This window comes from Durio zibethinus, chromosome 5 (genome assembly GCF_047325235.1).
Source record: "Durio zibethinus cultivar Kanyao isolate XHJ-2024 chromosome 5, ASM4732523v1, whole genome shotgun sequence".
NCBI lineage: Eukaryota > Viridiplantae > Streptophyta > Magnoliopsida > Malvales > Malvaceae > Durio > Durio zibethinus.
In genome coordinates this window covers 6791707-6863795 of record NC_143166.1, presented here as the reverse complement: position 1 = coordinate 6863795, position 72089 = coordinate 6791707, and the positions used below count along the sequence as shown (strand labels likewise).

The window sequence follows — 72089 nt, the reverse complement described above, 5'->3', positions numbered from 1 at the left end:
ATATCTTTAACAATTGGTATCCTTAACAATTGGTATGAGCTTGTTTATATGTGCTTGAATTTATGGTTAATTGCTTTGATGTTTTAGGTTCTAAGCACATCTTATCCTAACATGATTTACTAGTAGATTGCATATCATTCATTATCCTTTGCTCATAAATTTCATGTAGTGCATTTGATGACTTGTGCTAAAATGCTAAATTTTTTATACACTTATACTTTTGTGCTTGAATACATGTATGTGAACTTTATTGTGCATATTATACTTGATTACATGTATTCAAAATACTATTGACATTATTGGTATCAAGCATTTTGTCCCATGCCTTGAATTGATCTCTCTTTCTTTTGAAATGACGAAAAGGGAGAGAGAGTTTAGAGATATTTCTTCTTGTATGCTTATAGCAATTGATATAGGAGCTTAAACATTTGGTATAAAGAAAATAAACAAAAGGAAGGAGAAATATTTCATGAATATATTTGTTAATGATGTCTCTTTGTGTCTATTTGCTCATTAATATGCTCATGCCTTTTTGCTATGACAAAAAAAAAGAGAAATATCATATTGACAAATTTGCTTATGCTTGACATGCATATGTTTGATTGTGCTTATTTGATATATATTATCTAACATATGTTTGGTAAGTTATGTTAGATTAGGATGCATAAATTAAAGGGGAGTTTTTCCATGCATTGTTGAACGGGGCGTTTTCCAAAATGTCTTTCAAAATCTTAAATGTTTCAAAGAAAGTTTTTCATCAAGCAAATTTATCTTTAAGTTTTGTCATATCAAAAAGGGGGAGATTGTTAGCCTTGAATTGATCTTTATTTTGAAATGACAAAACACTAAGCTAAATAAGCTTGATCAAGATTTTGAAAAAGATTTATTTAGTACATGTTCTTAAGTTTTATATTTTGGTACTAAATAAATAATATGATTTTCAAAGCTTAAACAAACCTTTCTTTGTTTTTATATTCTCAAATCAAATCTACCTTTAAAGATTATTTATTTGAGCTTAAATAAAAGTCCAATTGTTGTTTTTAAAGTGAACTTATTCATTGTGGACTTAATACAATTTTGATATTATTGGTTTTGAGAATAAGATTAACTTAAGAAAGTTGTTTTACAAGAACAAAGTTTTTCAACATTGAACTTATTTTATTTTTCTGTATTAATTCACAAAATTTTAATATTTGAATTTTATATGGTTGAAAAGCACTTTGAGTCTACTTTCTAATGGATCAAACAAAATTAAAATCCAAATTTTTAAAAAAAAATTTTGAATTTTTACTAGACACTATGCAGTTGTCAAAAACTTGCACAATGGGTAAATTTGAAAATTCACTATAATTCATACTCAATGAATTAGGTGATGAATTTATATGAATAGAATCTTTAAGTCTAGTTTCTAAATCTTTAAACGGTTTGTGATTTTGATTTATATAACTCAAGATATGATCAAATTAGTAAATAGAGTGTAAAACAGGAGATAACCACCCAGCCACTGACAAGATCAATCCCCTCATGGAAGGGATCGATCGGGTCTGGGCAAATACATCTCCAACAGTTATTTTATCAACTATTCAATGGCTATTTTTATTTCCTAAGCATTCTCAATGGCTATTTCCTCAATTTCTCTATAAATTGAGCATTCCAACACACCAAAAAGATTGATGAAGCAAGAGAGCAAGTGCTAACAAGTTATATTTTCAATTTCTCTTAGAATCAAGAGTTTTTAGAACTTAAATTCAATATCCTTTGTATTTCTTGTATCCAAAATATTTTTGTGTTTCATTCATCATTTTCTTTGTACTTCATTAGACAAACACTCAACCTTGAGAGGTATTTTAGTTTGCAAAAATTATTTTGGTTATCTTGTAAGTAAGAGGTGAGATATCCTCTTGATATTGTAAGGGTAGAGGTTACTATCTAAGCCTCGAGAAAAATATAGAGATTTAGTACAAGATAGGTTTGTATCTTGTAAGAGTTTTTCTTCAATAATGGATTGAAGCCTTGGTGTAGACAACCAAGAAAAGAGGGCGTAGGTGCCTTGTGGAGAAAGACCGAACCTCTATAAATCATTGTGTTTGATTTCTCTATCCCTATCTCTTTACAATTCATTGTTGTTTATATTTGATTTTAAGTTCATTAATTATTATTGTTTGCATTATATTTTCATCAAAAATGCTTATTGTTTTAATTTTTATTCAATTATATTGAAATCATTTGTTTGGGAAGAATTTGGAGAGATCCAATTCACCCCCCTCTTGGATCACCATCTTACCTAAAAAGCTAACACAACCCTTGATCATCATTCAAATGATTTGTGATAAAATCATAAAAAAACTCCCAAGGCAGACAAATATGATCATTCTTTTCTTACACGTATACATTCGCATCTTCCTTTTTTACTATCATAAAATCTGCTAATTTCTTTCGAAATGTTGGTTTATGTCTCCTGATATATATCTCATCTAACAAGTAAAGATGTAAACCTATCAATGTAGAATACTCCTCTATAGTCATGTCATGTCAACCTATTTGAAGATGAAACATCTATATGAAGGATCCCAAAATTGCACCACTGCTTTAAGGAGGGAATTTTCAACTACCACTAAAAGGAGGTGTACAATATAATCGTACTTCTTATAGAATGCTAACTATCTAGACTAATTCATACTTTTCCACATGTCTGACAAGTTTTTCAAATAATTTTGTTTGAAGATTAAATGTGAACTTCTTTAGGCAAGGTAGAAACATACCTACGTGGTAAACAATCCCCTTCTTTTTGTTACCTTTTTTTTTTATTCTACCTTTACATCATTAGGTGACTCACACTCAAAAAACATAGATGAGACACAAACTAGATGTTCAATGGATTCCATGAAAGCTTTTGTTAAAAATATTTTTAGGCAAATATGCTATGCAATCTAGATGAATGTTTTATGAACATACAAGGAAAAAAACAAATAAAAAAATTAGTTAATTATTTCAATATAAAGAAAATAAGCATATTAACAAAATAAATACAACGACAACATGATACTAACTCAGGGTCAACTCTAAATGATCAAAAGAACATGGCTCTACCTATGGGTTAAGCTCATAAGGTTAACTATATGCAGTTTGAGTTATTTCTAAAGGTTCTCAAATTGTTCTTCACATCATTACCCATCACAAACTAATAAGGCACTCAAATCTTCACCCATTATAGGCTATAAGCAAAAAAGGTTCAATTTAAGTATGAGTGTTTTGTTAGCTCATGTGAAGACATGAATTCTCACAAAAGCGTAGGTATTTTACTCCGTCCTAAAGGACGAAACTCGAGTATAGAGCTTATTTTATGCATATGCAAATGATTAATAGATATAAATAAATAAATAAAATATAAACAAGGAGAAAAATTCTTATATTTATTAAATTAGGCTTGGATAACAAGAAACCATTTACTGGCCTGACTCTCAAGTCCCTCGTGGAGTCGCCAAACTATTATAACTTATAGATCCATTGACCTATCGCTAGATATAGACTTTAGGAGTCACCATCATTTTTTTTTGTTTAGGTGTGATTGGTCACCTGACGAATCAGTCCTATTTAAAAAGAAGTCCCAAGATTGACTTAAGTATCTTTAAATAGTAAATTCTAGTGCATGAAACTAAAGTTTAGGTTCAAAAGTACAATTACGCATAAGAAAGGTTATAACACCCTCATAACGCCCATCTAAAATATGGTACATGTTTGATTTCAAGTTATCCGAATCTTAAAACATATTTATAATTTACCAAGGTAATTTTAGTTTTGGAAATTTTTCTTAAATTATTCCAATATATTGATAATAATTTAAGAATATTTCCTCACCTTAAGAACATTTAAAGAGACTATTTATAATGCTTTGAAGAAGTTCCGTCATTGGATTCATTTACTTTTACTTATGGAAGTATATTTCTATAAACCTGGTTTGTAATAAAAAAATATCCTCCAATATATTAGTAAGATTTTATGTCAATAATTATCCTCTAATTTGTTGGTAGGATTTTATAAAATATATATATTATTTTATTTTTTTTAAACTTGATTTTTATCAAAAATTACAAAGCTTTCTAATATGCTGGTAAAACTTTATTTTGAAAATAAAATATTGACCTTCCAATCTATTGGTAAGGCTTTTTATTAAAAATTATTAATATTTTTTAAAAACATTTATAAGGTTTTCCAATTTGTGGGCAAAACTTTATTTTTGAAAATGATAGCCCTCCAATTTGTTGGTAAAACTTTTTATTTAAATATGTTTTTATAAAAATATTTAATAAATAGATAAATAAATAAAACATATAAAAAAAAATTTTTTTAAAATACCATAAGTTGGCTTGGCTTAACGGCTAAGAAGCATGGCTCAACTTCAAGCATAGGGACTAGAATGGCTCAACACTCGACTAAGGCACGGCTTGGCTCAGAGCAAAAGGGATATGTTGGTTGGAAACCAAGTTATGCCGCAAATTGGGTTGGAATATGGTAAAACATGAGGACCCTAGGTATCTTGAGTAACTTAAAATAATGTCGTTTTATCCTAGAATAAAAACCACAAATTTCCATTTTTCTTCTTCAAAACTGCTTGAACCATCTCTCTTTAAAATGTTTTTCCTCTGTCTCTCTCTCTAACCAATTTCAACAACACCTAGAAGTAGGTAAAAAAAATTCTAAAAGTCGATAGGATTCTTGATTCCGGTCGCTAGGAACTTCAATTCCTCATTGGAAAATTCAAAAAATTTTCTAGAAACCAAGAAAAAATTTTAAAAAATCCAAAACATTAATCCAAAGCCAACAATCCCAAAAAACCCAATAAAAATTCAATCAAACAAAAGATTGAATCCCAGTTCTAGAAATTCTAAAAAAAAAAACCCCAAATCAACCCCAAAAATCCCAAAACCAAAATGAAGCCAAAAAGCCTCTAATTTCTAGAAAGTTTTCTATATTTTCTATGTATTTTCTCCTTATAATCTCTATATCCTTTCTATGTGTGGTAGACTAGGATTTATATAGAGTTTTTAACAGTGATGTCATAACGTCTAGATCAAGGGATCTATTGCTAGACATTGACTTAAGGAGTCGCTACCAATCTTTTTTATCTAGGTGCGATTGGCCACCTAAGGTATCTGTCCTTTCAGGGAACACCTAATTTTAAGGATTCCTAAAAGAATAGGTTCGGGTCTACTAACCAGAACAGGGTTTGGGAGTTTAGTTACGCGTGAGAAAGGTTATAGTACCTTCACAACACCCATCAAAAGATGGTACCAACTTAATTTTGTATTATCCAATAAGCCTTAAAATTTTACCAAGTAATTAATTATTAGAAATTATTCTCAATTGACTATAATACTTTTAGCAAAAAATTGAGAAAATTCCCTCACCTCAAGAGTATGCAAGAAAACTATTGTTTTCCTTGTAGAGGCTCCATCGTCGGATTATTTAACATTAAAAAAGTTCAAAAGAAATAAAAAAAATGATTGCTTTTGTACAAGGAAAAATTGATACTTTCAACTTTTTCCCAAAAATATTTTTTGAAAACTTTAATTTCGAGGAAAATTGATACTTTCAATTTTTCCTCAAAAAAATCTTTTTTAAAAATTTATTCTTAAGGAAAATTGATACTTTCAACTTTTCTTTAAAAATATTTTTTTGGATTTTAATTTCGAGGAAAATTAATACTTTCAACTTTTCCTCAAAAAACTTTTTTTTGAAAATTTATTCTTAAGGAAAATTGATACTTTCAACTTTTCCTCAAAAATGTTTCTTTTGTTTTTTTGAATTTTATTTAAAGAAAATAAAATAAATAAAATAAATGAAAATAAATAAAAAATAGAAAAAAAAATATTAAACAATCCTAATATAATAATAAATAAATAAATAAATAAAAATAATAAAAAAAAAACCTAAGAACAGCTCGACTTACGGCTCGGCTCGACTCGGCTCAAGGAAGAAAAACTGCTCGGAGACGCGGCTCGGGGTGTTGGCTCGGCTCGACTAACGGCTCGGACAGGCAGGCCACGCACAGGTCGAAAGCGGGTCGACGTTCGAGTCGGATTGAATTTTGGCAAAACGCGTGGATCCTCTAGGTTACTTAACGTAAAAACGGCGTCGTTTTGAGAGGGTATATAAGGTTAATTCCTTCATTTTTTCAGCAGACTGAGCCTCTCCTCTCTCTCTCTTCCTTCCTTTTCTCTCCCTTCTCTCTAAAATTCTCAAAGAACTCCGGTTGAATATTCACCGGATTCTTGAAATTTCACTGAAATCTGGGTTTTTCGTCAAAAATTTATCGAAAAATTGGTCGATTTCTAAAAATTCTCACCGAAAACTAGGCAGTTGGTCGGAAACTTCAAACTTGGTCTAAATAGTTACCGAAAAATTTAACCTTCGCCGAAAAATTCAATCGAAATCTAGAAATTTTCTAGAAATTTCCAGAAAAAATTCATAGAAAAAATCTCCAAAAATTTCCCACCGATTCCTAAAGCTATTCTAATTCCTCTAAACCCTTTTTCAGCTTTCAAATCTCTTATGTCTGCCTTTTTCTCTCAGTCAGTAACTTTTTTTCTTTGTCCTTTTCCTTTGATCCGTAGGTCCTTTTATAGGGATTGATCAAAAGAGTTTCTGATCAATCCCAACTCCTCTTTGGATTGGGATTCAATCATTGAATCCAATATGGACTCTGATTGAATCCCAATCCAATCTTCAGTCGAAAAAAAAGAAATCAAAAAAATAAAAAAATATCAAATAATAAAAAAAATATTAATAGATAATTAAATGAAAATAATCAAATAAATCAGGAGATTAACAAATAAATTAAAAATAATAACAAATAAATTATAACATATAAATAGATAAATAATAATAAATATATAACTAGGTAAATAAAAATATATATAAATATTAACAGGAAAAAAAAAGAAAGAAGAAAAAGGAAAAGAAAAAAAAATAATAATAAAGATATATATATATATTAATAAATAGTAATAATAAATAAGTAAATAATAAATACATAAAAGATAAAGAAAAATATATATATGAAATATAAAATAAAATATAAAATATAAAATACAAAAATAATAAAAAAACAAAGTGGACCAACCCATTTGGACTAGGCCCAATTGATCCGGGCCTGGACCAAATTGGGTGTCTACAGCTAACCCTCTTTGCAGATTTTCTGTGAAACAGAAATTGCGCAAAGACGTAGTAGACACCCAATCAAGACTCAACTCGACATTTTTTTTTTTTGTGTTTAAGATTCGATCAAAACTCCTCTAAGCAGAGGCTCAACGACTTTTGAAAAACATAAACAAAGCTCCTCTAATCAGAGACTTAACGACTTTTGAAAATAAACAAAGCTCCTCTAAACAGAGGTAATTTTTTTTTATGTTTTTATACTTTTTTTGTTTTTTTGTTGTTTTTTTGTGTTATTTTTTTAATTTGATCAAAGCTCCTCTAAGCAGAGGCTCAACGACTTTAAAAAATAAATAAAGCTCATCTAATCAGAGGCTCAACGACTTTGGAAAAGTAAATGGCTCCTCTAATCAGAGGCTCAATGACTTTGAAAAATAAATGGCTCTTCTAATTAGAGGCTCAACGACTTTAGAAAAATAAATGGCTCCTCTAATCAAAGGCTCAACGACTTTTGAAAGGTAAATGGCTCCTCTAATCAAAGGTTCAACAACTTTGAAAAGTAAATGGCTCTTCTAATTAGAGGCTCAACTACTTTGAAAAAATAAATGGCTCCTCTAATCAGAGGCTCAACAACTTTGAAAAAGTAAATGGCTCATCTAATCAGAGGCTCAACAACTTTGAAAAAAATAAATTGCTCATTGACAGTCATGTCCAAAAGGAATTATGGATCGTGATTGAAGGAATTTTGTAATGGGAACTCAAAGATTCACAATTTGAGTTCAACATTCAGAGGCTTAGATTCGCAAGAACCTTCCAACTTCGTAAGAATTTACTGAAATTTAATTCTCAAAATTTTAGTTTCATTCAAATTTGCAAGATCTCAAGATTTGCATTTGCAACTTACAAGACTCGCATTAAATATCCTCATTTGAATTTTGAAGATTCATATCCAAAAGTTCAAGGCTTTTCAAAGGTTCTCATTTGGCAAACTTGGAATTCATATCCAAAAATCTAAAGCTTTTCATTTGAATTTTGGAAATTCACATCTAAAAATTCAAAGCTTCTCATTTGAATTCAAAGGCTCACATGCAATAAAACTTAGAGTTTCGCATCTAAGTTCAAAGGTTCTCATTTAAAACATTAGAAATTCATATCCAAAAAAAATTAAAGCTTTGCATTTTGGGGATTCACATCCAAAAGTTCAAAACTTTTCATTTGTTCAAAAATTCACATTCGACGAACTTTAGGGTTTCACTCCTCAAAGATTCTCATTTTGAAACTCAAAGATTCTCATTTGAGTTCTCAAAAATTCTCATCAAAATATTCATAATTTTTTTTTCAAGTGACTCAAAATTTTGCATGAATGAATGTTATGACCAAAGATGCAAATGCCTTCTTAATGATGCAAATGCGACAACCTATATTCTCATAGTGCCATGCATGTCCAAAGTTTAATTCATCAAATTATGTGCATGTACTATTCAAGTGACAATGCCACCATGATGCATGTAATGCGAATGTAAATAATGTCATGAAATCCTAAATAATTGTGGTAATATGGCTCTGAAAACTCCACCATTTCGCATGTCTTCCTTGTTCAGTTTCTCAATACTTTGGAATAAGTTTCATCAATCGATCATCACTTGACCACCATTCATAGACTTCTCAGCACTAACAAATTTCAGAACAAGTTTCATGCACCATCACTGGGTCATTACTCATAGGTGTCTCAGCATTAACCATTCCAAAACAAACTTTGTCCACTGATTTTTTTCATCATTCAATCATAACTTGCAAGTCATGTCAACCAATTCATCCTTGTATTCATCACTTGGTCATCATTCATAAGCTTCTCAGTACCAATTTCGTCTATTGCTCCATATCATTTTCATCACTTAACCATAACTCATAGGTTATATCAACCAATACATCCCTATATTCATCACTTGATTATACCATTTTTCAAGATTTACCCCATCTTCATTTTATTGTCCAATCCATCATCATATTCTTCATTTGGTCACATCATATGTCCTTCCAAATCATCTCTTTTAGGTTTCTACCATTTCTTCATCATCTTAGATTTTTTTTTAAAGGAATGCAAGACTTTTTTATGCACATTGTAATTCATTCATCATCATTTCAATTCTTGACAATTATAATGCACTCATACATTTTTTTTATTTATTCTAGGGATGTAATAATAAGAGAACACAAGGTGAATTATGGTAAAGATAATCAATGAAGATCTATTTTGGTACAAAACAAATGAGAAAGGAAATAAATTGGATATATGTCATTGGGATGAATGGTATGTCCAAATGATGAATATTCAGAAAATTCTCAACATTAATCTAGGATTCTTTTTCAAAAACTCATTTCATTTATTGTTGAAATCATCTTGAGCTTGGTGAACTGTGCCCTAGTCTTTGAGGGATCTCCAGATGTCTTTGATCTTCCATCCATGTGAACCATTTGACTTGGATCTTTTTTCTACCAAAATCACCCTTTCAGGTTTTCAATTTGAACCTCTTTTTTCATTTTCTCATTTTTTCTTCTTTTTTTTCTTTCTTTTTTATTTTTTTTCTTCACCTTTTTTTTTATCCATTGTTGATATCTTTCATATATCAAACTTTAGAGCAATGTAGTATGATTTCATTGTTTCATCATGAGCATGTCTTTGCCCAATATATGATCATTCAATTTGAACATTCACACTTGATCCAAATGGACTTTTCAAGGTTATAATGTAGGTCAATGTGATGGGTCATAAAAGAAATGGATATAATAGGCTCAAAACATGTATTAAAAAAGTTCAAAACTAAGGATCATTTGATGCAACTTGGCATTTTACCCCCACATCATTTCACTACTTTTTTTTTCCTCACACAAAGAATTCTCATTATTTTACCCCAAATCATGTGTGACATTTATTTTTTCTTTTATTTTTTTTTCTCTTTCCATCTTTGAGACCTTTTGTGATTTTTTCAAAAATTACCCTTCAGTGTAGAGGGTGATCCTTAGTTGGGGTTCTTCAGAAAAAAAATCATGATAGGCTTAAAGGGGTAGCAATAAATGGTTTTTCGAATGCTAAAAGAAAAATAGTCATTTTTCATCTTAATTGTGGATACCTTTCTTGAACATCATCTATTGAACAAAGCTCATGAACCTGTATAAAAGATTGCACATCTTCAAGACATATCTATTTCACCTCCGATAACAGCTTACTTTTTGCTCAAATCATCTCCTCATATTAATGTGAACGAGTTCTCAAAATTAAATCTCAGAATTATTGTTATCATTGTCTAAATATTCATCATCTAAAATTTGAGAATGGGAATATAAATTTATGAAAGATAACAGAGCATGGAGTAATGGTCGAGTGAAAGAGAAAATGTAATGAAATGCATTAACTTGCCTTTATTAAGATGATAACAAGTGAAATCATATTGCAAAAAAGAAACCTGACATTACTCTAAAAGAAATCCTAAAATGACAAAAAAAAAACTTTCAACCAACCTTATCTCCATTCTTTAAAATTGTTCCCCTATGCGATCAGGTGAAGAATCTCTATTGATATCTTTGCCTCTCAATTCATGGTGACTCTTCGGACCTTTTCTGACCAATGTGTTCTTGATTGTCACGTAGAGCACTAACATCGGGTGTTGTTGCTTTTTTTTTTATCAAAACTTACCATTCCATCATTGATCAATCGTTGCACCTTATGCTTTAAACCAATGCAATTTTTAGTAGAATGGCCAGTAATTTCATAGTGGTAGTCATAGTGGGCTGTAGGATCATATCATTTAGGATAGGGTGGCTTAAGTGGCTCTACAAGGCTGAGGGCAATCAAATGGTTATTATAGAGTTCTTGATATAACTCTATATAAGTCATGGGGATTGGATCAAATACAGGTTTTTCTCGAGTAATCCGTTGTTCTCGTGAACCACTTGCTGGATTAGTAGGGCGAATTTGGGTTCTTGCAAGAGCTTGAATATTAAAGCTATATGTAAGATCTTAAGGGCTAAAAATTGATCGGTGTGTGGATGAATAAAGTGGTTGTGGAACTAGCTGGTATGGGTATTATGAGGCATTATTCACAGCAAGATAGTATGGAGAGTAACCTTGAGGTGGATAGGGTTGATAACCCCTGAATTGTTGTTTATCAAAGCTCACAGCTTGAGCTTCAATTTCTTTCTTTTCTGATGCCTTCTTGGTATTTCCTCCTTTTAACTTGCCATTTTTTATGGCACTTTCAATAATTTCTCCAGATATCACCATGTCGGTGAAATTTTTTATTGCATTTCCTATCATCTTTTCATAATAGGGAGATTTTAAAGTGCTGACAAATAACACCGTAGTTTTTTTCTCAGTCAGAGGAGGCCGTACTTGAGAAGTAATATCCCTCTACCTCTGGGCATACTCTTTAAAAGACACATTTGCCTTTTTTTCCAGATTCTATAAAGACAAACGATTAGGGGCCAAATCGATAATATATCGATATTGACTGATGAAGTTATGAGCCATATCGCTCCAAGAATGAATGCGGGTTCTATCCAGCTGAACATACCACCTGGCCGCTGAGCCTGTAAGGCTATCCTGAAAGACATGCATCAAGAGTTTTTCATCATGAGCATAAGCTGCCATCTTCCGATAATACATGGTGATGTGGGTTTTGGGGCATTTTGTACCATCATATTTTTCAAATTTTGATACTTTGAACTTATGAGGAATTACCACATCAAGGACTAAGCAAAGCCCAGCAGCATCAAGTGAACCATAGAAACCAAATCCTTTCACAGCTCGTAGCCTTAGTTCTAGCATACTAATCTTAGAGCTTTTTTAAGTTTTCACTCTTATCTTTTCTTTCTCTTTCTCTTTTAAATCATCTAGATCAAGAATTGGTTCTACTATCTTTTCAGTAAAGACAGAATTTACATAGCTATTATAATGCCCTGGGTTAAAAGCTAACAGTATTCCAGGATATGTTGGATATGTGAAGTGTTATGGTGGAACCTCTTGAGCAGACTAGGCTTGAGGTGGGCCAAAACCTGGAGGATATAGGGGGTCAGTCACTTCTTATGATGCAGGACCTTATTGGCTTATGTTTTCTTCTACTCATTTCCCTTTATTTAATTTGTTGAGAGCATCTAAAATTTTACTTAACTCATTCTCAATTTTTTCTTGTGCTTTTTCTAGCTTTTCAAATCTGTGAGAGTTTTCCTGCTCCATTTGTCTGGCTCTGGCTCTTGTGTTGTATTGATGGACAGGATTCTTGCTAGATGAAGCTATCCTTGAACCTTTAGCACCACAATTATGATTAGAAATGTTATGCTATGCTTTATGTATGATGCTTTGATGCACGAATGAAATGTACATTTTCCTGAATGAAATCTAATATGAAATGGATGCAAATGATTGTGTTAAAACATGATCATGAAAGTAATGCGGATGCATAAAATCAGACAAACAACATAGTTAGTTTCATGGATGAAATGAAAGTGATGCTGATGCATAATGTTACATATAATAATGAAAATGATGCATAAAGTCAGACAATCAAAATGATTAGATAAACATCTTTTTTATGTCCTAATTTCAAGGTATATCTATCATTGGGTAGAAAGGGCTCTATCCTAGGTTTAGGCACCTCTAAGGTTCACTATATGTAGTTCAAGGTTAAAATCTAAAGATTTTCAAATTGCTCCTTACATCATTGTCCATCACAGACTAGTAAGGCACCCTAATCCTTACTCATTACAGGCTAAAAGTGAAAAATGTTCAATTTGAATGGAAGTATTTCGCTAGCCACTACGGAGGCATTAAACCTCACGAAAGCAATAGGTACTTTACTCTTTCCTAGAGAGATAGAGCCCGGATATAGAGCTCATGTTATGCATATGCATATGAATGACATAATTAATAAAGTAAATAAACATGAAAGAAAAAAAATCTATACAAAAGGTTCAATTTTATTAGGCTTTTGGATAACACAAATTTATTTGCTGGCCTGACTCTCGGAGTTTCCCAGCAGAGTCACCAAGCTATCATAACGTCTAGATCCGGGGATCTATTGCTAGACATTGACTTAAGGAGTTGCCACCAATCTTTTTTATCTAGGTGCGATTGGTCACCTAAAGAATCTGTCATTTTAGGGAACACCTAAGTTTAAAGATCCCTAAAAGAATAGGTTTGGGTCTACTAACCAGAACAGGGTTCGAGAGTTCGGTTACGCGTGAAGAAGGTTATAACACCCTCACAACGCCCATCAAAAGATGGTACCAGCTTAATTTTGTGTTATCCAATAAGCCTTAAAATTTTATCAAGTAATTAATTATTAGAAATTATTCGTAATTGACTCTAATACTTTTAGCAAAAAATTGAAAAAATTCCCTCACCTCAACAGTATGCAAGAAAACTACTGTTTCCTTTATAGAGGCTCTATCGTCGGATTATTTAACATTAAAAAAAAATTCAAAAGAAATTAAAAAAGAAAAAAAATGATTGCTTTTGTACAAGGAAAAATTGATGCTTTTACTTTTCTCCAAAATATTTTTTGGAAACTTTAATTTCAAGGAAAATTGATACTGTCAACTTTTCCTCAAAAAAACTTTTTTTAAAAATTTATTTTTAAGAAAAATTGATACTTTCAACTTTTTTCCAAAAATATTTTTTGAAAACTTTAATTTTGAGGAAAATTGATACTTTCAACTTTTCCTCAAAAAAACCTTTTTTGAAAATTTATTCTTAAGGAAAATTGATACTTTCAACTTTTTCCTAAAAATATTTTTTTAAAATTTTTAATTTCGAGAAAAATTAATACTTTCAAATTTTCCTCAAAAAAACTTTTTTTTGAAAATTTATTCTTAAGGAAATTTGATACTTTCAATTTTTTCTCAAAAATGTTTCTTTTGTTTTTTTGAATTTTATTTAAAGAAAATAAAATAAATAAATAAATAATGAAAATAAATAAAAAATAGAAAAAAAATATTAAACAATCCTAATATAATAATAATAAATAAATAAATAATAATAATAAAAACTTGGAAACGGCTCGGCTTGACTCAGCTCAATGAAGAAAAACGGCTCAGAGACGTGGCTCAGGGTGTCCGTTCGGCTTAGTTAACAGCTCAAAGAGACGGGTCGACGCTCGGGTCGGGTTGGATCTTGGCAAAACGCACGAATCCTCTGGGTTACTTAACGCAGAAACAATGTCATTTTGGAAGGGTATATAAGGCTGATTCCTTCTTTTTTTTAGCAAACCGAGCCTCCCCTCTCTCTCTCTTCCTTCTTTTTCTCTCCCTTCTCTCTAACATTCCTGAAGAACTCTGGTTGAATATTCACCGGATTGTGAAAATTTCACCAGAATCTGAGTTTTTCACCGGAAATTCATCGAAATGTTGATCGGTTTTTGAAAATTCTCATCGAAAACTGGGCAGCTAGCCGAAAACTTCAAACTTGGTCGGAATAGTTGCAGAAAAATTCAACCTTTTATCGAAAAATTCAACCGAAATCTGAAAATTTTTCAGAAATTTCCAAAAAAAATTCGCAGAAAAAATCTCCAAAATTTTCCACCAATTCCTAAAGCAATTCTAATGCCTCTAAACCCTTTTTCAGCTTTCAAATCTCTTCTGTCTGCCTTTTTTCTCTCAGCCAGTAACTTTTTTTCTTTGTACTTTTCCTTTGATCCGTGGGTTACTTTTCCTTTGATCCGTGGGTCCTTTTATAGGGATTGATCAGAATATAGGGATTGATCAGAAGAGTTTCTGATCAATCCCAACTCCTCTTTGGATTGGGATTCAATCATTGAATCTAATATGGACTTTGATTGAATTCCAATACAATCTTCAGTCAAAAAAAAAAGAAATCAAAAAAATATTAAGAAAATCAAATAATAAAAAAAATATTAATAGATAATTAAATGAAAATAATCAAATAAACCAGGAGATTAACAAATAAATTAAAAATAATAACAGATAAATTATAACATATAAATAGTTAAATAATAATAAATATATAACTAGGTAAATAAAAATATATATATATATAAATATTAACAGAAAAGAAGAAAAAAAAAGAAAAAAGAAAAGAAAAAATAATAATAATAATAATAAAGATATATATATTAATAAATAGTAATAATAAATAAGTAAATAATAAATACATAAAAGATAAAAAATATATATATGAAAAATAAAATATAAATAAAATATAAAATACAAAAATAATAAAAAAAATAAAATGGACCAACTCATTTGGACCAGACCCAATTGATTCGGGCCTAGATCAAATTGGGTGTCTACAAGTGATTTCAGGGATTGATTGTCAGAAATTGAATCTGTCACAAACAGATTCAATCCCATTAATTGCTCGATTTATTCCTTTGATTATCAGAGATTGAATCTATCACGAACAGATTCAATCCCATTAATTGCTTGATTTAGTCCTTTGATCATGTCCTATGATTTGATTCCTTCTTTTACTCAGGCTGGATTTCTGGGATTAAATCTTACGAGCCAAATCTAAACTTTGAAGATCTTTCCTTTTTTTTTATTAAAGTAACACAAAAAGAATTAAAAAAACTATCAGTAAAACTATTGACGGGCCAGGGCCCAAACACAAATAAATAAACCCAAACAAACTGCCTGATAGGCTCATAGCCCAAGCACAATAAAATTATTTGAAACCAATAAACATCTTAAAAGCCCAATGGTTTTGCCAAAATCGAAACTGAAAATCTAGGTAGCTAATTGCACCTAACCAAAAAAGATTGGTGGTGACTTCTTATTTTTTGAAAATTCTTTTAATAGCCCTAAAACCATTATGATAGTCCTCATCATAATAAATTTAACAATTGGGAGCACAAATTAAACCTTCAAATGAATGTTGGAATACAAAAGTACATACAGGCACAATAAAGCTTATTCTCAAGCAGTTTAACTACTAGAAACACTATTAGTATCCTTAAATAAATATTTGCCCATCTTTTAACAGCAATAAGAAACACTAAAGCAAAATTGTTGTGAACTCAATACATCTTTTAATAGCTAAGAAAACCTGTACAAAAGAGAAAAAAAAGTTAGAAGGAATACAAATATAAAGATAAAATGATGAGAAAAATCCAAATTCAAGACTTACCTATTTGATCATTAAAGAAATCTCTTAATTACAAGAAAACAAAATCATAGTAGATTTAGCCTTCTTCCTTATTTGATTCCACACCCATATCGTACAAATGTTTTAGTATTGCATTCAATACAATTTTCCAATATACTGAGGATCTTGTACCTAAAATACTTGTTTTGCTTAGGATGCAAATGCAAAAGGTTTATCTTTTATTTCCTTGCCTGTATGAATTAAATTTGAGAAATTCACAAGGGTAAATTCATATTGATTTTTCTTAATGCCCTTGCCTTCAATAAGGCTAATTCAATCACATCAAAACAATACAACCTTAAATCTATCAAAGTAATTAAGTTCTATTATATTCATTAGTGCTCCATAATAGGTATCTTCCATAATAACAAGATCTCAACTTTGAGCATTTGGATAATGAGTGATTTTTACAATTACAACTACTCTATTATTTTGAGTTTTTCTAATCATCTCATGACTTTTGGTATGAAACCTAATCCCATTGATAATATAACCCTTATATCTTGTTGCAACCTTATTAAGATCTTGGGAATGATACCTAATGCCTTTTATAGTTTCTAAGGATCCATTTTTGCAACCTAGTTTAACATTGGAATATATAAAACATGTTATTTTGACCATAACTTAGAAAACAAAAATAATATGATAAATTAGAAAAGTAATAACCTAAATTATGAAACCATTCATGAAATTTATAATTCATCATGTCATTTATAAAGAACCTAATCAAGTTGACTAAAGTTTAATTAAAATACTTTATAAGAAAAAGACAAGACTTTTCTAGAAGACTTAGAGGTGAAATTCATGAATTGCTTCACATTGAAATAGCACATAACGATGATTTTATACCAATATTTTTTCATCTAGCTCAAATCCTATTACCTTTCCTAATGGTCTACCTAAACATGGAAATAAGCTTAAGTTTTGTCGTGGTTCACTAAGGACATCATAATTTCTAACTAAGGGATGGAATCGAGTTTCAGACTCTTCTAAATATTTAAACAATAGACAATACACTTTTCAACCAAGTAAGCCTCTGCAATCGAACCTTCTAAGTGAGCTTTTTGGTATTATAAGACTTCAATTTACAAAGAAACCTATAATAAAAATACCAAAAATAAAGAAAAAAGAATACATTAACTCATAAAAAATATCTATAATTGAAAGACCAAACTAAATATGAAACAAAAAAAAAATTAACTATTAAATTATACCTTTCAATTGGATACATCCATCTATAGTAGACATATGCTGCAATTTTTGCCTTTTCAGCCAAATGAACAAGCAAATGTACCATGATGGTAAAAAATTAATGAGGGAAAATTTTTTCCAATCAACAAACAGTGAGCACAATCTTAGACTAAAGTTGCTCAAGCTCTTCTACTTAAAGAACTTAAACACATGGTGACTTGAAAAATTGACCTAATTCAACCACAACCATGGTCACAACCCTAGGCAAAAGCCCATGCAATACAAGTCCAAGAAACTCCTCCATTAATATGTGGTTATTGTGACTTTTTAAAGGTAAAATTTTGCAATCTTTGAGACTGACATGTTAAGATATATTTGAAGAGTAACCATCAGCAACTTTGATACTTTTTAAAACTCTTTAAAAAAAAATCCCTCCTTTGTTGACATCCAATAGCATACATGAGGTATATGAAGTCTACCATCCTCATCTTCCTTTAGATATATTTCTTTTCATATACCCAATGTTTACAAGTCTAAAAATATCTTCAAATTATCCTTAGTCTTCTTTTCGATATTTAATAAAGTCCCCAAAACATTATCACACACTTTTTTTCTACATGCCTCACATATAGATTATGACGCAACAAACTATGCTCTCAATACAACAAACTAAAAAAAATGCTCTTCTTTTTCCAAGTACTAGAATAAACTGGATTTTTCATTCTAAAAGTAACATGCACATTTTTTACTTGACTTAAAGTCATAGTTCCTAAAGGTGAAATTGTGGCAGCCCTTAGTTCTTGAATACCATAAAAAAAGGAATCAGTTAAAAATTTATGACTAATATCTAAAAATCAACGATAACCCATAAAATAATATTTACCGTCATGATCTAAACATAAATAACATCTATCCTTAAAACAAGGAGGACAAGCAAATTGACTTTTAACATTCCAACCAAACAAATCACCATATGCAAGAAAGTCATTTATTCTCTACATTAAAGTAGCACTTAATTGAAAATTATCTCCAGCAAAAGCATCAAAGGTGTTTACACCAACCTTTCACAATTCTTTTAATTCTTTTACTAGAAATTGTAGAAATTGTAAGTAAATGTCAAATATCATTTCTAGGTCCACTCTTACTAAGAATCACTAAGGAAAAAATAAAAACTTGATTCTTTTATGGAAAACGAAGGCGGCAAATGATATGGTATCACCATAATAGGCCAAACACTATATTTTTATTCATGTCCTAAATGGATTAAATCCATCAGTAGCCAAACCTAGCCTCACATTACGAGGATCTAAGGCAAAATCAGGATACTGCAAATCAAAAGATTTTCAAGCAAAATAGTCAACTAGATGCCTCGCCTTTCCATACTTTTTATGACCTTTATCATGCCATACTATGGTAAAAGCCATTTTTAAAGACATGACTAATTTTTGGAGTCTAGGTTTCAAGGGAAAATGACATAACATCTTCATAGGTATTTTCTTTTTACCGTAAAAATTGCCTTTCAAATCGACATTTTCACTTTGCACCCACGTAAAAGCACCATACACATTTCATGAGTCTTCATTTGGTTTTTCATCTAGGTATAATATTCAATCATTTAGACAAACATAAATCTTTTCATACCCAAGACCTAATTCCTTAATCATATTCTTAGTTTCATGATATGAATTAGGCAAGGTTTCACTATCAAGAAGAATACTTTTCATTAGTGAAAGGAGAAAAATGAATGACTCCTTACTCATCCCACCATAAACCTTTATCTGAAACAATTCTAAGATGACAGACAATCTAGATTGTTTTTTGAATCCCGGATAAAATTCTTGGTTATAATCCTCTAACAACTTATAAAACTTAGCCACTTCAATATTTGGCTTTTCTTGGGATTGTCTACTATCACTCCTTCCACCAAAAAATTAAGAAAAATCAATCATATTTCCATTTTCATCAACTCCTAAACTCTCTTTAACATTAGGAGATGTAAGTTTTTGAGAGCTTTCAAACTGAAAAAAAAACCCTTTGTAAATGAGACACATAAACAAGCAATGAAGTTTCACCATGACGAATCCAAGCAATATAACTAGCCAAAAACCTATTGCAAATAAAATCTTTTGTACTACTTCTAATGGTATTCAATGCATTTTGACACATTTCATGCATGGACATAAAATCATACCATCTCAAAATGCATTCTACAATACAAATCTTAAAAATTGGCTAATCGTTTACATATATTCACTACTAAACCTTGACTTTTAAATTCAACTCTTATCTATAGTTTTAGTACTTATGGGAAAAAAAAAGTAATGACGGCGGAGGACACAATCTAGAAATAAAAATACTTTTAAGAATTATAACATAATAAAATGAAATTTATTCTAAAAAGTTAATTGCACATGAACAATACCTGGGAAGGAGTTAAATCAAATGATGGATGAGTGTCTCTCTTCTCTATGTACAAACACAAGAAAGACCTCGACCCAACCATGCTGCTAATCTTGCCTCATCCTCAGCTATAACAAAATAAAACACTCTACTTATGAAATGCGGTTACTAAATCTTCATCTCACTGGTTTAACAATTTCAAAAGTACCAGTACCTAAGACAATCACAGATTCAAAAAGATAGTTCATTTTAGTAGCTAATAGAAGCAAAAAAGCTCCTTATTCAAATTTGACTTAAGACTCCTTCAAGCTCAATATTCCTATCCTTTTATGATGATAATCTAGTCTAGCTTCTACCCTTATTTTGTTGTTCATTCATCATTATCCTATGCTTTTTCTTTCACCCCCCTCTACCCTTTCTTCATCCTAGCAATAGGGTTTTACCATTTGCAGATTTTAAGTTTCTTTTCAGAAAATACATGTAAAAAGAAAATTCTACTTGTTACTTGGCAAGCCAAAGCTGACGGCACAAGCTAGAGAAAACTCCCACTAAATTCAGACTACTTCATTGGCCGAACAATTTAATCCTTAAATTTTTATATTCAGTAGAATGATTGGAGTAAAACCTTCAGTATAGTTAATCCCAAAAATTAAATGGTAAGACGGTAATTTAACAAGATAGACTAGGCTTAATAGCAATAACTTGAAGAATAATTTCAACATTATATGACAGTATAGTTGGAATTTGATACTCTCCAGTGTCCATAGCTTTTGCTAGGAAAAATACACGGAAGATTCGGGAACTACAATACATACCAGATAGCCAGCACACAGATTACAGCAAAAATAGGAAAATAAACATCATATATAGTTGATTGGAGTAGAGACACATAGATTGGTCAGATCATAAAACATTACCTAGGAAGGGGTTGAATCAAATGATGGACGAGTATCACTCTCTCTTCTCTGTGCACAGACACAAGAAATACCTCAACCCAACCATGCTGCTGATCCTACCACAACCTCAGCTGTAACAAAATAAAACACTCTACTTATGAAATACAGTTAATCTTCATCTCACTACTTTAACAATTTCAAAAGTACCAATACCTAAGACAACCACAGATTCGATAAGATAGTTCACTTCAGCACCTAATAGAAGCAAAAACAAGAGAGAAAAAGCAAATACGAGAATAACACCAGCCAACTATCTCCAACCAAGATTAGAATAGTGAAACAGAAAGCTAAACATTTGCCACCTCATCAAGAAAGTAGTAAAATCTTCATTATAAATAGCAGGGGTAAAATCAATTAACAAGGGAGATGCAAAATAATATGAAATGAAATGATTTTATCCGAGGCCCAAACTTTTCATCTACATAAGTGACAGATTTTAGGTCTTAAAAACTGAAATTCTAAGCAAGTTGTAACACAACCTTTAGACAATTAATTCCAAATCGCAGATCACAAGAAAAAATAAAATCAAAATGAAAATTAAGAAATTAAAACTTACCTTAGATAGATTAAAATTGAGTTTGAGCTTTGACCAAATAACAAAATCAAGATAAATTGGACCAAATAAGACTTAAGCTCAATAATAAATGGAGTCGTAATAAATTATATATTACAACTGAGATGTGATAATTACATGTAATTCTTGGTTAAAATTTAAGTTTGGGTTTGGAGAAAGACATATAATTCTTGGTTAAAATTTAAGTTTGGGTTTGGAGAAAGAGATAGAACAAGGTTTAAGTTAGTGAGAAAAAATGAAATGAAAAAAAAATGTTAGAATTTTAGATTATGTATACATGCTAAGTCGGCACTGTCACGTGTTTATTTGCTAACATAATCAGATTATATGATAATTGACATCATACGTGTTAAAAATTAGTTGCTAAATGATGAAAAAAAAAAAAGAAGAACTTACTCAAATATTAATAATTAAAACGTAATATTTTAATGGGATGACCAAAATAAAATTTAAAATTGGATGTTTATTTGTGTCTTCTAGTGTTAAGATAAGATATACTAATAAAAATAAATAAATAATGTAAACCTATATCATATATGCTTCAACATAAATATTAAATAAGCAGGTTTTTAAGTACTAAAAAAGGATGGATTTGCATTGACACCCCTCAAATGATGCTAAAACGATTAGAATGTACTATATTCGTACTTGATGGAAGAGCCAAGCCAACGGAGGAGTTTTATCTGCATAATCTTTTGTCACGGTAACAGATCCTTGAATGTTGTGTGCATGTGCATGCAGTCGTTGAACATACGACTTTTTATAAACTACCATTTTTTTTTTTTTAACATTTGAACGAACAATAATTTCATAAAAATTAAAAAGCCACCGGGCAGGGAGAAAAAAGACCTAAGTTGGATAACGTCCCTTCAACTTAAAGGAATCAAAAATAATTTCTGACCATATTGTAAATTTCAAAAGAAAAAAAATACAAGTGGCATTTGATCAGGTAAGTTCCCATCAAATCAAATCAGGCAAGCGAGCAAAATGATAGAATGAAAACCGCACAAGTCAAACAAACATCCTAATGAAAAGCTGCAGTTTCAGCCTGGAAGAGTTGGAGTAGGCCCTGTATGCTCATTGTAGTCAGATCTGCCCTATCCCTCACCCGTACACTCACCTGAAACAAACATTAATTTACTTCATAGGTCTAGACATTAAGAATGAAAATGACCACCATTAAAGAAAGAAAAATAAATTCCGTTCACAAATGTACAAAATTTATTCGGAGTTCACCAATAAAGCAAAAATGTACAAAAATCAATTCAAAATCATAGGACAGGCAAAGTGGCAAACCTGGTTAGTGTTCATTTCCTCTTCCCCAACAACCAATATATAGTTGTATTGTGCCAACTGAGCTTCTCGCACCTGCCAAGTGAAAGAGAAAACGAGAACAATTCAGTTAGTTCATAAAAAACTGCAGAGCAAGCTGACTTGAGATTGAAAGACAGCAAAAGACAACGATAATGTAGGATAGTCATAAATGACAATGTGGGTTCATTCTAAATCCGTAACTGTATTTAGAAAGAGAGTATATGACAACACTGTAAGACAAAAGAAATTTCATATAATTGAGGATGCCAGTCGTCGCACCTTTTTCTGGATCTTCCTATCTGTCATATCAACATCTACATAATAACCGGCCTCATGAATCAGATCCCGAACCTATGAAAATAAAATAAGAGATAACATTAGCATATCAGTTTTCCAAATGACTACCATTTTTGTGCATAACAAACAATTAACTCATCAACAACAAACTAAATGGATCCTACTGCGCCATAGTGCTCTACTTAGCAACCATATCCTTAGTAAGATAAAAAATGCAAGGTCCTGTTTTCAATAGTTTCCACCCACATATATGGTCTAGCACTTTGTTTTCAGAAATCTTCCTCGTTTGGCAAGTTCATATGAACACATCAAAACAACATATAAATAATGCCTCATAATTCATGAAATAAATAAAGTTTAACATCAAAAATAAGAAAGTCACAGAAAACTGATGCAATAGATTAGATATAATGGCATTCATGGCTAACAACAAGCACATCAAAGCAAGAGACGAGAATTACCATCATGGTCATGATTTGAAATAGTGAAATGAGGGAGATAAGGGATTTACCATGCCAAGTTTTCTTCTACAATGTCAAGTACAAGTAGCATGCAACCACACAAGAAAACATTCTGGTCCAATTCAAAGGAAAATCATGCCCGAATGTATAGGAAAATACAGAGAATTCCTTATATCATATTAATGATTATATGTAGTTGCACCATAAATTTCATAAGGTTGGCAGTGAATGAAAAAATAAAGACACAATTGAGGTCAACAAACAAGCTAAGAAGCATACTGCTAGAGAAGACTACCTCTATTGCATATCTCTGAGACTTTTCTGACACAGGGCAAACAATTGCTTGACGGGGACTAAGCCAGAAGGGCCATTTGCCCTTGTAGTGCTCCAATAATATAGCAAACATACGCTCAACAGACCCCAGGATAGCTCTGTGTATCATAACAGGTTTCTCCCTCTTGGCTTCATCCTCTGCTGAGTACTCCAACTTGAAGCGCTCAGGAAGTTGGAAGTCAAGCTGCAAAAAGGGCATCAGATAATAAGTGATAATTATCATAAAACTAAAACAAATTTGAGAGTAGAGATAAAGGAGAAAATGAAGCACAATTGAACAGCACATACCTGTAATGTTGCACATTGAAATTTCCTATTCAATGCATCAGATACACTAATATCTATCTTTGGACCATAAAAAGCCCCATCTCCTTCATTTATCTGTACCAACGTGACTATTCACTATAAGCATCTAGAAAGAAGTCCATTGAAATGGATGGCAACATAGCCTTCAAATATAAAATAGAGAAAATAAAGCACAACAAATCAATCAAAACATGCAAGCCAACTATAAAAGATTTTTTCCCTTCCCTTAGCAATTAGGGAATTCCACTATTTAATTAGACAAATCAGTCCAACTCAATAAGAGCACTTCAAATTTTCAAAACATAACACTTTATAACTACTATAATATTTAAACTAACTTCTCATTTGAGAAAAACAAGTCAAAAACACATTATTCAACAGAAAAATGGAGTGAAATCATGCGTCATGACACCAGCTTTGCTCATAAAAAGGTGACAAATACAAGAAAAGAGATCTCAAGCAACAGATCAAAAGTCACTTGGTGTTTTGATAAATTGCTATAGTCATACCACATTCCAAAGAACCAATACATAGGCTGGATGTTTAAGGGTGGTTTTAAGCTGAAGCAGCAGATTTTTCTCATTTGTTATCCAAAGATAATCAATTACAAAACAATCTCTGTTATGAAGAACCCCAAATTTTGACAGTAAGGTGTTAAATAGAAAACTGACCTGCCATGGCTTCCCAGACAGGTTCAATGCTTCTGTAAGAGCAACTTCAGCTCTTTCCCAAGTTGCCAAATCTCCAAGGTATTTCTCTGGCCTCTACAATTCAAATTTTTATGACACACTAAATAAAAACTGTCATTCTAGAATACAATCCAAGCATTAGTACAAAAATAAATCATGAGTCTTCATGTCCATATAATATTATAACATGAGGAATATAATTATGATGCAAGTAAATATATTAGGTCTTTATTCCGAAACCATTTTTACCAACAAATATAAAATACTTGCCTCAAATGTTGAAGGAAAAAGTCATTAAAATTTCAGGAAACCTAAGGGGTTTTATAGGTACAGCAACTCAAGATAATAGAGAGAAAACAATCATGTCAAAATCCTAAACTCACTTCATCATAGTTAGAAATAAGCAAACATGATACACTTAACTTAACTAAAGAGAAACTATTTCCAATCCTAAAAATTTAAGTCAATAGAGCTTATCATACCGTAGATAGTTTCAGCTCATAAGTAAACCCAAACACGGTGTATGCATAATCAATGAACTCCAGGACACCTTGAACTTCTTCTTTTATCTGAAAAGAGGCAACACATGTGCTACAAAGGAAATAGGGAGCTAAAATATTTCAAAATTCTCTAACTTACAATTTAAATCCAACCACACCTGGGATTCCCTGCAGAAAATGTGGGCATCATCCTGAAACAATATGAAGAGTAATGTCATAGAAAGGTGGGAAAACAAAATTATCCACATTTCAACCAAAAAAAAAAGTTTATGAGGTAGCCAGAGAGATTTTTAACTAGCAGAACTAAGCAACCAAAATGTTTAAGATCTGAATAGAGACTTCTTCAAACCTAAGTCCGAAAACTAACAAGTTTTCACACAGCAATGAATAATGGTAGACCAAAATTGACATTTGATGTTTAGCCAAAACAAAGGAACAGAAAGCTAGCAAGAGCACAATCTCAAAAGTTTATATCTAACAGGGTACCTGTTGAAACCTCCTGACACGAGTTAACCCGGTCAGTGCCCCGCTAGCTTCATTTCGATGCAAGACCCCAAAATCAGCCAGGCGAAGAGGAAGTTCTGCATGAATTAATCAGTATGAGAACATTGCAAAGAAGCCACAGATGAAAAAATGAATCACCTTAATCAGCATTAACCACAACTGACAACAATATGATGTCAAAAACCTTTTTCAGAAGAAGACGATTCAAATAAGCACATTCTTAAGGTTAAGAAAAAAAAAAAAAAAACTAGATTTAACTAAACTCTATATCTTCTAAGACTGAGCCACAAAGCTATTACATCAGAGCTCAAAAGAACCACGGCAGGGCAAAAGATGCAGAATAGAACAAATGAAAATATATTCACGCTAATACCATTTCAGAAAATTTTAAAATTAGCACAAACTGGTTTACTAAAATTATTACTTCAACTCATTCTTATAAAGTATGAAAGAAAAGGTAGTAAAGAAATGCTGGTCAAACATCCAAAGCTCATACATGGCAGAAACCTATAAAGTAAGACCAACAAAGATGGGAAGCCCATGTTTAAAGCAACCAAATGATGAGGTAACAAAGAAGCATAGCCTATAAAAGCCTCCTTTAAGCTTTCCTCAAGGGATAGTGAAGCCATGATACAGTCTATAAGGGAACTTCCAAGACAGACAGGATGCAGTAGTCTTGTTCTTTGATGGCACCCCTCACTGTCTTTCAAGAGATTTTGTTGTTCAAATATTAAAGGAAGAGAAAGAAAAAACAAGGGAAAGGGTGCTTTCCTTAGCAGGTTGCCACATGGTGAAAAAAATTAGGAGAACACAGAGGCACATGAACTGACCTCTATAAGAACGAACTCTATGCTGAAACATTAAACAATGGCCCGGGCAATTCATAGGTTTCAGTCCAAACTCTTGTTTTTCAATCTGTGGCAAAAACCAAACATCATAAAAAAAGGAGCATAACAGGAGGACTAAATGCAGAAAATATCCTTTTTAACACAGATCATATTAAATTTCTAGGAAATTCACATAAAGATTAACTCCAAAATTAAATCAACACAAACAAGTCAATTTTTTCGATAGTTACACAAAACCTCACCTCAAACAAAAACATATTCTCCTTATAATTTGCAGCATGACCAGATGTCTCCCAAAGATTCATATTATACATGTTTGGTGACTTAACCTGCCAAAATTATGCAACTTTATTGAATCATTATTGGGGTTATATAGTTTTAATTAAATCTCTAAAAGAGAGAAAGAGAGAAGACTTGAAACCTCTTGGTAACCCCTTCTCCAATATTCATTTCGTATAAATTCCATTAGTTTGTTGTAAATTCGAGTGCCATAAGGAAGAAAGAACCAACTTCCAGGGCTGAAAGTTACCAAAGATGTTAAACATTAATATTGCAGACATTCTTGGACACACTAAAGATGAGTGTATCAAGTTTTGTACCTGAGGGGGTGACAAAAGAAAAGCTCCTGCTTTGTACCCAACAATCTATGGTCATATTTCTTTGCTTCTTCGAGCTGATGGATATATTCCTGTTGAAAAATATTAACATTCATGAGAAGCAAAAAAACATGATACAAGAAAAATAAATGTACGATGAAACAAGAGACATCTTTTCTTGTTGTAAAAGAATTACCTAAGCTCTCTGGTTTTTCTCCAGGTATGTAGAAGTAAACCTAATATAAGGAATTGACTTCTTAAAGTAATTTCTGGTATTATACCAGACATTGATATTCTTAGCATTACAATAAAAGAAATAATTATATTTCTCTATGCATCATACTCATATATCATTGCTTCAACAATCACAAATAAAATAAATTCAAAACCAAATAAATATTGAAAAACTAGCGCAAGTAGTACAATAATAAAGCTGAAAGCTAGAATCAAAACAAAGGAGAAAAAATAATTTCACCTTTAAACGTTTCTGATCAGGATAAGATATACCATAAACTCTTTGTAAACTCTCAAGATCTTTGTTTCCCCTCCAATAAGCTGATGAAGCCTGAAAATAGAAATTTATGAGTAAACCAGGAAATGGTGGTGAACAGGAATCCACATATCTTCAAAACTTTAGCGTTGATATATCATGTAACATGTCACCTTCAAACATGCAAATGCCTTCACAAAGGATGTATTGGGAATATGAGGCCCACGGCACAGATCAACCAACGGACCACATCTGTATACTGTGATAGTTTTGTCTGCAGGCAACTCATTGATGATCTCAACCTGATTATAAAAATCACCAATGCATAAGTGTAATTGGAAAACATATAGATAGAAAGGAATCATTTCAATTGATATGAAAAATTAAAAATGGCACCACTCCACTTGCCTTAAAATTATTTTCAGAAAACATCTCAATGGCTTGTTCTCTTGTCACTTCAATGCGCTCAAAAGGTTGTTTCTCCTGCATTTAGATGCCAAAAAGAAAAAAGAATCTACTATGAAATAACAGCTCGACAACTAGCATCATTTCCAATTAATAGGAGCAGACAGAAACAAAAAAAAAAAAAAAAAAAAACCATTGCTCAACATTTCACAATGTGATTTTAAAACTCCCAATTTTTCCTTTTACACAGGTATGAGTTGACTAGTTGAATAGTGTTACAATATGCACTAAGTTAACATGAAGCTGTTGAACATGGAACACAAAAATACTGTATAAACACCAAATGTGCATGGATACTGAAGTTGATCATAAATAAAAGAATCAGAAGCATGAACTTCCTCATTTAGGAAGACTAACATACCGCAACAGCTTTCAATGCCCCAGCTTCAATTTGCTTAAAGTGGTCCTCATTCAAGCCCAAGTCACCATAAAATGCATCGTAATAGAAACCCTGTGACACCAAACAACCATCTTGTAAGAAGGTAAAATCACACTAAAAAACCATTGTCAAACAACTTAAGGATCAAGATAAAAAGAGCGAAACATCAAATAGTAATTAACACCACAACATTATCTATAAATGTGTTGCTTGAGTGAAAATCATAAAACTAATATAGAAAGTCCAAGCTAGTAAGCACAGAATTTTCAGTGATCACAATGCATAATACTTCATCCCTACACTACAACAGAAAATTTATTGCCCCTGAAAACTAAATGAAATCCCGTTGACACTTTTCGGCAATCATGCAAAACTTGCATATAAAGACACAGAAATTCATTTTAAAAAATCATACTAACATATCCTACACAACATCAAGTTATCAGAAGCATGCATCCAAAAAGGTTAACAAAATGCAAACTTATATAAATATCAAATTAAGAGACAAAGATATGTACAAAGAAGCAGTTTTTATATAACAAAGACCCAAGTAACGAACTTACTTCCCCTCTTGTGGTACAAGGCCCAATGCAAAGTTTGCAACCATATGCGCTCTCAAGAGACTGCAGAACTAGCAATCTAAATAAGCCAATTATCCATAAAAAAAAAAAAAAAAAACAAACAAACAAAAGAACCAAAGAAATACAGTAAAAAAATAAAAAAGAAAAAAAAATTCCCATTTTACCTGACCAAGAATGTGGGCACTAGAGTGCCAAAAAGTATCACGACCTTCATCGCTATCAAAAGTGAAAATCTTAAGCTCACAGTCACCTTCCAAAGGCCTATTCATATCCCACAAAACCCCATTGACCGAAGAAATTAAGGCATTGGCAGCCACACTCTTGGAAATTCCTTGGGCAATATCCATAGGGGACGAAACCCATTTTTTCCCTTCCTTAACTGACCCATCAGGCAACGTAATCTTGATTGGGTCGTGCGAGAGGGACTGAAGATGAGATTGCTGTTGAGACTGGATGGATTGGAAGATTTTGATGCGCTTCTCAATGACTTTGTTTAGATATGCTTCGTCTTTGGAATGAGAAGAAGCCATGGTCAAGGCGGAGAAGAGGCGGAGAGGGGAGGACGAGCTTTTAGATAGGAAGAAGAAAACTGGCTGAAAAAAAGTGCAACGGCGGAGAGTAGGAGAGAGAGCGCATAGCATAGAACTCAAGTTAATATTTGTTCGCATTTCTACAGGTACTGAGGCTTAGGGTTTTATAGTGAATAAATTACAATTAGATATCTTTTTCTTTGTAAAGTAAAAATAAAATTGGTTAAAAAAATTTAAAAAAAAACAGCATTTGATTTATGTGGCGTGGGTACAAAGCAACACTGAACCAAGTTCATTGACTTATTGTGCAGCTTGTATCTGCTGGGTGGTGAGCAGTTAAACCCCTTCAATCACTCGTCCAATTTTTGTTTATGAAAATGTAACGACGTCCATTTGGATCCCAATTGGGTGTGGTGTGGTGTGGTGCGGTGCGGTTGGCACCTTCAGGGTGCATTTGGATTCAAAAGCACATGCGTTTGTTAAGAAAATTTGTGCCAATCGGCACTAGTGCAGTATTTGGAAAACATGGTTGCAGTACAATGGATATATTTTCACTGCACCGCGGCAATGGTTGGTGACTGGACTTTAGAGGTCCAGTGTAAAAATGCCTCTACTCTACGTGGTTTTCTTTCCATTTTATCCCTTTTCATTTTTTATCATTTTTGTTTAAAATTTTTTAATTATTTATTTAATTATTTAAAATAATAAATAAATTTTATTTATTCATATATAAATAAATACATCAATAAATAAATAATTTAATAATTATCATTAAATATATATTTATTTTTAACATAAAATATATGTAAATATTTTTGAATGAATAAAAAAATTTATTATAAAAAATTTTAATTTAATATTTTTAATGATATTTTTTTATTATAATATTTCATTGTATCATCACCATTGTTTTGTTATCCAAACATTATCTCATCATTAATTTTATTATCACAATTATAATAATTAATTTTAATTTTTTCAAAATTAATTTCATCCTCCATTCAAGTGAGACATCACGCTAAAATCTCATTTGAATTACTAGATTGTGATGCAATGAAACTGTTTTCATCCTGCTGTTACCTTAATTTCTCATCGGAGCTTTAAAGTCCAATGAGAATTTTGAATCTTCGACCGCAGCCTCTATTCCCATCATATCCATGCTTTCCTTTTCTTTTCTTTTTTTTCCATAGAAATGCTGTAAAGATGAAAGTGCTCACATCACCACATTTTTTTATTTTTATTAAACATTTTTTAAATAAATTATTTAATTTAATATAATAAAGAATTTTTATAATATAGTAAAGAATTTTTTATAATTATAAGATAAACTAATTAATAAAAAACTAGAAATTCAATAAATATGTAAAATAAATAAATAATAATTGAATAAATAATTTTAATAATTTTTAATTATTATTAACTTCAAAAATATTAAATAATTTAAAATTCTATTTTATGAAAACTTTGGTCTAATATCTTTAATAGTTATTTTTTTCACTATTTTTTATCTTATAATCACTATTACGTTTGTATCTAAATATATTTTTATATTAATTTTAATCTTATTATTATAATAATTAATTTTATTGTTAATTTTATCACAATTAATTTTATAATCTATCAAAATAAATCTTAAGGTTGATTACTAAAAGTCGAAGCCCACAATTGTTAAATGATATTTTATAAAAGTGATATATGATTAAGATTTTTAATAAAAATTTAAATATATAAATTTAATAAAAATAAATATATATTTTAATTTATTAAATCAACATAAATTATATTATAATCATTTTTATATTTTACATGTATTTAATATAATAAAAATATAATATAAATATTCAAATGATAAAAAAAATAGCTATCTTATAAAAGTGTGTGGGCCATGCATTTTTGTTTATGAAAATCTAATGAGCGAAGCCGATTGAGCTTGTTTGACTTAGCTGACAAAAAAACAAGAATATGGTGGACTGCTTGCTTTGAATATAAACTTTTATTTTATTTTATTTATGTATAGGAATTTGGAGCCGGTTCTCTGGTAATTTTAGTTTTAGAAATGGAAATTTTGGGCTTTTTTGGACCAAGGAATAGGCCAGCAGATACATTTCTCCACTTAATTCTGGATCGAATCTATTTATATTTTGGGCTACAAGCTCGCTTTTAGTCCAGTATAGAGATAGCAACGGGTTAAAACGAGGTTGCTTTTACTCGTTTTGAATTTGACTTAATTTTATATCAGTAAAATCAAACTTGATCTGATTTTAAAATTTTTTTATTTTTTTATAGTTAAATCCGACTCGATTTGATATTGTATAAATTATATTTGATTTAACTCAATCTAAAATTAATAAAATATTATTTTTTTAAAAGATAAAATATTATTTTTAATATAAATATAAATATAAAATTATATAAATATAAATAAAAAATTAATTAATTAATTAAAAAATAATTATATATATATATATGATCGAGTCGGATTAAGTTTGCTTAAAACTTGATCTTGATTAGATTCTGATCTTTTTCTACAATTATTTGATCGACCCAATTCGACTTGAAATTCGATTTAAAAAAAATAATTTTATGAGATTATATCAAGTTAAAACCTATTGAGAATGGATTGGTTTTCAATCCTAATCCAGTCTTCCAACTCCTGCTTCTTTTTTCCTTAACTTATATTAGAATAAGCCTCAAAATTATCTTTTTAGATATCATTAGAATAATGCCACTTTTTTTTTTCAGACATGTATTTTGTATTATATACTCGTCTTCATCAAATCAATTCTCAATAACTCATTTAATTTACTTAAATTTAATTAAAAATGACTAATTAACTGTAAAAAAAAAATTAAAAATCAAATAAAATATGAATTGATTTCATTTTTATTGTTATTTTAAATATCAGCAAAATCAATTTCATCGTTATAACCGGATTAGTAGCCCATCTTACGTGAAGGCCTTGGCCCAACCTCATTTTCTGTGTGCAAAGTGCAAACTACAAAACCTACTGGACGGCTAGGCTAGACAGGCCAGCGGCCTCTAACAGACACAAATTAACTGCCTAAAGTTTGTAGGGTCCTTTTCTGTACAAAGAGAAGTACCAAAAATTGAGCCAGAAAACCACAATTCACAGGACAATATGGCAAGCCAAGCAATGTGTGCATGCCCAGTCTAGATTTTTTCTCAAAGATGCCCTGCCCTGACATAAATAAACTACTCCTATGTAAAACTTCAAAACCCCATATCACACAAAATTGCCCTTTGATATTCTTTTTGGTCTCCAAGCCTTCGGCCTTTGGAAGCTACCTGCCGCACCCTCCCTCCGTCCTTACGAAGATGTAAACGATATATTAATATTTATAAATTATTTAAATTTAATTTAATTATTATTTAATTAAATTTAAATAATTTAATATATTAATTAAATTAAATTTAAATATTTTTATATCTGATTTAAATTATTATATTTTAATATATTTTAATTGATAAAATATTTTAAATTTTAATTCGAATACAAATAATTAAATTGTTATCAAATATAAAAATTAAAATTATTTTTTCATATTAATTGAAAGAATTTGAATAATTTGATTTTAATATCAAATTAAATTCAAATAAAAAAAATAAAATTTAATCAAATTTAAATCAAATTTCAAATATCAAATTTAAAACCAAACTCAAATTTAATATTATATCAACTTAAATTTTATTGATTGCACATTTATTCTGTCGAGCAAGCAAAGCTTTCCTTTCTTAAGTAAAATAAAAAGAATTGGAAACTACCAAAAGGGGTAAATAGGGTTTACTGCAACAAACTCCGGATCAACTTACTAAATATGGGGTTTCTATAATGGCAGATTTTTCCAGTTTCGGAGGTAGGTAAAAATAAAATAAAACCTTGACTCATTTAAAGCGTTAGAAGAGTGTTTGCCTTGTGTTCTTGTTACGCCAATTACAAGTTAACTTTCTTTTTTTCTATTACCAAGTCTTCTACCTAAGTAATCATCTTACTTGTAGCTCTTAGTCAAGGTTAGATTTTTGCCGCGCACGTTATTGGCTGAACTGAGCTGCGTTTGTTGTGAGTGCAAGAAATAATTTGCACATTGCTTGTTGGGTTTGATCTAAAAGGAAGCAAGAGAACATGATTTCCTGAGATTTCCATATGGGTAACTACATTTAGTTTGATCCAAGAAGGTTAAAGGAACATGTGTTTCTAGCATGCCATTTTCTAACATGTCTTGGATACAATCTCAAATCAAGCTAGAAGATAGTCATTTGAGTTACCCTCCTCGCTCTCTACTTTCTTCTTATTCTTCATCTTCTTCCTCCTCTCCTTCATTGCCATACAACAGTGATTACCAAAAGCAACCAAACCCTCCATCATCATCATCTTCGGCTAGTAAAATAAGCCCAGCTGTTTTGTTCATAATAGTTATTCTCGCTGTTATATTTTTCATATCTGGCCTTCTTCACTCGCTAGTTAGATTTCTCATGAAGAATAGGTCTCCCTCATCAGTATCCGAATCCAACAGATACCACGAAATGTCAGGGTCTGATGCTTTCCAAAGACAGTTGCAACAACTCTTCCATCTTCATGATTCAGGTTTAGATCAAGCATTTATAGATGCTCTACCTGTGTTTCTTTATAAGGAAATAATGGGGTTGAAAGAGCCATTTGATTGTGCTGTTTGTCTTTGTGAATTCCTGGAACAAGACAAATTGAGATTACTTCCTATGTGTAGTCATGCTTTTCATATAGACTGTATAGACACATGGTTGATGTCTAATTCTACTTGCCCTCTTTGTAGAGGGACCCTTTTCACACCTGGGCTTCCAATTGAAAACCCAGTTTTTGGCTTGGAATACGCAAGGGAAGAAAATATGTTATCAAGCAATGGAGGAAGCGGGGTGTCGTTTGGCATAAAACCAGCAGGGAATGACATTGGAAAGAGGGTGTTTTCTGTCAGACTAGGCAAATTAAGAAGTTCAAATGATGGAAGAGGAGAAGGAGAAGGTGTATTACGTGGAGAGGGAGAGACCAGTAGCAGTAATTTGGATGCGAGGAGATGTTACTCCATGGGGTCACACCAATATGTGGTTGCTGATTCAGACTTGCAAGTAGCTCTATGCCCCAGTAGAGGAGGCACTGGTAGTGCTAGTATGAAGCTTGTGAAAGGAAGAGTTGGACAAAATGGGAATTCACCAAATGATGGGGATGTAGAGGGAAAGAAAATTAACATGAGAAGTAAAGGTGAAAGCTTTTCTGTTTCCAAGATCTGGCAATGGTCTAAGAAGGGTAAATTCCCAAGTTCTTCAGATACTATAGGGTCTTCCTCTGTTACCGTTGGTTTGCCATGGACCGATGGTAGAACTTGGGTTACTTGAAGGTATTTACTGTTCCTTTGTACTTCGTTATAATGTTATAATCATATATATTCAATGAATCTACTTATTAAAGCCTGTACTTTTAGCTTTTACTTTCCCTTTTCTTTCAAAAAAAATTGATTCTTTAATAGTGCAATGCAACGTCTGTGATTTATGCTTCTTTAATGTTCTTACTTTTATGATTGTTCAAAATAAAGGCATGTACTTACTTTTATGGAAAATGGCGATGTCCTTGGTATTTTAAGCAGTGCCTTACCTAAAAACCTTTGCTTTCATCCTGGGAACTGCACATGTTGTAATGGTGATAAATGATTTCTAGTTTTTACTCTTGGCTTTCTCTCCCTCTGCGAACAATTTACACCAAACAAGAATAAAATAGAAAAAGAAGGATAGTAAGCATTGTGAGGTCAATTCACGTGGTGCTGGGCTTTTCATTTTTTTTTCCTTGATAAATTCCTTCCTTTGATCTTCTAATAGGGAACCTTTTTTTTGCTTTGGATGATGAGGGTGGTAGGATCCCTAAATAGTGCTTTAATGACTCTTGTGTGTAGCCTTTATTTGAAATCTAATTAAAGTTCTGATCCCAAGCTTACTACATAATTAAATTTTATTGAGTAAAATGTTCATTTAAAGCACCACATGGGAAGCTGGTCTCATGGTTGAAGCTTGGGGAAGTGTTTTATTCTGATACTTTTAGAAGAGAGGGAAAAAACATGCTGTTCGAAAAGAAGTATACCACACCAAAGAACAGTTTTGCTGATGGTTACAGAAGACAAAACTGGTTGGGTCTGGTAATCGTTTTGTTCCCATACATATCATTTGATAGCCCTGCGAGATTGGCACAGGAGATGAAGAGGAGTAAGATGACAGCCAGTGAGCCAAAAGTCAAACATATTGATGCATGCATGAGCAATGCATGACTGGGAGGCAGGAGGGATTAAGTATTTGGTAAAGCTAATAGATCACATCACAACAACAATAGCTCCGTGATTGAGAGAGAGAGATAGGCACACAAGTCAAAACATTTCAAATCAGTCTTTTCCAAGTCGCGGGTTACAGAGAGAAACAGATAGCCCGGATCATTGAGCTTTGCTGGAAGAATCCAAGGCTTGCTTTGTTGGGTATAACAAAAAGAGATTTTTTTTTGAGAGAAAAATGAATTTAAAAATTAGTACAAGAATTGAAATCATTGTAGCACTACTTAACTATTTTAGTCTCGGAGTTTGCACTTGGTGTTCTTAGGAGTAGAATAATGCACCTCTGGATAAGAGCGACCCCATGTGCAATTAAAAGGACAACATTTGCATTCGGGTTTTAGAATTTAATTTGCTTTGAAATGCTCACTGCTTTCTTCTCCCAAATTAAAATTAAGGAGTCATTCTACCAATGCAATTCTAATTATAATCGAAGTACCATTTTATATTTGTAGTATTATTTGACATTGTGAAATTATCCCACTCCAGGAAATTCAATAAGTTAAAACTTATGTAATTGACAACAAAAATAAATAGAAGAAATTATTACATTATTTTTCAGGATTAACAAGATAATATATATTTTAGAACATAATAAAAATAAAGATAAAAAAAAAAGTAAGACACGAAATGATTTTTCAAGTGGAGTTAAACATTTAAAGTGTATGAAAAAAAAAGGCTCAAGTTTATTAGAAATGATCAAATTTTACCGGAAAAAGATGCAGGAACTACATCTCTAGCTTTCCTATATATGGATTTTGGAGTTGATAAAGAAGCCCTAGGGATTGAAGGAAAAATAGTATATCAACAATTCAGACTTGACATATATGGTTATCATCTCTTCTTAACTTTTGACTTCATAATGGCAAAGAACCAGTAACTTGCAAGTGCAGAATCATAATTAAATACTACAAATTGGATTATAACAAATAAATCAGTGCTTAAAATGCATGACCAGCACATCTTGTATCCCAAACCATAACAAATTTCTCTTTTGTGCCCAAGGCAAAATTCAATTCCCACAATTCCGTACAGAAAGGCTTTATAATAATATACATAAAATTACCTACCTGGGGAAATTTTGTGAAAAATAGTGTGATCCCATTTGACAAACACAAACCTAAGCAAAATCTCATGCCATTCGTTACAGACTATATCACCCCGCCCCCCGACCCCCCGGGGATGTAAGAATTGAAACAAAACATTGCACTGTCACTACAAATGCTGAGAAGAAATTTCTCAGAGATAAAAGTCAAAAAAAGGATACGGAAAAAGATGGGAAAAAGGTGGTACATGAATATCTTCAACATCTCTGTAGATCAATCAATCTCATCAATTGCTTGGGAAATTGTTGATTTGTCCTTCCTCCAAAACATCTTTGTTGTTCAACTTGTAAGCTATCCTTATGCGCATGACCAATCATTTCCAAAAGTAATGGTAACTAGGCCCCTGTAAAAGACCCGGTTAAAGAGGGTAGCTACAGTAAAATGATTAACCTAAAAGAATTAGCGTCGCAAACTACTTCAAGAATTCTTTCCAAACAAAGGTAGCAGGGACAAATTAATTGTCAAAGGTTACTGGTGAAATCAACAAGAAGACAATGGTTTTATTAGTTTCATCATTGATTTTTATTGAATATTAGCAACCATGTCAATATAAGGCATTTAAATCTTTTTTTTTTTCTTTTTCTGCTTTCTTTCTTTCATTTTTTGAAGAAGTTCTAGGCTCTAACACTAAACAGTGCTATTCTGCTACCAAAAAAGAAAAAACAAAATTAATTGGAAAGCTAGGTGGTTAGAGACTTAAGGGAGAACAATTTTCTTGCTTCAAGGTTCCTGACATCTCTGGCTAAACACAAAACAAAATCTTGGAATTTATAAACTAGTTTTTCCTAGGTTCTTGATTTCCTCTTCTTATGCACGAAAGTAAAACCTAAAATCTATGGAAATAAATTATGACCATCCAGAGCCTAAAGAGGAAAAAATGCACATACCTTTAAATTCTTGGTTATGGTGGACCTAAATGCAAGCATCATTTAACATGATACAGGATACATCTAAGACAAACACTTGTAAAGTTATATACTAATAAAGAAATGAAACAAAGAAAGCCCAAAGCACTGATAATAAAAGTAGTGCAAACAAATGCCTAGTCAAAGTAACACTAGATTCTACCAAGTGTTCAAAACCCTATGATCAGAAGTTCAAAAATGCTTTTAAATCATGAAACAAAAAAATAGCATCACAAAAAGCTGTAAGTGGATGATGGCCGCCACAATATGCCAGTTAGGACAAAGCACCATAGCAGTTCCCTAGAGCAACTTTAACTGACTAAGAGAACTAGATATATGAGATAATATACTAAAGCTTTATCTTGTTAAGCTCTCAGATTCAGTGTCCGAAACGTAAAGGTTATCAAAACTCAATACACATACCTTCCCATGTTGGCTATTAGTGACTTTCAAATTTTGTATGATGGACCCATTACCGCTTGCAGGCAAGGTATTGCTACTAGATGGATCCAAGAGCAACTGAAGAAACTGACAGATTTTAAAAGCAGCAAAATCTATCAGCATCATACATATTAAAAGGAGAAGCATACAAAATTCTATATAATAAAGTACAAATTTCAATGGTTATTTTTAAGGAATATAACAATATTATAAATTTTGCAAAATTAATGAAGCCTAGGTTGTAGGAATTTTAGAAACAAGCCTAACCAAAGAACTACTAGTGAGGACAGACTTTAAGTTGCAAACTGCAAAGGTCTTTGATTTTCACATAAATCCATGAAAAATAGAGCAACGGAGGCAAAAACTGATAATACAAAATCTTGTGTTAAGTACCGAAAATAACAAGAAGCTCAGTAAACAGCCATCTTGAGTTACCTTTGGAACTGCCGCCTGGAAAAGAAAATCATTGTAAACATTAGGTGACAAATTTGTAAAAGTAGCCTGGATCAACGTTGTTTGTGGGTTTCCTGGTTGCTTTGAGAAGTTGAACGTCATCCTTAAGGAGCTGCTCTTATATGCAACTAAGGAAGGATAAGCATGTCCATTTCCCTCTGCCCACAGAATAGAAAACTATAACTACTTTGGCATCTAGAAGGCTACAACATCAGCCAAACAGAGTTCTACACTTTAAAAATTTACCATGTTTTTGAGGACTCGTGCCAAACCCATCCAATAAATCCATCAATGGGGCAGCTCTTGCAGGAGAAGCGGCATTAGTAGAAAGCGAGGAAAGTAAAGCAAGACCATTTAAATTGGCAAGTGGTGCTTTGTCGTCTTCACTGGAGGATAATATGTCAGATGCAGATGAGCTGCTTTGTGCAGGAGCTGTTGCTCCAATTGACAAAAGATCCAGCAGAACATCCGTACCAGCTTTTGGAGGCTGACTTGTGTCTACAAAGTCAGAGAACAAAATCAACAGGAAGAAGCGAATAGGCACTGAAAATGATTTACTTTTAGCTTTGAACGATGCATTTAAAATTTTTATGTCTATGCAATGCAAAGTTCTCTTTTGGAGAAGGATGGCCATTAAAACAATGACTAGGAGATAACTAACTTTCTTTTAACATTATTACACTCTCAAAACTGTCAAATTAAGTAATTATGCAATTCAACCATCATCATACCCATTTTAAGTTGAAAACCAATTAGGAATTCATTATTATAATTACAGGAAATCAAATTTAAAAGTGATTTTATTATGTACTTCTATAGAGCAATCCAAAAAAGTTAGTTTGAGTCCAAACGTTTAGAACCCACTAATATCAATGACAGGTGTTTGCCTGAACTATTGTCTCATGATTATCAAATATAGATGACGTGGAAAAACTAAGAGTAAAATTAAATGTATATTGAAAAATTGCTCATTAAGAATTATACAAGAACCTTAGGTTTATATACAACTAACTAGGGGTTAAACTAGGAAACTAAATCTTCCTAAAAACCGATCTTATGATTGAAGGATTGTCTATCCTATTTTTTTGTCCTTAATTCTAGGAATACAAATACTTAATTATAGAGATGCAAATGTAAATATACAGATTATAAGATTACAATCAACTATAAATAAGTATTTTCCCACACTCCCCTTCAAGTTTGTGAATATGTGTTTTCCATTCCCAGCTTGGAAATAATTTCTTGAAATGTTGTACTGTTAAGACCTTTAGTCAACACATCTGCAAGTTGACCTTTGGTTGATACATAAGGTGTACAAATCGACCCACTGTCTAGTTTTTTCTTTATGAAATGCCGGTCTACTTCAATGTGTTTTGTTCTGTCATGTTGCACAAGATTGTGTGCAATGCTTATTGCAAACTTGTTATCACAATAGAGTCTTATTGGTCCATCCCACTTGATCTTCAAGTCTTCTAAGATAATCTTTAACCATAGTAGTTCACAAATTTCTTGAGCCATTACTCTGAACTCTGCTTTCAGCACTTGATCTTGCCACCATATTCTGTTTTTTACTCCTCCAAATCACAAGATTACCACCTAAGAAAGTGCAATAGCTTGAGGTGGATCTTCTATAAGTTACAGAACTTACATAATCAACATCTGTGTATGCTTCTAGAAATAGCCCCGAATTTCTTTTGAATAAGATACCTCTCCCAGGATTGGCCTTCAAATAGTGAAATACACAGTAGACAGCCTGTAGGTGCACTTCTTTAGGACTATACATAAATTGACTTACCACACTCATAGCATATACTATATTAAGTCTAGTATGTAAGAGATAAATGAGTCTTTCTACTAATCTTTGATACATCTCTCTATCTACAGCAACATTTTCATTAGCTTCTCCAGTTTTATGATTAAGATCTATAAGGGTATTTGTAGGTTTACATGCAAGCTTCCCAGTTTCCTTCAGAAGATCCACTGTTGTGAGATGAAAATACCATGCTGTGAGTGAGCTATTTCAATTACTAGGAAGTCCTTCAATTTTCTTAGCTTTTTTATCTCAAATTCTCTAGCCAAACACTGTTTTAGAGATTTTCTCTCTTTTTCATCCTCTCCAATTACAATTATATCATCAACATACACTAATAGAACTATGACTCTCCTTGAATCAGACTGCTTGATAAACAATGTGTGATCTCCTTGACTCTGTTTATATCCCATTGCTAGTATCACTTTGGCAAATCTCCCAAACCAAGCCCTAAGAGACTGTTTAAGGCCATATAAAGCCTTTTTCAAGTTGCATACTTTGTTTGCTTCTAAATGACCCCCAAATCCTGATGGAATCTTCATATATATTTCTTTTTCCAAATCACCATGTAGAAAAGCATTCTTTACATCAAATTATTGAAGCTGTCAATTGTAATTTGCAGCCAATGATAACAAAATCCTAACTATATTCATCTTGGCAACTGGAGCAAAAGTTTCCTGATAATCCACTCCATAGGTTTGAGTGTAGCCCTTAGCCACTAACCTAGCTTTATACCTTTCAACAATACCATCCACCTTGTATTTTACAGTGAAAACCCATTTACACCTCACTAAAATTTTTTTCTTTAGGCAACTCTACAAGTTCTCATGTCTTATTTTTCTCTAAGGCCTCCATTTCTATTTTCATGGCTTGCCTCTATTTCTCACTGGATAATGCCTCGAATAATGTAGTTGGAACAAAATTAGTGTTTAGGCTCACAAGAAAATTTTTTTGGGATGGTAAAAATTTTTCAAATGACACAAAATTAAAGATTGGGTATAGTGGATGCTTAGTACATTCTTTGGTTCCTTTCTTAATGGCAATAGGCAGATCAAAATTACTAGTTATAGGTGTAGGAGATTCATACTCATTTTGAGAAATAGAGTCAAAAACTGTAGTTTCCTCATTTCCAGAGTTAGGATTAGGTTCTTGGACTGGCATTGGTTCAAGATTTGGAACTTTCCTTCTTGAGTACACCTGTAATTCCTTCATAGAATCAAGAATAATATTATCCTTTATCACATCTTCTGTGTTTGGAATGGGTTCATACCCAAATTCAATATTTGACTTAGGCTCAACAGAAACAAGTTTCGACTAAGAAGAATTAATGGGTGAAAATGCTGAAGAAGAGGACAAATCAAGCTAAAAGAAATCTTTATCCTTATCTTCCAAGAATGAAGTCTCCCCCTGAAAATAAGGTTAAGTAAAAAATAGTTTATTTTCTTCAAAAGTGACATCTGCAGACACATAGAATTTTTTAGTTGGAGGATGATAGCACTTATACCCTTTCTGAGTTGATGAATACCCCACAAAGATACATTTAATTGCTCTTGAATCCAACTTTCCCCTATTATAACTGTGAATATAAGCAAATGATGTGCAACCAAATATCCTAAGTGTGAGGTTGTTTGTCATATTGAGGTTGGGATAGAATTGTGAAAGTAGTTTCATAAGAGTTTTAAATCCCAAAACCCTTAAAGGTAATCTATTTATAATGTGTGCGGCGATGAGAACAGCTTCCCCTCAGTAAGATTTGGGTACATTTGCTTGAAAAATGAAAGCTCGGGTTGTGGCTAGTAAATAGCTTTTTTTCCTCTCTGCCACTCCATTCTGCTGTGAGGTATTAACACAAGATGACTCATAGATAATCCCCTCCTTTTGAAAATAGGTGGATAAACTCTGGTTGAAATAGTCTCTTGAATTATCAGACCTAAATCTCTTGATTCTCACTCCAAATTGATTTTGGATCATGTTTTGGAAGCTTAAAAACACATCATTCACATCCGATTTGGATTTAAGGAAAAAAAAACTCAAGAGACCCTAGTACAATCATCTATGAATGAAACAAATCATCTTATATCAGAAATATTAGTAATTGTAGAGGGACTCAAAATGTCACTATGAATCAAGTAAAATGAAGTAGAACTTCTTTTGTTACTAATTGAAAAAGATACACGTCTACACTTTGCAAGTTCACAAACATCACAATGAAAATCTTCGACGTTTAGTCCTTTGAACAAAGAAGGAAACATGTTTCTCAAAGTTCCCAAAGAAGGATGTCTAAGACGAAAATGATAAAGCTAGATTTTGTCTTTATTGGAAGATTTTTCAGAAAGAAATGACAAAAGTAAATTATTTTTTATATTACTTATATTGTTTGATGTCTCAAGATAGTATAGTCCATCCTTCTTCTTAGCAAGTCCAATCCTCTTCCCTGAACTCTGATCCTAAAATTCACAATAAGAGGGATAAAAAGTCACTTTGCAGTTCATATCTCTAGTAAGTTTTTGTATAGATATCATATTAGTAGACAATCCAGGAACATGAATAACATTTTTAAAAACAAACGAGAGATTAATTTGAACATCTCCTAATCCTACCATTGTAGTAAGTGAACCATCTGCAACGATAATTTTTTTATTACTAGGACACAAGGTATATGTACTAAACTTCTGTGAGAAATGTGTCATATGGTCTGTGGCTCCTGTGTCAATGATCCAAGAACTTGTAATAGGCTTAACCGAAACATTTAATCCATGAGAATCAAAAGTTTTACCTGAACTAGAGACCTTATCCAAGGAACATACCACAATAGGCTTTTCAAGGGTTTTCAATTGGTTTCTTAGCTTTTCAATCTCTTCTCTATCCAACTCTCCTTGTTTCTGAAACACCTGTAGTACTCCAATGATTTTTCTAATCGACACTTCCTCAAATTGGGTGATAGTGATATTTTTCTTTGAACTAAAACAAGTCTTAAAATATAACCAGAAATTACTCTTAGCAATAAAGGCTAAAGAAGGGAAAAATAGAATGGCTATGAAGGCCTTAACAAGGGTACAATAAAGGCCTAAACAGGGTTCAACAATGAAGGCTTAAAATAGAAGTCAGCAATGAAGGCTGAAAATTTTGCTTCCCAAGAAAAGCCTAAAGCTCTGATACCATGTGGAAAAACTAAGAGTAAAACTGAATGTATATTGAAAAACTGCTCATTAAGAATTATACAAGAATTTTAGGTTTATGTACAACTAACTAGGGGTTAAACTAGGAAACTAAATCTTCCTGAAAACTAATCCTATGATTGAGGGATTATCTATCCTAATTTTTTGTCCTTAATTCTAGGGGTACAAATACGTAATTCTAGAGATACAAATAAAAATATACAGATTACAAGATTACAACTTGCTGTAAATAAGTATTTTCCCACAAATGATTAATTCTCAGAAAGTAAAAGATAAACAAAAGGGATAAAATATTAAACATTTGGGTCTTTAACAGACTTATAACTCTAGAAATGCTAATGTCAGTATTAACGCTGCAAAAATCCTAAGAAGCTGAAGAATAACGTATTTCAAAACATAAGCAAATGCTTAAAAAAATTAATTTCACTCCTCAAAGGTTTCTTAAAGATGCACCATTATGCATTCCAACTAACCTGATGGTGCAGAAGCTGGTGATAAATCAAAACCAAGAAGATCCTGTAGAAAATCACCACCAGAAGAACTAGGTGCAGGGGCATCATCTGAACTTAGGTCAAGTAAGTCTGCAATAGGACCTGCAACTGGTTTGGCTATTCCATTTGGACGATTACATGGCACCCTAGTGGAACTTGAAACAGCTGTTGGCAAGGAGCCATCCCTCCTTCCGCTGAAACTTGCCTCGTCCAAAACTGGCATCCTTTCAACCAGTGCAGATCTTTATGAATTCATCCATCAGCTTTGTAACTCACAACCATGCTGCAATGCTGGAAACCTTCCAAACCATAAAAAGGTAAAACACAAAAAACTTTTTAATCATATACCTAATGTTCTAATGCTTCTGAAGAATACAATTAAATTCAATAGATCGCTGCTGCAGCTCAAGCACAAGGCTTCCTTTATTTTGGACAATTATTCCCTTGATCCTTCTGGAGATAGCAATCAATCAAAATGTATCTTTCTCATGCCATATAAACATATAAGAAGAAATTCTTTAATTACTTCATGCAAAACTCCATAATAATTGGGAAGGTCAAACCAATTTGCCAAGAAATAAACTCAACTTAGATCATGTTTAGATAGAGTTTGTAACTGTATCAAGTTTATACACATAAAAGATTCTTTTTAACCGCTACACCAATCTAAGAGGTCAGTAGAAATGTATAATCAAGGGGAATGAGTGTGATAAATGATAAAATGCATGTTGGCAAAACATTAACGTACTCTGAACAAGAAGGAAAACAAGAAGAGAGCTTTAACAGAGCAATCAAAGCAATTGCTTTAGGAGTGAGATCCGACGCATGACGCTTAATAGCAATCTCTATGGCATCCACAGCATCAAACTCTGTTACCTGCTTAGGAAATAAAAATTGAGTGAAAACTTTCACAGCAGTGTAGGATGATGCAGAGTTGTAGGTCTAAGCATCCCATTTAGTTAATGAAGCCACTGAGAAAAGAACAGGATCCCAACATGGAGGCCTTTCAGCTCAGCATATAGCAGGTTAAAAATCTACTTAGTTTAAGAATTATATTGGATTGATGTGATTCCATGGAAAAGACCCAGAGTGACAAAGAACTCCATTGGATGACACCCATTATTATATCTGATTGCAAGCAAACTCAAAATATTTCGACCAGAAGAAAACATAAAATACCTAAAGATGTTTTGAATAAAATTAGAAGGTATTTTGCAATGCCATGTCTAAAGGGGGAATTGAATGATTCCTTACCTATATCTATATCTGCAAAACCACATCACCCATAACCCAAAATCAATGCCATACTTAGTCTAGATTACCTTGATTAATTTTATCTTTAAAATAGATTTATCCTATGGTAGCCAAAATGAATTTGATTGTTATAAGACAAACTTCAACAAGGAAGTAATTCAGTTATAATCACTCTAAAATAAAAGTGAAAATTCTACAAGAAAAGCCTAGAAAATTCACTATTTGACAAAGCAAAAGAAATTGTTATCAACCAGTCAAACAAACAATACAATTACTGATTCTGTTTAAATCTTATCAATTACTTAAATTCAATTTAACAGCAAACATGGCATAAGTCTTGACTCTTGAGTCATAAATTTATTAAAATGTTTGCAGAAAAGCTGCTAATCAACTTTCTTCGTTTAGAAATTTCCCCTATATATACCCAAGGTCATATAACACAGCCCCCTGCCTGGCTGTTTTCCCCCTTTTTCTGAAGACATAAAAGTGCAACATCACTACAGTAAGTGCATGCAAACTATTCAAGGGATAAGGATGCACTTACAGTTATTGGGTCTTCAATATCAAGCATCCCAACATTATTCACCAACATATCACCATATTCACCAATACACCAAACTGCCACTCGAACAAAGGTTTCCTAATGAAAATATCAATTTGCATTTGAATAATTAAGTAGATAAGAGTATTAAATTTAGATATATAAAATCCAAATAAAGCAAAGAATACCTGTTCTGTTGATGTTTGGAATGATCTTTATAATGCCCTGACAGTATATCCATGAAGGTCAGAAGCATTACTTATGACAACAATAAGGGCATGCCAGACTTCATCTTTTACAAAATTTCCAGCCTACCAAGCAAAGGATAAATATCAGCAACAAGATAATTTAATAGAAACATTGAAAGAGCTAAGAAGATAAATAACAAATGAGGCATTCTTCCGAAAAATGGAAAAGGTTTATCCTCACTCCCTTTTTCTCTACTAACTAAAATTTTGTCAAGCATAAATGAGAGTACACATCCAGCAGATTGTGGAGTTACTTGAATGTTTGTGGCCAATGGCCCAATTATTTTAATTGACACTTTAGTTTCATCAATGAAACGAAAAAACATTTAACATAGAGTAAAATGCAAACATAGTACAAGGTAAGAAGAACCATTACCAACTAAACACCTCAGTTCCCACACCATTATTAACTTTTCTCAGGTCCAAAGCGTTTGCGTTTCTGTTACACTCCCGGTCCAAAAACCATAGACCCAACTACTTCTCCAGATCCAAATTGTTAGTCCTTAACAAGTTACTAATAGTGGTTGCTTGAAGTCATATGGATTTCATCAATCACATTCCTAAATCTGAATTGAATTAGAAATGGTATCACAATCCTCACCATTGAAATCCTTGATGGTTACACTTCAAATTATAAGCAAAACCAACACGACCAAGATCATATCAGCACACACACTGACTAACAAGAAGACCTAATACAGACTGCAATGACTCAGCCATTTTTCAGGCCTAAACCACCAATTTTCCATAGTCAAAAGCTTAAAATCAAGTTGCTAGAACTGAGTAACTTGTGGACTTATATTGTTTTCATTAATGGTATGTACTTCTATCCAATATGGAATGTAATATCCCATTTTTAGCCTTTGATAGTTCATTCACTCAAAGGTAACAAGCAGCAAAAGTAATAGCCGAGACAGGTTCAACCACTACATTTTTTTTGAAAAATCAAATGGGTGGACTTAAGCAGATTGACAGCAAACTAGGGATCACTTGGCCAACATTACACAAGAAAGAAGTATTAATATTGCCAATTATTTTTATAAACTACCACTTAAACAGTGCAAGAATCTATTCTCTTTCCTTTCGCAAGGATTTACGCATGACAAGTTCATAATGTTCAACAAAGAAGCTTTGTAATTAAAAGAGTAAAGATGAAGACATGTTTTACACCGATATACAAAGGACTCATGCAAAACATTGGATAATCAAGAATCAAAGATTGAAATAATACGCACATTAACAAGAATGCAATAAACAAGATTTAAGAAAACGTAATCTTCTGCAACACCCACTAGGAATAAAAACTGTGATGGATGCAATTCAAACAAGAGAATATATAGTAGCGAAACAGAAACTTGGACAGGGATGAATTCAGTGGAATATGACAAACAAAGCTTCTTTACTTCAATCATATAATGATGCTATTAATGACAACTTATACCTCGGAAAGAACCTTGAGCATCTGATCAATGTACCAAATCTTCTCTTGGGAAAAACTGAAGCAATAAAAATTATTGGTTAATTGACTAAACAATGCTGACAAGTAATTCCAAATGAATCGTTCAGCATATCTTCCCCAGTCAACAGAAAAGAAAAAAAAAGTCAAACCAGAAGAAAATATCATCCAACATAAAGAAACAATAAAAGGAACTTCTATAAATTTAATAAAGATAGCAAGCCATTGAAGTTTACCATATCAAATCATAACTGCCTTCTCCAGGAGAAATAACCAATCATTTTAAACAGTCCTAAAAAAATGCGGTTGGAGGTAGTTATTTACTATATCAAATCAATTGTGCACAATAACTGCCTTCTCCAGGAGATATAACCAATCATTTTAAACTGTCCTAAAAAAATGAGGTTGGAGGAAGGAGTATAGACAGCTTCATACATCCATGTCTGCATGAACATATCCAAGCACACACATGCTATACATGAAAATACCGATTCAAGAATACAAAGCATAAAGAAGACAGTTAGCATACATAAGAAAGTTGAAGTAGCACTTCTCATGTAACTAACAAATAGCATAACTTACTTTTCAACAAGGGTGCAAATCTTGGCAGTAAGATGTCCCCTAAATTCTTGATCGCTTCCTTCCAACTATTCGATTAGCTCTTTTGTCAAAGGCTTTACATTGTTTTCATTCACTAGCAAGTATACAAGTTCAAGTGCCCTTTTCCAAATTGAAGCATCTGAATCCTGGAAAAAGAAAATGTAAAATCAAAAACTTCTTCAGTTGCACATGAGAAAACTCACTTTTGACAATAATAGCACTTCAGAATAAGATCAGAGTCCACATCAAAAGCAACTAAGAAAATTCTGGAAACTCTTTTTTTATTGGTTAAAGTACCAAGGCTCAAACTTAGGATCTCTACCGAATTCCTAGTCCACCCTACCCCCGATCAAAGCCTGAGGGGTGATGGTGGATATTGCTATGTCTCCAAAAATTGAACCACTATTATCAGTCCACATGTCAAAAGGCAAGAAGAGCAATCAACCAATAACAAAAATCACAACAGTCACATGAAGACAACAAGAGGGTTCCCCAAAAATTAAAGAGAGAGAAAGATGACTACAAGGTCTTTAACCTTAAGGGCAAAAACAAGAGATCAAGTTATATCTAAAGAGAGAAATATCCATTGCTGCTTTAGCAAGTATAGGTTTCACCAAAAGTAACAAATAAATAACAGAACCAGTGAATCAGAACAGACAAAAGGAAAGCATAAGCAAACTCCTTGATTGCCTCTTGAGCTAGAACTTTTTCAGAAACCTTTTGAGATTCATCAAAAATGAAATTAACTATCCTAAGATACCTTTACACATTCCAAACTTGTTGCCATTCCAAACTTGTTGCCCTGTGCCTCTGCACTGCTTGAGCATCCACCGTCATGGCTTTCGTAAACATGTTTAATGCAACATATCTGAAAAATATGCAAGGTTTAGTTTCATAATATAGTAGAGCAAGAAATAATGTAGAAAGGGATATGAAAACCAACATACAGTACGAAAGAAAATACCCGATATTATTGTCACGATTTGACAAAAATCTTCTGAAGATATTGATAGCGAGTGCACATAAGCCACAATCATCTTCAATGCTCGTGATGGTTTCAACACATTCATAAAGAATAGCATTTCCTGCATATTTGTTTGACTCAGTGTTTGTTGCCACCTAAGGAATAAAAAGTATAACCATAAAAAAAGCAAACAAAAAAACTTAACCTCATTAAGCAATAAAATGATGTTGTTTACCATAAAAGGAGTTTTCTGCATCATTTTTACCTTCTACTTTCATTGACAGAAATTGGCTTTAGAAGCAACATCCAACATACCCCATATGGTATACCATCTTGTCAATTAACATTATACGAGTAATTTCATTAAGTTTTTTTCATGAGCAGGAGCAACATTTGAGTAGAACGTCCAGCTTATTTTCTAAAAGGACAAAACTTTTATTCTTTCACCATCCAATACTGTCTCACATCATAAAATGGAAGAACAAACCTCATTCCCCAATAAAGCAATCATTTGCTTTTTCTTTTACAAAAGTTTTCTTAGAACCTCTAATAAGAAAATCTGGTCTGCCACAGCCAATCAGCATGCATACATAAGAAATTTACAGCAAAAGAAAGAGATTCCAAACAAAAACCTTAAGGTAGTTGCTAATTGATGAGATAAACTATATATAGAACATGCATCTCCTTAAATTTGTCTTTCAGGACTTTGAACATATTACAAAAGAAAGAGATAGGTCACAGAAAAAACATCACAACTGACCTGGGCAAGCATGTCATTCATACAGTCACTAGCATCAGCATCACCCTGGCCCAATATCCACAGAAGCTTAAGCAATCTTATATGAAGAAAGCGATCTGTAATGCCAGCAATGTCATACTCAGGTGCATAGGGACTGTTTGCCATATCCCTCAGAATTTTGACCACACCTTCAGTGCATTTCTGCTGTAATGATAAAAGAAGCTATCATCACAATTTCGAAACAGACAGCACCGTCCATTTTTTATGAGTTTCTTCCCACTAAAAGTTACAAATATAATTCAGTCTGATATTAAAGAGAAAAGGGCCCCGTCTCTGCTTGACCCTAAATGGCGAACAAGTCCTATAGAAACAAAATTGCAAAATTAGCCTGAAGCATCTTAGTATCAATTAATGCAAATAATAGCCAACACTTTAGGACAAAACACCAGTAAACTTGATTCTTTCAATCCTTTTGATGGTAAGTGCTCTTCAGCCAGAAACAGAACAAAAGGATTGCTGGTAAAGTAGACTGCTCTGCTCACATTGGATGCTCCAAAAAATTCAAAGCAGGAACTAAATATTTACAAGAAATTTTATTCATAATAGCTTCTTCCACGGGCGAACAAGTATAGCAAATAATTCATGCACTCAATAAGGTGTTAGGCTTTCTAATACTATAGCTATATGCATAAAAATCCAAAACCAATTTACCTTTCTAAAATATTAAAGGGCTGCTGAACTGACTTTACATAGATCTGTACAAAGTTGAACTCCTGTCACTAGGACTCCACGATTCTTTTCTCTGAGTAGTGAAGCAGCAGGATTTATAAAGTTTTCAGCCAGGTCCAGAACTTTCTTTATGATCCATATGGAGCACAATGCTGCCTATAAACAAAAGATAGAGTCAAGAGGAGTTAAATACTGCAGTCAAATCACTAAAGAAAATGACAGATAACCTAAAAATTATCAAATAATGTGCATGATGAGAATTCATAACCAAACGCCACTTCGGAGGGCGAAAAAAGGAAAGAAAAGCAGGAAGCCTGTTTAATCGAATCAATCCTCCAGTAGAAAAATGAGTAATTGTAGATGAACCAATTTAGTATATCAGATAAATGCCTTCAAAGAATGACTGGCAATGGTCAATAGATGTCTTTCCCTCAAACCATCCAACAAGTAAACTGAAGTCAACTTTCCTGGAGTAACTAAAACATCAAACTCAAGGGTTACCGTATGTAGGCATTTTTCCATTGAATAATTATGTGCTACAAATTCTTCTGGTCAAGATAAATAGCAGAGAAATATCCATATTTCATAAAAGTAGCTGCCATATGAAGGTTGCAGAATGTCATTGAACAAATATCACACTGTCCATAAAGTAGATACATAATGACATTATACAGTGCAGGTCTCAGTCAAGTGGCATCTGGTACTTAGTCATGGATTTACAAGTACGTTTTTTAACCTTTGTATTGACAAACTTACAAAGGCATTATTGAAAAGTGTGGGAAAACACTTATTTACAGCTGGTTGTAATATTGTAATCTGTATATTTATATTTGTATCTCTAGAATTAAGTATTTGTATCCCTAGAATTAAGGAAGATTTAGTTTCCTAGTTTAACCCCTAGTTAACTGTATATAAACCTAAGACTCTTGTATAATTCAATATAAGCAGTTTTTCAATATACATTCAGTTTTCAAATGGTATCAGAGCGGTCACCAGTCCACAGTCGTGGGAGTCACTAAGTACTACACGGTGGAACCGTGGGAGTCATTAAGTGCTATACGATGGTCTGGTGTGATCTTGGTCCTGTGGATGGACTCAGCTTGACAAGAACATCAAGCATTAAAGGTGGGGAGATTGTAATGCCCCCAATCTCACATCAGGAGGATGTGTGGATAAGGAATAATATATATATAGAGACTTAATCCCAAACTTGTGAGGCGCCTTTTGTAGGACAAAACCGTGAGACCAGGGGTCAGAGCGGACAATACCTCACAAGGGTGTGAACCGTGGCGGTCAGGCTGATCCGGAACGCCGGAAGGGTGAATGCCCAGGTCTCGGAGCCGCGCGGGTTCGGAGCTTAAGTCTCGACCCGTGACAAGTGGTATCAGAGCTTTAGGCTCTTCTTGGGAAGCAAAATTTTCAGCCTTCATTGCTGACTTTTTTAGGCCTTCATTGCCGAATCTTGTTTAGGCCTTCATTGCCTAACCCTTTCAATGAAAGATATCACTATCACCCAATTTGAGAAAATGTTAACTGGGAAAATCACTGGAGTACTACAAATGTCTCAGAAACAAGAAAAGTTCAACAGGGAAGAGATTGAAAAGCTGAGAAACTTATTGAAAATCCTTGAAAAGCCTACTATGATATGTTCTTTGGGTAAAGTTTCTAGTTAAGGTAAAGCTTTTGGTTCTCATGGATTAAATGTCTCGGCTAAGCCTATTACGAGTTCTTGGGTCATTGACTCAGGAGCCACAGACCACATGACACATTCCTCACAAAAGTTTAGTACATATAACTTGTGTCCTAGTAATAAGAAAATTGTTGTTGCTGATAGTTCACTTACCACAATGCAGGATTAGGAGATGTTCAAGTTAATCCCTCGTTTGTTCTCAAAAATGTTCTTCATGTTCCTGGATTGTCTACTAATCTGATATCCATACAAAAACTTACCAGAGATATGAATTGCAAAGTAACTTTTTATCCCTCTTATTGTGAATTTCAGGACCAGAGTTCGGGGAAGATGATTGGACTTGCTAAGGAGAAGGATGGACTATACTATCTTGAGACATCAAATAACACAAGTAGTATCAAAAATAGTTTACCTTTGTCATTTCTTTCTGAAAAATCTTCCAATAAAGACAAAATCTGGCTTTATCATTTTCGTTTTGGACATCCTTCTTTTGGAACCTTGAGAAACATGTTTCCTTCTTTGTTCAAAGGATTAAATGTTGAAGATTTTCATTGTGATATTTGTGAATTTGCAAAACATAGACGTGTGTCTTTTCCAATCAGTAACAAAAGAAGTTTTACTCCCTTTTACTTGATTCATAGTGACATTTGGGGTCCCTCTACAATTTCTAATATTTCTGGTGCGAGATGGTTTGTTTCATTCATAGATGATTGTACCAGGGTCTCTTGGGTTTTTTTACTTAAATCCAAATCAGATGTGAATAGTGTGTTTTTAAGCTTCCAAAACATGATCCAAAATCAATTTGGAGTGAGAATCAAGAAATTTAGGTCTGATAATGCAAGAGACTACTTTAATCAGAGTTTATCCACCTATTTTCAAAAAGAGGGGATTATTCATGAGTCATCTTGTGTTAATACTCCACAGCAGAATGGAGTGGCAGAGAGAAAAAACAGTCATTTACTAGCCACAACCCGAGCCTTTCTTTTTCAAGCAAATGTACCTAAATCTTATTGGGGAGAAGCTGTTCTCACTGCCACACACATTATAAATAGGTTACCTTCAAGAGTTTTGGGATTTAAAACTCCTATGGAACTACTTTCACAATTTTATCCCAACCTCAATACCATAAACAATCTCACACCTAGGATATTTGGTTGTACATCATTTGTTCATGTTCACAGTCATAACAGGGGAAAGTTGGATCCAAGAGCGATTAAGTGTATTTTTATGGGGTATTCTTCAACTCAAAAAGGATATAAGTGCTATCATCCTCCTACCAAAAAATTTTATGTGTCTGCAGATGTCACTTTTGAAAAAAATAAACCATTTTTTACTCAACCTTATCTTCAGGGGGAGACTTCATTCATGGAAAATAAGGATAAAGACTTCTTTTTGCTTGATTTGCCCCCTTCTTCAACATTTACACCCATTAATTCTTCTGAGTCGAAACCTGTTTCTACTGAGCCCAAGTCAAACACAGAATTTGAGTCTGAACTCATTCCAAATATGGAAGATGTGACAAAAAATAATATTGTTTTTGATTCTATGAAGGAATTACAGGTGTACTCAAGAAAAAAAGTTCCAGATCCTGAACCAATGCTAGTCCAAGAACCTAATCCTAACTCTGGAAATGAGGTAACTACAGTTTTTGACTCTGTTTCTCAAAATGAGCATGAATCTCCTAAAACTATAACTAGTGATTATGATTTGCCTATTGCCATTAGGAAAGGAACCAGAGAATGTACCAAGCATCCACTTTACCCAATATCTAATTTTGTGTCATTTGAAAAATGCTCACCATCCCACAAAAATTTTCTTGTGAGCCTAAACACTATTTATGTTCCAACTACATTATCTGAGGCATTATCCAGTGAGAAATGGAGGCAAGCCATGAAAATAGAAATGGAGGCCTTAGAGAAAAATCAGACATGGGAACTGGTAAAGTTGCCTAAAGGAAAAAATCCAGTGGGGTGTAAATGGGTTTTCACTATAAAATACAAGGCAGATGGTACTGTTGAAAGGTATAAAGCCAGGTTAGTGGCTAAGGGCTACACTCAAACCTATGGAGTGGATTACCAGGAAACCTTTGCTCCAGTTGCCAAGATGAATACAGTTAGAATTTTGTTATCATTAGCTGCAAATTACAATTGGCAGCTTCAACAATTTGATGTAAAGAATGCTTTTTTACATGGTGATTTGGAAGAAGAAATATATATGAAGGTTCCATCGGGATTTGGAGGTCCTCTAGAAGCAAACAAAGTATGCAGGCTAAAAAAGGCTTTATATGGCCTTAAACAGTCTCCTAGAGCTTGGTTCGGGAGATTTGCCAAAGTGATGCTAGCAATGGGATATAAACAGAGTCAAGGAGATCACGCATTGTTTATCAAGCACTCTGATTCAGGGAGAGTCACAGTTCTATTAGTGTATGTTGATGATATAATTGTAACTGGAGATGATGAAAAAGAGAGAGAATCTCTAAAACAGTGTTTGGCTAGAGAATTTGAGATAAAAGAGCTAGGGAGATTGAAGTACTTCCTAGGAATTGAAGTAGCTCACTCACGGCATGGTATTTTTATTTCACAACAGAAATATGTGATGGATCTTCTAAAGGAAACTGGGAAGCTTGCATGTAAACCTGCAAATACTCCTATAGATCCTAATCATAAAATTGGAGAAGCTAATGAAGATGTTGCTGTAAATAGAGAGATGTACCAAAGATTAGTTGGAAGACTCATTTATCTCTCACATACTAGACCTGATATAGCATATGTTGTGAGTGTGGTAAGTCAATTTATGCATAGTCCTAAAGAAGTGCACCTACAGGCTGTCTACCGTATATTGCACTATTTGAAGGCCAATCCTGGGAGAGGTATCTTATTCAAAAGAAATTCAGGGTTAGTTCTAGAAGCATATACAGATTCTGATTATGCAGGTTCAGTAACTGATAGAAGATCCACCTCAGGCTACTGCACTTTCTTAGGTGGTAATCTTGTGACTTGGAGGAGTAAAAAATAGAATGTGGTGGCAAGATCAAGTGCTGAAGCAGAGTTCAGAGAAATGGCTCAAGGAATTTGTGAACTACTATGGTTAAAGATTATCCTAGAAGACTTGAAGATCAAGTGGGATGGACCAATGAGACTCTACTGTGATAACAAGTCTGCAATAAGCATTGCACACAATCCTGTGCAACATGACAGAACAAAACATATTGAAGTAGACCGGCATTTCATAAAGGAGAAACTAGACAGTGGGTTGATTTGTACACCTTATGTATCAACTAAGGGTCAACTTGCAGATGTGTTGACTAAAGGTCTCAGCAGTGCAACATTTCAAGAAATTATTTTCAAGCTGGGAATGGAAAACACCTATTCACCAGCTTGAGGGGGAGTGTGGGAAAACACTTATTTACAGCTGGTTGTAATATTGTAATCTGTATATTTATATTTGTATCTCTAGAATTAAGTATTTGTATCCCTAGAATTAAGGAAGATTTAGTTTCCTAGTTTAACCCCTAGTTAATTGTATATAAACCTAAGACTCTTGTATAATTCAATATAAGCAGTTTTTCAATATACATTCAGTTTTCACAAAAAGAAATAAATAACAGAAACCATAATACTTGAAGCGCTCAACAGAACAACCAAAACCTTCCAACTCCTGTAGAAGAAAGGAGGATGAAGAAGTTGATATCTTTAAGAGGGATACTCAGTAATGTTTAGGCATAAGAAATTCACAAATTCTGGAATCCAGCAGCCTCTTTTCCATCTTTACATCTCACTGATATCAAAATATGTGGCCAACAGGCCCTTGAGTAAAGAGTAGGACAAACTTACTTTCTTCCGCATATTTGGGTCTCCAAACTGCAGCAATCTTTCTACCTCTTGTGCAAGATCACGGGCCATTTCTGCTGAACAAATATTTCCCAGAGCACAAAGAGCTAGTCCTACAATATACTGGTTCGAATGATTGAGATCTCTGCATATAAGCTAAGGTTCCTGCAAGTAAAGTCAATCTCTCCATTTTTCTTATTTTTACCCTGGTAATACCGCCCTATCAGGGACAATGTTACTCATCCAGAACAGAAACAATAAAAGGGAAAAGGAAATGGGAACAAATTAAGCTTGAGACGAGTCTACACATAGGATACTGCTTTAATGAGTTTGCGACCAACATCAGAACTTCTTGTCTTTCATCGAGAAGCAACATAAGACCAAGATAGCCAATCCTCTTCTCTGGAAATCCAGCAGATGCAGTCAACTTCAGGCACTCCATTTGGCCAAAATGAGTGGGATATCCAAGCATGTGAATGAACATTAGCTTTGCCAGGTTACAGTGCCTATAATCTTGATCATTTTCATTAATTGCAGCACGAATAGCAGCACACTCTTTCCTTACAACAGCACGTACTTCTGCAGCAGTTTTGCATGCACGTATAGCCCATATCATGTCCCTGTATTGGAGCGGTAAGTTTGACCATTTTCAATTAATATGCATATAAACTATTTTCAAGTCAATCATTTAGATTCGTCAATATTACTTGGAACAGAAAATGCACAAAAGATGTATTACTCATTAATTTGATTGAGCAGGTATAAGCAAAAATGAACTCATGCCCCTTGATAGAACATCATTTAAGGACAAAATTATTCCTAATAACCAGCCGTAGGTTCTGACCGAGAAGAAACTTTTCATACTAGGATGTGGGCATCCAGAGTCACTTTTTCTTTTACCTTAAAAATTACATATAGCTTAGAGATCACTTTTTCCACTGTAACCTAACAGTTCTTGTCAACAATTTCCTGAACACAGAAATATTCACAGATGCTTAAGAGAGAGGAACCCGTTTATTCCTACTTACTACTTTTTTCCTTCAAAGCAACACTACTACAGATCACTCCATATGTGACGCACCTCAAGACACAAAGTTATCTAACCACTAAAGCCAAGGAGATCGAGATCTTCACACTCATAAACTATGGCTGAATATAATGCAAAGAACTGACTCAGAATTCCCATGACAGTGTATGGAGATTATCATTCACAACTAGATCTGCCAACCAGATTCTTCAGCTATCTCAAAATTTTTAATCATGATAAATCTATATAGAGATAAATACAACTATTAGGTTCCATAGCAACAGACAAAGGCACCTTCTACAATCACCTAGCAGTCTCCCCTAGGAAAAATAAAAAAATAGAAATTCAATTTTACACGTTTTGGCTAAAAGGGTGCTAAGTTCTTAATATCAGTTTGAATATATAACCACCAGAATTATGACAAAAACCATGTAACCAGGTTATTCAGATTGTACTTTAGGTAACCATATTGGATGGGATACTTACTTACACGACTACCTTAGACTGTATGTTATATTTAAATTACCACTCTCTCAAACTGTTGCCACTAGTTATCATGTTTAAAGGTTCAATGCAATATCAACATTCCAAAATATACTGCATACCTTCATTTCTATAACGCAAGAAGTTTCGATTCCTCTCTAGAAAATGGTATTTTCTGGCACCAATGCTATTCGGCTTATCATTTCATATTATCAATATTCATGAAAACAATAGATCAAGCTACTCTCAAACCAATTACTAAATGGGTATGTCATAACTTCTGACATTTATAAATTTCCATTAATGATTGCAACCAATTCAAAGCAAATCAAAAAGAAAAGGCAAAGATAACAAGAAGAACCAAATTATGAAACCCAAAAAAAAGCTAACAAACTCTATTTAGCTCTAATCCATATACAATCATCTTTTAAGTTGCACAGACTATAACCAAACTCCCCAAATTCCAATCACGGCAATCAAAACAACCCCAATTGAACAAAACCCCAACTCTTTTAACCATAAAAGTAATCCGTTCAAATAAAATAAAATAAAATAACTCACGTTTTCTTGATTTCATTTTCAAATTAAAAGGAAAAGGGAGAACTAGAAGAAGAAATGGGTAACAGTAGAAATTCACCTTAGACGAGTAGAGGACGAGAAAGGATTCATGATTGGGTCCAAGGTTGAAACTTTTTATAGAGAGCTCAATTCAGATCCAATCAAATGAAAACTAAACCAAATGCTGCGACTAAATCAATCACCGAATTAGCGCTATTAGGAATAAAATCCTTTTTTTTTTTCAAAAATCCTAGAATCTGTAATTCAAGATCCAAGATGATGGAATTCGAATTCGGAGATCTAAGAAAGAGAACCAAACAAAGATTTGGATCTGAGCGACAGAGAAAACGAAGTCTCTGTTTTCCTTTTTCTTTTCTTCTTTTTTCCTAGTGACATGAAAATGATGACTGGTTCTTTTGTCTCTGTCAAAAATATTTTAAAAAAAAAAATTAGAAAACAAAACGAAGCGGGAACTGGGGAAGGAAAAACGGGTGTCACTCAAATTTTCGTTTGCCGGTGCTTGGTGGATCACATGCGGGTAAAAAGATGAACAAATTACTCCGGATCTGCTATTGCGTTAAATTTGCTTATTGGAGCTTCAGCATCCTGCTGTCATATGACAGGGCGTGATTCATTGGCCAGTAAGAGATTTGTAATTGACGGCGCGGGAAGGCAGTAGTTTTCCAACTATTAAATGCTTTTCATTTTTTATTTTTTTGAACGGTAAAGAATTTTTAACTTCATCTATTCATCTTCATACAAAGCTAATTCAAATATACTTAGACTGCACTTGAATTAAAATGGAGCTGCAATTATATTGTATGATGCAAAAATATACATTTGAGTTGGTATAATGAAAATAAATAACATTTAACAAATAAGCTCACGTTATTTTTTCATTTTATGAGATTTTAGTGTAGCAATGAAAATGTATTTAGCCTATTCTATTCCATTTTTTGGTTTTTTTTTTATTTGATTTTTTATTTAAAAGTTTTTTTTCCATTTCTTTTTATTTTTTTATTTCATGTATTCTTTTAAATTTTATTTTGAATAAAAATAATTATCATTTTAATATAAAAATAATTATTATCAATTTTTTAAAAGATCATTTTTATATATTATTATCAATTTTATTAATTTTTAAATATTTATTAACGAAATTATTATTTGAAACAAAACTAATTTAGTAATTTTTAATTATTTATTAATTTTATAAATGTAAGACAATTCTATATAAATTATTTTATATAGAATTTGGATAGTCAATGAGATTGAAAATAATGATGGTAATGAGATTAATTATTATAAAAATGATATTAAAATCAATGATAAGATATACGTTTGGATATAAATGTAATAATGACGATGAGATGAAAATAAAAATGACCATTAAGATATTAATCTAAAAGTGAATTAAAATTTTATTTTAATGCATATTTAATTTCATTTAACATTAAAAATATTAAAAATTTAATTACTTAAGGGAACAAATAGGCAAAAAAAATTATGAGTAAAAATAAATGTTATTTTTAAATTCACATAGTTATTTTAATCATAATAAAATTGTATACATAAATATATATATGTATAAAATTAAATTAAAAAATATTAGTGAGAACAAAAATATCTAAAATGAGGTGTGTTGTCTTATTGCCACTTTCTCCATTAGTGAAAAATCTTCACCTCATCAGTGCCACATAAACACAACTGAAACACAGTTATATAATCCAAACAGTCAACTGCAGTGCAATTGCACCAAAAAATTACTCCATCGCATTGTAACGTGGTTGTGATTCAATCTAAGTGCGGCTTTAATGAACTTTGTTATACCCGGTTCGTTTGATCAACCTTGTTGATCCTCACACTCGTTAAATCAGCACATATTCAAACATCCATATCACACATCCATATCACTCATCCACAATGGTCGATACTAAACTGGTCGTCCACCATATCCACTTACCCCCAAAGCCGTTTGCGTAATTATATGTGCAAACATTTAATCAACAAATTACCTCACGACAGATCTCCTATCCTTAGGTCATTAATTGTCAACAACCTCATATTGACTCACCATCAACTTCATGCGATCCATCAATTGTCAACTGCTCACATTGTATCACCATATATATGTCATATATAAGATGAAGAAAAAATATTCAGGTATGCAAATCTAAATTTTCTTCTCCAAGCTTCTTCTTTTATTTCTCCTACCTTTTCTTCTTCTTTCATCTCAATCCTCTTCACTTGATTGACTTGAGCATCATAATGCATTTTAAAATCTTAACTTCGATGTCTCTTAATCATACTATCCTTACTACAAGTCCAACTTACTTCCACCTCACCTTTCAACTAAACTCCACCTTATCACTATAAAATTACATCCAACGAATTTATAAATATATATATATATATATATATATATCTTTACACAACCTTTGCTTAAATTCGATTGAGAAATGTAAACTCACTTTGCATATTTATTTTTGATAAGATTGTTGAAATGTCATTGTGATCAATTTTATGAGTTTTTCATAAGTGAAGGGCTTAAAATTTGGAAAATTTATAAATACCACCTATTGATAGTTTAAAATATAATGCATTCTACGTTAAATAAAAATATTTAATTATTGATAAATAAAATTAAATTTTGTTTTAATTTTATTTATATTTTAAATAATTATCATATGACAAATGATTATAATTATTTGAATATAAATATATTATTATTCACTAATAGCTATTTAAATAGAAGTTTGTGTCTATTCATTCATTATAAATAAATCTTTTAGTATAAATTCATTACTTCTGCTTGAAGAATTTTAAGGTTTTATTGTATTGTAGAGGCTTAATTGCCTTTAATTAAAAAAGTGTTATTCACACCTCAAAATTAAAATTATTTTTTATTATTTTTATTCTCTTATTTTTTTTTTAACAATTTAAAAGTAATTATAAAATTCATATTTCGCATGAGAAAAATACAAGAAAAAATTTTGGCAAAGTTGGTAAACTCGACTTTTGAAACAAGCATGAAAAGCTTCAATTATCCAAATAATTTCTTGGTGAAATAAAAAACAATATAAGTTTCTTTTTATTATCTTTCTAATTTTTATATTCTACTAAAAGAATGATTAATAATTCATAAGAGATCTTGTGTCTCATTAAATTTTGCTTTTTTTTTAACTATTCTTTTAATCTTTTAATTCTAAATGAAATTATTTAATTTACAAATTATAATTTTATGGTATATTATATATGGATTTTCTTGATCATGACACTAAGGGGTCATTAGTATAAAACAAACATGAAATTATTCAAAAAATTCAAAACATTAACAACAACATTAAAACTTAGCCTACAAATTTGTACGGAAGATATGTCTAAAAGACTTTTCAAAAAATTTATCTCATTTTGTGCTACCACGAGATCATTCATTCTTAGCATTGTCTATCATGATTACGCCAACACAAAAAAAAAAAAAAAAAAAGTATTAATGTTGTGGTAATTATTGAGTGTAAATTTTAAATTTATGTTATCTTCATGAAATTAATATGGTCACGTTTCGTTTAAATAAATCTAATTTTGTCACGCTCTTAATCAATAAAAAAACATTCAAATAAAAATCGTTAAATAAAATGAAGAAGTTAAAGATTAATTATTCAAATTGAAAATCCAAAAAAGTTAAAAAATATGTGTAACATCTGTATAGAAGTACAAACATACAAAATCTTGCCCTATATCACAATCGTAGAACGAGTATGAAGAAAAGTAATGGAGGGATGAAAAATGAAAGCAAGAGAAAATTGAATGTGCAAAAAAATAAATAGAAGATTTATGAATGTATAAATATCATTATTGAGATTTTTAAATTTAAAAAAGAAATATATCTATGTAGCTTGTGAAATTTAAATTAACTAAAATAAAACTTTTTAAATTTTAAATTTATACTAGAATTTAATCTGAAATAGATAATTAGGGCAAGATTTTTTTTAAATAATAAAATTATTCATTATGAAGGGATAAATTCAATATTTCAAATTTTTATTTTTTTCAAAAAATCTATAGATTGATTTGGTTTGTAATTGTTATTTGAATAATTGTTTATACTTAAATAAATTTTAGATTTGTAATTAAAATAAGTTGTTTCACTTTTTTAAAAAAATTATTTTGTGTCATTTAGAGAATTATCAACATAATCATCTACGTGGCATCTTATTAAGTATTCATGTATTTTATAATATAATATATATTAGATTATATATAAAAGATTTAGAAATGTGAAATTTTTTTTAATTTCACAAGTGAAATTAAGATAATGATATATATTTTTTAATATATATTTAAAAAATAAAAAAATTAATTTAAAAAATGAAATATGTGTCATCATCTTAATCTATTTATAAAATAAAAAACTCTATAATATATCCAATCAAATAATCTTTTTAAAGAAACTAAATCATGATAATGAATCTTCAACGGTCCAAAGTAACATGACGATGAAATGGGTACAAATCTTTAAAAAGATGCAATCACTTGCATTTCAAAAACTTAAAAGAAAGTCTACTATCATTTATTTATAAACTAAATTTGTTAACTTAAGGATTAAAGCAAGGTAATAAAGGATGGAATCGCACATTCAACATGTAAAATATTTTTCGTTTTTATCTGAAAATTTTATAATTTTGTCTTACAAAAACACTTCATAAATATAAGTTCAAATCTATGAATTCTCAAAGTGAGACTAAGACTTACATAAGGAATGATTGAGATAGTTCATAGATTTCCTTAAAGAACACATGATGTACTGATAGACTGAACTCAATTATATAGAAAATTGAAAACTTTTATTAGAAGCTGAGATGAAGAGTGAATCAGAGAAAAGAGATCTTCATGATATGTAACACCAGTAGCCTTACAAATTTTAGGCTAGCTGAGAGTGAAACCAAATAGCACTAAAGCTGCTCCACCGGCCACAGAAACTCATTTCTCTGGGAACAAATCTTAACTATTATATCCTAAATTTTGAAGTTCCAATATCAAGCTGGAATGAGATAATTACTCCAAAATCTCTATTAGGTATTTAATAGCCACGATTATAACCCAAACTTGATCGGAAGCGAATATTGCGATGATCATACGTGTTGTCTCCATATTCAACAGATTTTATGCCTGCAGCTTCACGGTTCCCATCTTGTTCTTGAAGTGCCCCAACAACAATCTCATTGGTTTTCTCATGGCTCTGAACATGGTAAGCATGTGGGGTGGATGATTGATAGCGATGCTGCTGCTGATGCCGGTGCTGCATATCATCATCCCATGCATTGTAGAAGGCCTGGCTTTGACGCAACTGATGGATCTTTTCTGCATTTTTGGACATGAAAGGGTATGTTTTCCGTGGAGTGGGGGTTTGGGTATCAATTGACGGGGGCTCATCTTCATCTGGTATCACAAAGCTTTCTTGGGCTGGCCAAGGCATTGAGTGCTTCTGTTGTTGATGGTGCTGGCTCTGATGTTGATAGCTTAGTGGTTTCTTTCTAAAACCAGGAAATACTCCTCCCAAAATTTCCAAAGCAGAAACACCACCATTGACAAAAAGCTTCCCAAGGGATCCAAAGAAACCTTCTTCTTGCTTCTCTTGCTCATCTTCAGTTCGAATTAAAGGTGGCCCGACTGATTTCAGGGGTTTCTGATATGGACTTGATACAGCAGCATTCACTTTAACTGAATCCTGATCCTTCAAGAATAGAGGAACGAACATAAAAAATTCACCATGTTTTAGAAGATGATTTTGGAAACTTAAGTTTAGATGAAAGCTAATACTGCCATTTCATTGGTGAATTTTGCAAGGGTGATTTTTTTTTTTTTTTACAAAACAAGACAGCCATCATGAGACAATTTCCAGTGAAAGAAAGGATGGTTTCTGTCCTCATCTTCGTTCAAATTTTGATCTCAAGCATCTATTCTCTTCTGTTATTGAACAAAGCTTAGGATTGATGAACACTTTCTGTGATAATATTTTGACACACAAGACTCAGCCAAAGCAAATGTCAAGTTAAAATATCCCTGAGAAGAATCATATATAAAGAATTTGCATATAAATAATAACACTGACTACTCACATTCTGGGATGATACAATGGTGCCCACTCTACGTTGCAGCAAAGCTAGCATGTAACCAAAGAATAAAGCAGCGACAAGTACAGCGATTCCTGTAATGACAGAAATTATAATGTGTAAACCACCACCACTTACAACTAATGAAGATAAAATTCGGGTGGATTAGTCTACCAAGAGGAAAACCACTTCCATACTGATAGGCACAGTCATCAAAATGTAGTTGAATCTCCCTGATTGCTCGGTTTCCTCTATCTATAATGAGAAGGGAGCAACTGCTTCCAACATAGACCACATCAAAATCATTAGAAAACTTTGCATCTTCACTAGTTCCATCTATATGTCCCCCTCCCCGGCTCCATTTTCCACCAGCAATTGTTGTAACACCTGAAGATGATTTCGTATGTATGAGCAATAGTTGACAACCATCCCCATTTTGAGTGAGAATACTGATAGCATCTTTTGAACATTATAAGACATTATGAAAACTTAACATAATGACTACTGTTAAGCTTGCCAAAAATTATCCCATTCATATTTTTAAGAAAAGAACATACAATGGCAAATGTTTAGTACATAAAATACCAAGGACATGGAGGTAAGAGGCAAGGAGCATAAAATACCTAAACTTAATAGAGTTAAGTCAAATAACAAGTGAATTAGATATTTCTCTGTTGGGCAACTCGGTGATTACATTGCTAACCTGCATCACTTATCTTCCTGATTGCCATGTTCATAGTGTCTGCAATATAAATGTTCCCTCTGTCATCTACTGCAAGCCCTTTTGGATGGTTCATCCTTGCCTCTCTGGGCTTCCCATCTACATGTCCAGTGTATCCTTCAGGGGATCCAGCGACCAGCCTTGGTCTACCATCTGCAGTTCTCCAATAAATTTAAATGAAATAATCAAAAGAAAAGACTTGCCCATTAACAAAATCAAAATGATAGCATGACTATATAATTGCATGAGTGAATACTTATATCTTTACTCATGATCAATCATAACAGATGTTTTAAGCGTGCACTAGCGTGCTTAAGAGTAACATGGTTGAGATGTCAAATAAATGGACAGAGGGAAATTTGCTTAAAAGTTGTAGTGAATAGGTAACACATCAAAACAACCTAATAAGGCTAAAACTGAGCAGGAGCAAAATAAGTTAGGAGCATTCCCAAGTTACCAAGTTCAGCTAGAAAATGTTATAATTCCCCAAATGACAGGAATACTTTTAATCATAGATCTATTTGTTGCCATCTTATTTGCAGCAAAACACAATACTAGTATTGATAAATATAGGTAGTACAACTACATTCTTCTAACTTCTAACTAATCAATATTTTTACTACTAAAATATTATCCGGATCTAACTTTCAAAAATTTCAAATTTAGTAATTGGAAATGCATTAGAATAATTTAATTACATTAATATGGTTGACAAACGAAACAACCAGCGCTAAAAAGGCCCATGAAAATTAAAAATTACACCAAGGACTGAGAGGGGAATGGGGAAGGTATACCAACACAGCAAAAACGTGCACTGTCCTTTATGAGGCAAGTTGACTGACAGGACTTGACAGCCAACAGATTCAAATACTTCATGTGTTTCAATTAATAACAAGACTTAGAACAATCAGAACGCAAAGATCATGCTAAAAAAGCAATGTGATTAGACAAACAAAGCAAACAATTTAAACTACTAAAGGCAAATGCAAAAAAAATTAACTAAGCCAACCATTTGAATAACATTACAAGAAAGAAGAAACCCACTTACACAAAGATAAAGAAGCAGAAATCCGATAAAGGTTGCTATTAACAGAGTCCAAAATCAGAAGCTCCCCACTAGGCAAAACCTCAACAGTGTGAGGCTCAATCCCCAGCTTACTTCCATCAAACACAGTCTCCACGGTGTATCCACCCTCAAACTTCATCATTGGACGGCCAGTAATTGCTATACACGCATAAATCCCATGGAGACCACCATATCAGATGCCAATCTCCAAAGCCAAAAGAAAAATTTTGAAAAAGAAAAAAACAAAGAAAAGAAATGTGGGTTCTAATAGCCAAGGATCTAAACCTGTTTTGGTGGTAGTTTTGAGTGACCATAACCATTTCATAAAAGCAGAAAAAGCATTGGAGAAAAACCCACTAACGATTTCTGCAAGAACAAAATAAATCAAATGCATTTGTCATCGAAGCAAGGATTTAAGTTTTAAACTAAAAGCTGATCAAAACAAAAAGCAAGCCATTTTATTCTTTTGAAGCTTACTTGCAGGTGAAGAAGTAGTAGGAGCTGAAGAGAAACCTCCGAGAAGAAGAAGAAGCAAAAGAGCGACACCCAAAACCAATACATTTTTTCCCATTGCTACTTTCACACAAGAAAAATAAAACCCAAAAGAGAGCTCTTAGATATGAAAGGAGATTCAAGCTTTACTCACTGAGAAGAAAATCAAAACCCTATTTGAAATCTGGGTCTTTTGCAGAAAAGTGATTGAACAAGCATGCGCAAGAGTAAAACAGTGTGCCTTTTAATGGGTTTTTCAATAACAATGAAAAAGATGATCTTTTTCTTGGTTTTTTAGAGGGTGCAACAGTGTATAGAGTAGAGTGAGTGTTAAGAAGAAGAAGAGAAAAGGGAAAGAGACAAGAAAAGGATGAAAAAGCAATGAGAAAAAAAATAATAAAGCAAAAGAGCCAAAGGGTACTCACAGTAATAGTGAGAGTTGGAGAGAGAGAGAAAATCAATATGATATGAAGTGATTAATGCAAATGTCGAGGCTTAAATGCTACAGTATTCGTTGTTACAGATGGTTTGGCAACAACGTACATTTATTCCCTCCCTAAATCCGTTGCTGTTTTCCATTTTTCTATTCTTAATGAGCATCTTTTTTTTTTTTTTTTTTTTTTGGAAAACGAAAAGTTCATTCAAAAGGAGGTATAGTACCTTCTCCATTGCCCACTTCATCCTCTTAGCTATATTATGACTTGTGAGTCATCATATTAGCTTCTTTCTTGACATGCATACAGTCAAGAATTTCAAAGACCAAAGCACCCCTCTGCTTTGTTGATAACATTAATAGCCAACGTGTTATTACTGTCCATTAGCATTAGAAGCTGCATTGGTGTTTAATTTAAGAATTTGTGATAGAAATTTATTTTGAGCAAACCTCTAGCTGACCACACCAATCTCCAAATTGGAGACCTGTACTCAACAAAATAAGCTGACTTCATATTGCATTGCCCGACTTTATCTTCAATCCAAATGAGTTTATCAGCTACACACGGTGGTATTTGAAGGATCATACCATCATCTCCTGAATGATAGAGTTCACTAATCACCACCACTTTCCTCACCACTTTCCTTGTTCAAGTGTCCCGAATGCGAGGTTTATACAAAAGGAGGTTGTAACAATACCCTTTCTTCCTTTCACTATGTTAATCAAACTAGAATAAGAAAATTTTCTCCCCTACTTCTCTAACGTGTAAGCCCCTCAACTATCCTAAAAAACCACATTCTTCGTCGCCTCCATATTTACTACCTTACCAGTCAGCGCCTTTCCGTTGAGACAACTTGTACCTTCTGTTCTGCCAATGTTTTTTTCACCCACTCATGCTCCACAACCAACTCAGCCTTCTCTGTTTCTGTCAGTGAAAACTCAGACCATAAATCCCCTGCCATCCGCCCTGTTATGTGAAAAATATAATCCCTGATCCTGCCACCCGATATAAAAAACAAAATTAGGAAAGAAAAGACCAAAACTTGTATCGAGACATGACAACATACTCACCAGACAAAACCACATTACCATTGATGTCTAATGTTTTGGTGCATCCACCTCCAACCTATTATAAACTTTTTTTCTCACTCAACTTTTTTTTTGGAAATGAGTAAAGAAATGTCCTTTATAATGGTTATTTTTTTCAGTCTGTGGAGTTTAAGAAAAAATATATATTTGGTTTAACTCATTTTGATCAAGAAGAATTACCCTTTTAATGGAAACATTACTTAATTTCTAAATTAGCCAGAGTATTTTTGCTTCTAGATCTCCCATGCTTACCATTTGCTACATTGAAGCAGCAAGTTGAACATAGAATGATACAGTAACAAATGGAAAGGTGGGGCTGTAAAAAAGAATCTTACTCTACGGCACCGATTTATTTGATAAAAAATTATCGAATCATAATAAAAACTTTGCTTAAAATTTTATTATTTATGAGTGTGAATTCAATATAAAATTTTAATAAATTTCGTGTAATTTTAAATTGTGATTAATTAATTATAATATAATGATTGAAAGTGACATATTTTCCTCAAATGTGGGCTCATGCTTATGATGTGATGTTTCAATTGAGTTATTAAGAGGAAATTAGTAGAGAATAATGTTTACTTTTACCCTAATGATTTTCATGATAGAATTTTAGTTGGTTGTCTTGTGGTCCAGCAGCATCCTATCCCATATATTGCTCCGCTGAAATCACCTGACATGAGTTATATTTTATAACCTATAAGATGAAAGTAAATAGCAGTTTCGGCCTTCTGGTGTGAAAAAAAAAGTGAGAAAACTACTAGCAAAAATGGGCTGAGAAAGCCACCCAACCCATTGTCTGTTGCGCCATGGACAGGGTTGCTACCTGACAATTGCTATCACTGCCCCCATTGCAAGTTGTCAATTTTAATAATGCCACGTGAAATAAGGATAGACTAAGGTCATGTTAGCAGTGTTTTCTATAAAGAAATATATTATAAGAAGTAAAACAACAATAATCCCGGCACTCAAGGGGCAGATCAGATTCCCCCCCTCCTTTTAGTTCTTTAATGAAATGAAAGAGTTTAGAGATGCTACCAAATCACTATATAACTTAATAGTTGAATTAGTCGACTTCTATTGCACCAGTGGTCTACTGTGTTTGAATTCTTTAGGCGTTTGTTTACCCAATTGAGTGTGTTTATGGTGTTTATCTTGTGTTGAGTGAAGTATAGGCTTATTTTGCTTTTTTCTTTTTTGATGGAAGTTAATGGATTTGCTTGCTTATTCTTGACAAAATCTAAAGCTTCAAAGGCTAACGTGGTTAGTGTGTAGTAGTTAATAGCGGTTTGGTTTTTACCATAAGACGTTTTTGTTTGGTTTTTTTTTTTTTTTTTTGAGTAAATCTGTGTGTGGCATCTTTGATGTTTTATTTGAATCTTTTTGGTCTTGACTTAAGAAAAAAAAATTGAATTAGTAAACGATCAGTTCTTTTAGTAGCTTAAATTTAATAGTCTGGTGGTAATCGAAAAAAGAAAATTCTAACCCATGAAAAAACCAAAAAAAAAAAAAAAAAAAAAGACTTCCGATTTTTTTTTTTAGATGCAAACCCAAAAAATAATGAAAATTGTTTAAAGCAAATACAAGGGCGAATGAGTAACATTCAGGACCAACAAATTATTGTGTAGCGGTCAGATAGATTGATTTTAAACCAACATTCATACGATCCCGCACTACATGTAGGATTTTCATATAAACCAATTGCAAATGGCATGTTATATCTGCTTCTTTAACAATATATATATATATATATATATATATTCTGCTGAAATTCTTGCCTCTTCCTTGTTATCTCATTATAACAACAAAATTTTCATTGCTGATCATCAAGCGTTGGCATGGGCATTGGCATTGACATGGCCCATGCTTTCCTGTCTTTTGATGGAGTGTGAAGGTTCTAAACATTAACATCATGTTTGATAGGAAGAAAAAGAAAAAAAAAAAAAGAATGAAAGAGAGGAAAATTAGTTTTCTTTTATAGTGTTTGATATAATGATGAAAAATAAAGAAAAAAATAGATTAAGGATAAAATTGAAAATAAAACCATTAATTTAAGTTGATTGAGTGTTTTTTTCTCATAATTAAAATGATTAAATTTGAAGAGAAAAAAATTATAAATACTACAAAAAAATTATTCAACATCGATTAATTTTTACCAACTGAATTTTTTTGTAGATAATTATCGATGAAATGTCAACAGCTTATTGATGGATCATAACTATAAAATTATTATGAAAATACCAATGAAATTTCGATGGAATGCTGGCAGAATTTATTAACAAAAAAAAATTCGTTGATATTTCGTAGATGAATATGAGGTGAAAATTTGGCAGATTGACGTGGGAAATATCGATGGAAAAATCCGGTAATCTATCAAAAAAGTTTTGCCAACAAATTATCAACGAATATTTTCGTCGATAAATAATTTTTATAAAAAATTGGAAATAAATAATACAATATAAAAGAAATGGCATAAATTAAAAATATTTTGGTTACCGACGGAATTTCCATTGATAATCCATGGTAAAATAATTAAAACAAAATTCTCAATTCCTTTTTTCCTTCCCTATCGGACTCCATCAGTTCTGTTGGTTAATTCTCCCTCTGTTGCCGATTCATTCTCTCTCTTCCATTGTTTATTCTCTCTATCATCAGTTCTTTCTCCCTTTTGCGCCTTGCTATCCTTCTCTCTTTGTGGTTCCTACCATCGTTTTCTATCTTCATCACGCCGTGCACATATACTAACTTGAGAAATGAAAATGTGCATTGAAAATTCTATCTTTTTATTGCTTACTTTCTTTGGATTGAAATGGGAGTTTCTTTTTCTTTTTAACTAGAATTAGGTATTTCTTTGTTATTGTAATAAAAGCATAATCTTAAAGTAAATTCTCAAAGCATATTCTCAAACTTTAAATAAAATATTAATACATATGTGCTAATGTTGAAGAATTTGTCAAGTAAAATTTCAAAGTAAAACCAGAAAAGCATAACTGATCCTGTTTAATATTCTATATATCATCGCTAAAATGGGTTTCTTTGTTTTTTTTTTTTTTTTGTACATTTTAATTGTAAAAGGTGTTGGGGAACATCACAGCTCTAATACCATTTGTTGAGTTAAAAGCTTCAAATCCAATCACTCCAGCTGAAGTAAAATCAAACACACAAGAGATAACAATTTAACGTAGTTCGATCTAATCAACCTACGTCCACATATGAGAAACAAGATCCATTAGTTGTAGAGAATTACAAACATACATCAAATCATCAACTTCCCTCAACAATCAATACTTATAAGACACTCTCAATTTCCTCTAGTCCTATGGAGTATTCTCAACTTAAACAAACATAAACACAAACCCTTGTGCATCCTTTCAACATAACCAAACACATACCTATATGCTCCCATACATCATACCTATATGGACTCTCTCAGTCTCCTCTAGTCCACTCACAAACAAACATACACACCGATAAGACGTAAAGCCCCAATACTCATATGTGGTGTTTATTCCACAAAACCCTATAACTCTCTTATATCTTTTTCTCATACCTAATTCTGTAGAGACTTTATATATTTATAACCATA

The 72089-nt window shown here is 32.3% G+C and overlaps 2 protein-coding genes, 1 long non-coding RNA gene and 2 pseudogenes across 7 annotated transcripts; 1 reads left to right on the top strand and 4 right to left on the bottom strand.

The window, feature by feature from the left end:
* Positions 1-15899: 15899 nt before the first annotated feature.
* On the bottom strand, positions 15900-21389 carry LOC111281906 (uncharacterized). Its single transcript, XR_002689176.2, has 4 exons — positions 21013-21389; positions 20821-20930; positions 19926-20031; positions 15900-16213 (listed from the first exon to the last, which is right to left on the bottom strand). It is a non-coding gene; the product is annotated as an uncharacterized LOC111281906 (long non-coding RNA).
* An 898-nt stretch (positions 21390-22287) lies between these two features.
* Positions 22288-29862, bottom strand: LOC111281905 (threonine--tRNA ligase, mitochondrial 1-like). 2 transcript variants are annotated; one of them, XM_022869704.2, is made up of 19 exons: positions 29361-29862; positions 29179-29238; positions 28598-28687; positions 28180-28254; positions 27945-28073; positions 27757-27846; positions 27285-27373; positions 27107-27203; positions 26928-27014; positions 26668-26752; positions 25820-25914; positions 25492-25524; positions 25316-25402; positions 24816-24908; positions 24127-24219; positions 23801-24022; positions 23027-23098; positions 22730-22801; positions 22288-22553 (listed from the first exon to the last, which is right to left on the bottom strand). In XM_022869704.2, exons 1-19 carry the CDS (start codon positions 29835-29837, stop codon positions 22458-22460), a joined length of 2142 nt encoding a protein of 713 aa, XP_022725439.2. In that variant the 5' UTR covers positions 29838-29862; the 3' UTR covers positions 22288-22457. The 2 variants fall into 2 exon arrangements, with proteins under 2 accessions (XP_022725439.2, XP_022725440.2); XM_022869705.2 differs by lacking the exon at positions 29179-29238.
* Positions 29863-33660: 3798 nt separating this feature from the next.
* LOC111282951 (RING-H2 finger protein ATL46 pseudogene) lies at positions 33661-36552 on the top strand (annotated as a pseudogene). Its single transcript, XR_016342140.1, has 2 exons — positions 33661-35113; positions 35745-36552. The product of XR_016342140.1 is annotated as an RING-H2 finger protein ATL46 pseudogene (transcript).
* A 715-nt stretch (positions 36553-37267) lies between these two features.
* On the bottom strand, positions 37268-59178 carry LOC111282221 (AP-1 complex subunit gamma-2-like; annotated as a pseudogene). Its single transcript, XR_016342139.1, has 18 exons — positions 58669-59178; positions 56839-57141; positions 56525-56666; positions 50984-51157; positions 50294-50476; positions 49534-49688; positions 49347-49437; positions 48552-48715; positions 47955-48009; positions 46454-46576; positions 46269-46364; positions 45219-45346; positions 44819-44923; positions 44453-44712; positions 39237-39488; positions 38973-39148; positions 38520-38624; positions 37268-37534 (listed from the first exon to the last, which is right to left on the bottom strand). The product of XR_016342139.1 is annotated as an AP-1 complex subunit gamma-2-like (transcript).
* Positions 59179-63393: 4215 nt separating this feature from the next.
* Positions 63394-67342, bottom strand: LOC111282641 (uncharacterized). 2 transcript variants are annotated; one of them, XM_022870814.2, is made up of 7 exons: positions 66967-67342; positions 66775-66855; positions 66472-66648; positions 65406-65576; positions 64877-65089; positions 64709-64797; positions 63394-64323 (listed from the first exon to the last, which is right to left on the bottom strand). In XM_022870814.2, exons 1-7 carry the CDS (start codon positions 67058-67060, stop codon positions 63670-63672), a joined length of 1479 nt encoding a protein of 492 aa, XP_022726549.2. In that variant the 5' UTR covers positions 67061-67342; the 3' UTR covers positions 63394-63669. The 2 variants fall into 2 exon arrangements, with proteins under 2 accessions (XP_022726549.2, XP_089616915.1); XM_089760789.1 differs by having other exon boundaries at positions 63524-64317.
* Between the last annotated feature and the right edge of the window lie 4747 nt (positions 67343-72089).

Bases quoted from the DNA above. Each gene is read 5' to 3' on its own strand.
- LOC111281905 (XM_022869704.2), bottom strand. From the start codon at position 29,837: ATGCTATGCGCTCTCTCTCCTACTCTCCGCCGTTGCACTTTTTTTCAG. The intron at 27,204-27,284 runs GTACAAAACTTG...GGTAACTTTCAG, and splicing joins TTCTTTTGTCACCCCCTCAG to CCCTGGAAGTTGGTTCTTTC. The intron at 27,015-27,106 runs GTTTCAAGTCTT...TAATTTTGGCAG, and splicing joins GGAGAAGGGGTTACCAAGAG to GTTAAGTCACCAAACATGTA.
- LOC111282641 (XM_022870814.2), bottom strand. From the start codon at position 67,060: ATGGGAAAAAATGTATTGGTTTTGGGTGTCGCTCTTTTGCTTCTTCTT. The intron at 66,856-66,966 runs GTAAGCTTCAAA...TTGTTCTTGCAG, and splicing joins TACTACTTCTTCACCTGCAA to AAATCGTTAGTGGGTTTTTC. The intron at 66,649-66,774 runs GTTTAGATCCTT...ATGCGTGTATAG, and splicing joins CAAAACTACCACCAAAACAG to CAATTACTGGCCGTCCAATG.